Source organism: Aulonocara sp. 'chitande type north' Nkhata Bay, linkage group LG6, assembly GCF_057382095.1.
Source record: "Aulonocara sp. 'chitande type north' Nkhata Bay isolate Kocher_YH1m ecotype deep benthic linkage group LG6, A_spYH_male_GT1.1, whole genome shotgun sequence".
Lineage (NCBI taxonomy): Eukaryota > Metazoa > Chordata > Actinopteri > Cichliformes > Cichlidae > Aulonocara > Aulonocara sp. 'chitande type north' Nkhata Bay.
Window position 1 is genome coordinate 43,976,550 of NC_141349.1, and position 72,089 is coordinate 44,048,638.

The 72,089-nt window shown below is 45.5% G+C and overlaps 3 protein-coding genes across 3 annotated transcripts in view; 2 read left to right on the forward strand and 1 right to left on the reverse strand.

Annotated features, from left to right (window-relative positions):
* Positions 1-15,060: 15,060 nt before the first annotated feature.
* On the forward strand, positions 15,061-25,149 carry dok1a (docking protein 1a). The gene is made up of 7 exons (XM_086297176.1): positions 15,061-15,191; positions 16,415-16,493; positions 21,037-21,152; positions 21,226-21,336; positions 21,439-21,508; positions 21,947-22,119; positions 23,007-25,149. The coding sequence occupies exons 1-7, from the start codon at positions 15,135-15,137 to the stop codon at positions 23,850-23,852; spliced, it is 1,452 nt and encodes a 483-aa protein (XP_086153302.1). The 5' UTR covers positions 15,061-15,134; the 3' UTR covers positions 23,853-25,149.
* A 2,779-nt stretch (positions 25,150-27,928) lies between these two features.
* Positions 27,929-55,290, reverse strand: LOC147328643 (neuronal membrane glycoprotein M6-a-like). The gene is made up of 7 exons (XM_086297213.1): positions 55,110-55,290; positions 37,547-37,739; positions 35,941-36,097; positions 35,051-35,204; positions 33,437-33,513; positions 33,292-33,357; positions 27,929-32,399 (listed from the first exon to the last, which is right to left on the reverse strand). Exons 1-7 carry the CDS (start codon positions 55,144-55,146, stop codon positions 32,247-32,249), a joined length of 837 nt encoding a protein of 278 aa, XP_086153339.1. The 5' UTR covers positions 55,147-55,290; the 3' UTR covers positions 27,929-32,246.
* A 12,957-nt stretch (positions 55,291-68,247) lies between these two features.
* LOC147328644 (NLR family CARD domain-containing protein 3-like) overlaps positions 68,248-72,089 on the forward strand; it is a 21,326-nt gene continuing 17,484 nt past the window's right edge. Inside the window, exons 1-4 of the mRNA XM_086297133.1 lie at positions 68,248-68,293; positions 69,456-69,533; positions 69,708-69,987; positions 70,064-70,156. Coding sequence (XP_086153259.1) covers positions 69,717-69,987; positions 70,064-70,156 — 364 coding nt within the window. The 5' untranslated portion in view covers positions 68,248-68,293; positions 69,456-69,533; positions 69,708-69,716. The remainder of the gene's footprint in view (positions 68,294-69,455; positions 69,534-69,707; positions 69,988-70,063; positions 70,157-72,089) is intronic.

A 72,089-nucleotide genomic window follows, 5' to 3' on the forward strand; every position in this document is an offset into this window, starting at 1 on the left:
GCTGTCGTTAAACACCATAAATTCATCAATTGCGGATTTGATAAAGGTAACAAACCCCTCATCCGAAAGCAACAAAGAGTTAAATCTCCAGGGTGAGGAAAAAGAGGACTGGGCTATGAGCTTGATGTCAACGCTAAGTGGTGCGTGATCGGAAATGACAACAGGATGATATGTAGATGACAGTACTTTTGGAATAAGGGAACCGTCCACAAAAAAATAATCAATCCGCGAAAAGGACTGATGTACCTGAGAAAAGAAAGAGTACGCTCTGGCAGTAGGGTTAGAAAACCTCCAGGGATCTACAAAACCATTCTGAGACATAAACTCAGAAATAGACTTGGACATAGAGGATTGGGTCAGGGTCCGAGGATTCGAACGATCTAAGGCAGGATCAATAACACAGTTTAGGTCACCACCCAATATCAAAAGATGAGTATCAAGGGAAGGGAGACTACTCAAAAGTGCATCTGTAAAACCTGGATTATCAAAATTTGGCGCATACACATTGACTAAGAGGACGGGTACATTGTACATGGTGCCTACAACAACCAAATACCTCCCGTTTTTGTCAGCTTTAATCTCAGAGGCTGTAAACTGTACCCTTCTGTTTATTAAGATCGCCACCCCCCTGGCTTTTGAATTAAACATTGAATGGAAAGTATGACCCACCCATGGGCACCTGAGCCTAAGATGATCCCGATCTTGCAAATGGGTCTCTTGCAAAAACATTACATCACTCTTTAAACGTTTAAGATGCGTAAATATTTTAGATCGTTTAATTGGGCTATTCATACCTTTGACATTCCAAGTTAAAAATCTAATACCACTATTGCCTAAGGACTGACCTGAAGTACTGGTCATTGCAGAAAGATAAAAGAGAAAATACTTATTTCTTCACCCCCAAAGAAAGAACAAGTGGGAAAAACACACTCACACAAACACACAACGCAAACCCACAACAACAAAAGTACAGCTTCAGAATAAAAATAATAATAACACGTCAAACACACCCACCCGCCTCCCCCCTGCACAGCAAAAGCCCCCATCCCCAAACGACGGAGACGGCAGTGCACGCTCCCACCCGGAGCAATCTGAACAAAAACGCTCCCGACTACGAAACGAACCGTGTCAAACCAAAGCTCCAACAGAGTCTTTTCTCAATAGATTAAAAGGCACAAATAAAATAAAAATAACCCAATTATATTTTACTATTAGACAGGTAAAACAAAACAAGTGTTTGGCAGAGTAACAAACTTAGCTTACCACAATGATGTTTGGATTTGGATCATGCGCTATTTCAAACAAACAAACATTGTCCTGCTATATCTTTTATCTTGTGGTTATTGTCTTAATATATTCCTTGGCCTCATCTGGCGAGACGAAGTCGCGCTGCATTCCTTGATAAGTGATCCGTAGTCTTGCCGGATAGAGGATCCCAAATCGGACTCCCTGGATGCCGCGAAGCTGGCGACGGACCTCATTGAAAGCCGCACGGGCCCGCGCTGTCTTAGCGGTGTGGTCGGGGAACACAGAAATGGTCATATTATTTATCTGCACTCTCTGCAGCTCCCTGGCCTTCTGGAGAATCCTAGCACAGTCCGCGTAATAGTGCAGCCTCACAACCACAGCACGGGGACGTTCACCGGTGTTAGGTTTGGGGGCCAAAGTTCGGTGGGCTCTGTCTACAAGCGGCTCCTTCCCAAGCTGAAATGCCTCCATCAACAGCACGGACACATCTGTAGCGGACAGGACGTTCTCCTCTGGCACACCAACAATGCGTATATTATTGCGGCGAGACCTGGACTCCAAATCCTCGCATTTATTCTCCAATTTGGCCAACTCCTTTGACATCGCATCAACTTTGGCTTGGAGGTGGACAATATCATCTGTACATGTGGAGAGAGACTGCTCCATCCCCGTAACCGTGCTCCTGAGGCCAGCGAATTCCTGCCGCATGGTAGTTATATCTGAGGAAAGGTCCGTTTTTAGTTGCTGTATGTCGGACCTGATAGACGTGAGATTCTCCGCAAACGCTGTCGTCAGTTCCTTTTTAAACAGTGATGAAATTTCTTCACGAAGTTCAGAGAGGAGTTCAGCCTTCGTGAATTTTTCCGTATCGACGAGCGGCGTGTCGGGTGACCCAGGCCGTGGCGAAGTTTTACCACGAGGCGGGGATGCAGTGTTAGCAGCAGGCCGCAAGTTCGGCTGAGAGGTGCTTGCGCTCTTATTAACCTTACGCGACATTGTAAACACAAAAGGCAAAAACAGTCTTGTCTCGGAACTATACAAAAAGAAAAAACCCGTCAAAAAGTGCCTGGAAATGCTAGATAATAACTAGACTCTGCAGGAGCTACGCTCGGTGCGACCTACGCCATAGTCACATAAACCGGAAGTCGGTGAGTCGATACTTATGGAAAAGGGAGACAAACTCTTCTCTTCAATCCGCTCCTGCTGTGTAAGTATGCTTTCATCGTCAGGCTCTCTGTGGGCCCCACAGTGAGGACATCTATGGGCTCACTGACTATAACCTTCTGCTCCGTTGTCCCAGCTTGGACTGTCCATTGTTACCCAAATAACAAGCAGTGGGCGACCAAGAACATTAAAGCTCTCCTCAATGACAAGAAGAGGCTTTCAGAGCGGGCCACCGAGAGGAGGTGAGAACGGTTCAGGGGCAAGATCAGGGAGGCTAAGGACAGTTACAGGAGGACTCGCCACGTCACGAAGACCCTGGAAAGACTCATCGTCTACCTGCTCGACCGTGTGACAGCGATGCAGGTGGATCCTCTCTGATGCCCTGGATCACTGATCACCTGATGGAGAGACCAGAATATGTGTATCTTCAACATTGTGTGTCCAGTTTTGTGTAACTACTGGGATGTTTATATATTTTGTATTATTTAATTGATGCTTTAATTTGGCGGTTACTGTTCTTACTGTCCTGCAGCGATCACATCATTTCCTCTGGGATTAATAAAGTATTTTGATTCTGACATTAACTGATAATAAGATACATTCTTCACTGCATCTTTTAAAAGCAAAGAAGTAGGAGCGTGTGTCCTGGTATCTTTGAGCCTCTTTGGTTGGTCTACCTGTGACGGTGGTTTAAGCGACTGCTCCGTCCATGCTGACCTGTCCCACAGAATTAAGGCCTAATCAGGCAGCTCCGGGTGGCGAGAAGAATTAACCACAGCGAGCTGCTTAGGAAGAGGACTCTTTCACAGATGTGCTTTCTGTATGATAATCCACTTTTGCAGCTAAGCAGGATATATTATTACAGTGTGCCGCACAGTAAAATCACCCCGAATGTCCTAGAACTGTATATTTTTACTGTGGAAATCATCCTGTGTGGAGAGCAGGACTCACCAAGAAGGAACGCAGGACTGTGATTTATGGGTAATGAGCAAAGAGCCTGTCTGGGTCACAGAGCACATGACCCACAGTAACTGTGGTCTCACTGGTTTGTTAGCAGCACCAGGAGCTCTGAGATAGATCTGAGGCAGTGGATGAGATATTCTCGCCTAAGACAAAGACACCAGATATTCATTTGTCTGGATGATTTTGCATCTGTCTGGCAATTCTGCCATTTGGATTTCAGTTCCTAAGAATTATCTCTAACAAACATATTAATTCAAACAACAATTTAAAATATGGTTTCTTACAAAGTCAGCAACGATGATTCCTCACGCCCCAGGAAAGATCTTTCTCCAGGACTAACTGGACAACATGAAAACACAATTTCATGACTTTGAGCTGCCTCTGTTTTCTTCTTCTACGCATGCTGGCAGCCTTTGGATATCTTGTTGCATGCATGGGCATCTTTACCTGTCTGGTAAATCGATTTGTTGATCAATTATTAAGTCATGTACTAACAGAGACTTGGAGGAGAGAGACCTGATATTTAATAATCCACATTTCACTGTGTTACTCTTTGGTTCAGATGTGGATACTGTATTGTTCTTTCTTTGTAATTGTTTATGTTTAAGTTGTTTGTTGATGGTTTTTAGTTTGTTCTTTGTCTGTTTGGGAGCTGACACAGTCTCTATGGAGATGGGTTTTTGGGGGGGTAGCAGGAGGAGAGAAGCTGCAGAGAGGCGTGTAAGACTGCAGCTCTGCTTCCTGGTCCCAACTCTGGGTAGTCATATTTTGGGGGGTTTAATAAATTTGTCCATGTTTCTAGAAATGAGAGCTGCTCCATCCAAAGTGGGATGGATGCCGTCTCTCCTAACAAGACCAGGTTTCCTCCAGAAGGTTTGCCAATTATCTATGAAGCCCACATCGTTTCTGGGACACCACTCAGACAGCCAGCAGTTTAAGGAGAACATGTGGCTAAACATGTGGTTGTGATGTTCTCCTAGATGCTATTCTGATGGTGCATCTGGTTCATTTTGCCTGTTGCATTTAACCAGACGCTGCTGGAGCTAAGCTAAGGTACTCAGTGATGAGCTATTCATTTTCACATCACACTCTAAGCTTCCTACATCTCACATGTTGGTGAGAGGAAACTTATATTAAGATGGTAAATCACAGGCTGCTTGTTTATTTGCTAGCTTCATTTCCACACGAGCTGCTGATGGTAACTGATCCCAGTGCAGTGAAAGCAAAACTAGTGGCAGCTTGTCAGCAGCTCTGGTCAGAAACCAAACGAGCAAACAGCCAGAAAGGTCTGCTGTCAAACTCAAGCCTCTGTTACCAGAACAGAGACACACCCACGAGTCAATCAACGAGTTGATATTATTATTATTGATTTATAAAGAGTGTCAGTTAATTTTGATTCCCTGGGAGTCAAATAATAGGGATTTGTTAAAAATCTGCTGGTGCATCTCAGTGACGGGCTCCTGGCTGTCAGCTGTGCACCAACCTGACTTCTGCACACCTGATGGTCCCAACCTCATTAAGAGGACAAAATCCCACAACTGAACCCTGACAGGCTCACCTGTGAAGGGAAACCATCGCAGGTGATGACATCATGAAGCTCACTGAGCGTCTGCAGCGCTGTCAACAAAGCAAAGACATATTTAGAGTTATTTATCATTTTTTCTTTGCTACATAGTTCCATGTGTTGTTTGTTGTTTCATATATGATGTCTTCAGTTTAGAAAGTAGTAAATATAAATATATGAAGTTTATATACATTTTTAACCCAAACTGCAATCTTGACCTAAAACTACGCAGGTAATTTATTTTTTTATGTACCTAAAGAACGCAGACAGTGATAAACCAATGCTACACATCCAGCCCGGTGTGCAGACTTTACATGCATGTGAAAAAGCACAGTCACGTTTCTATTAAGGTACTGACACCAGCCAACACCCTGTGTGTGATGGTGAGACGTGGGATCTGAAAACACTGGATTATTTGACACCCCGGGATGAGAACATGTTCTGACTTTGCTGTAGATGTAAGTAAACATTTAAATAACCAAGACATTTGTTTGTACCCAGAGACAATGAAAAAACAGAACCCTCAGCGATAGATCAGAGGAGAAACACAATGCTTTCATTCCTCTGGTAGGACAGAAGGAGTCCAAATTAAAACCAAGCATATTTATCGTTTAAAACTGTCCTCGTGCATCATCGGCCCTCTGCAGAGTGAGAGTCTTTAAAGTGAGAAAACTGACAGGCTGATTAGACGGTTCAGTTCAGCTCGTTGACCTTTTACCCTTTGTGGTCTGAACAGTGACCCTAAATCTGCAGCTATCGACCGGTCGGAGCCCGTCCTTGTGGGGACAGATTTGTAACCCGCACAGGTCAATAAATTCACTTCTGTTTTATTGATATCAGGTCAAACTATCACATCATTCATCTCAGGACACTTTATATTATTAAGGTTAAAACGTTAGCCCCGCCCCCACGCGCCCCCTGAGTGTGCACATCTTTAATAAATAAAGTGAGTGAATGAATTGGTGGAGCTGAATCGATTGTTTCAGGAGAAGGCTGATGGTCAGGATGGACGAGCAGAATCAATACTGTGGCAGATTTCCCCAGAGAAACGTTTGTGGGAACGCAAACATTTCTATTCTATTACATCCCTGAGCTGTCGTCCTTCACCTCGGCCTCACAAACACAAACAAAGTGGATTCAGACTTCGCAGACTGAACTGATCGGTAAAGGCTGAGTCCAAAGTTGGGTTCAATCAAACAATCTCCTCGTGGTGTTCAGACTGATTCCAAACAGAAGCTGCTCCCTACATCAGGTCAGGCTCATGAAACATCCATCCATTCACTTCCACTTATCCTTTTCAGGGTCACGGAGCCTATCCCAGCTATCAAAGGGCAAGAGGCGGGGTACACGGGGGGTAAGGGGGACAGGACAGGTCGCCAGTCTGTTGCAGGGCTAACACAGCCATTCGCGCTCATGTAACGCTAAAAAGAAAGATTCTTTAAAATACAAGGGGGAGCAAGCGAGTCAGATACCACGGGCACAGAGAGGGAGCAGGTCTGATCAGAAACAGTTTATTACTAGGCCAGGGAGCACAAATAAAACACCCTTAAAATGTACGTAATAAAATGTTTGCTCTCTACTAAAAACAATTCTAAAACCCGTAAAACTACCATTTTCTACATTCACTAAACCCCCCCTTGCTATAATTAGGCCACATGTTCATTATGGGTCCATCAGCAGGCCAGGAATTCCTCCTTTAGAGCAGAGTCCACGCCAGCCCCGTCTTCAGCAGACAAGAAAGAGCCACCCATCTTCTTGTCCTTCCGCTGGCCCATCACTTCCCAGCCCGGCTTGCGTTCTGCACCCGAATCCATGATGCGACCACCGCCACAGCTCCCCTTGCGTCGGTGTCCTGCAACATAACAAATAGGGGCCAGAACAATGGTCCCAGAAGCGGCCCTGGCTCATGGCCATGGTGACCCTCTCCCAATCCAGCTGCACCCAGTAAACAACAGTAGAGACCCTACTCACAAATGCAGGCAGAGGTAAACCTCTGCCCTGCTGCCAATCACACGCGTTGTCTCTTACTGTTGCCGTTCCATGAGGTCAGGACTTGGTCACCGCATCACACTGGCCATCTCGCATTAACCTTCCAGTCTGGGGCCTCTCTCGTTCAGTGCCCAGCTAGCCTGTTTTTAAAAGGTCTTTACACAGCTGATAGGCCACCTCTGGACACACCCCTGCCTCAGCAGGTGGTCCCTATCAGCTAATTTGTCCCATGTCCACAGTGGATAAAAACCATGTCACATAAAACACTAAAAACCATGCAATAGAAACAGAATAAAACCATGCAAATAAAACACTCATAAATAAACACTAAAAATCAGAATAAAAACAATATACAAGATAAATACAAATTTCCACTGTGTGACACTCACATTCACTCCCACATAGCGTATCCACACAAACAGCATTTCACTGGACGGTGAAAACTCAAAGAAATAAAGTAAATAAATACATAAAGCTCCAGAGAACTCGACTGGGGCCAAGACTGCTGCAGAACAGGTGAGCAAACAGTTATAGGTGCAGCCAGTGAGGGTAGAGTTTGTTCTTCCTCTACACTTGGCTGCAGCACTGCCACCTGCTGGGCTGGAGGATGGATGGTGTAATGGTCTTTTGCATTTTATGTTTGTTGAGCTGTATGTCCAGATTTTGCTCTTTTGCACCCTCTGGTGGTGAAGTATAGAGGGTTCAGTTGTTTGCAGTTTGGGTCTCCACCAGCCACTTTATGGTAGCCAGTGTTGGGGAGTAACAGAGTACATGTACCACCGTTACGTATTTAGAATACAAAATATGAGTAATTGTATTCCGTTACAGTTACCGTTTAAAAAGGTGGTATTCAGAATACAGTTACTTTGTTGAAATAAAGGGATTACACAGCGGTATTTTCCTGTTTCATATGTTAGGCTATGCCCTCTCTAGTTTTAGCTTACACGCCGGTGGAAACTAGAGATGGCACGACACCACTTTTTTATGTCTGATACCGATATCATAAATTTGGATATCTGCCGATACCGATATAAATCCGATATAGCGTATTTTATAATTAATGAAATGGTTTTTTAAATATCTTGCTGCATTTTGTATGAGTTCATACTCAAGTTTAACAAACTAAACTAAAGTTATTCAGTTATACCTGTATGCAAAAACACACTGCACCCAAAATATTTCATAGATCAGCAAAACTGATCAATCTAATAAACTTAAACCTGCAGCATCCTCCCTGTTCTGGTGTTTTAAAGAGCACTTAGTGGAAATACACTCAACAAAAATATAAACGCAACACCTTTGTTACTGCAAAGGGTGGCCTTTTGTTGTGGGCAGTCTGAGGTACACCTGTGCACTACTCATGATGTCAGATCAGCATCCTGATGTGGCACACCTGTGAGGTGGGATGGATTATCTCAATATAGCAGATGTGCCCACTACCACACATTTGGACTGATTTGTGACCACTGTTTGGGAGGGATGGTTATATTGTGTATCTGGAATGAATTTTAGGTCTCTACGTCCATCCCATGGGGAATGGGAGCAGTAACAAAGGTGTTGCGTTTATATTTTTATTGAGTGTATTAAGCAACCTAAATAATAGGGCCGCCAACTCCGGACAAAAAAAAACTAGGGAACCACCCCCCACCCTCTGCCTCATAATGCTTAATTGACGTAATCAACTTTAATTTAATACACATGAAAAAAAAATGCACAGAGATCAATAATTTTTCTACAATAATTCAATAGATTCAACATCTTTCTTCAACAGAACTGCAGACTGCACAGATGGTGTCATGATCAGGCTGTGTGGCAGGCAGGAAATAGGACCCAAACGCAAACTCAGTGGAGACAGGACTGAACTCAAAATGGCAAAAACTCTACAAAATCTAAACTGGGAAGACTCTAACAAAACACACAGGGAGCTACAGGTAGAAACACACAGCATGAGGGAGACGCAGACAGAAATACACAGAGGGTTAACGAGGGAAGTGTGAACACAGCTGACACAGATAACCATAACGAGACAGGGCAGGAGTGAACACAACATGACGCATACTGACGAGAGACTGTCAAAGTAAAACAGGAAGTACACGGAGGTTCAGACAGGAGGAGAGAGAGCACGGGGAGAACACAGACATAACGGGCTGGGAAAACATGGAATAAAACACAAGGAGAGACGAGGGCTCACAGATACACAGGGGCACACAGCAGGTAACCAAATAAGGAACATCTTAACTAAACAACCTAGGAACCAAGGCATAAATAGGGAACAAAATACAAAACACACAAAAACTAAGAATACTGGGCCAACGTGGCCCAGGACCATGACAGATGGTACCGTCCCAAAGGAAAAAGTACTATAGCTTAGTAGGATATATTACACTTAATAGTTACTATATACAGTAATGGACTTTATACATTTAACATCAGATAAAACTTTGGTTGTAAGATTCAGATAATTATTTATTAAAAGCCAGACATGAGAATAAGAAAGAGACGTATGTCTTTGTGCCCCCTTTTCCTGTTCATGCCCTATCGGCCCCCCTGGCTAAACTTTGCTAGATCCGCCCCTGCACAGTTACGTCAGCTGTAGAAAAAGATCCTGGCAAATGGTCTGTATTTGTAAAGCGCTTTACTTGGTCCTAAGGATCCCAAAGCGCTTTACACTGTACACAATCATCCACACATTCACACACTGGTGATGGCAGCTACATTGTAGCCACAGCCGCCAGTGTAGATCCTGGAGTAGAAAGTAATAATAAATACATTCTAACAACAGCTGATCAAGCTTAAACGTGCTGCTGTTGTTCAGCCGCTGGTTTCCTCTTTCTGGTGCAAAGTGGGCCAAAAACAAACAAGAGAGCCGATCAGCTGATCATTGATCAGTTTCATGATTGAAGCAGCAACAGGAGAGGGTTATTAGCTTAACGTGGGAATGCTTTACAAACATTCAGAGGTGAACTTGCACATTTGCTTTACTTCTCTGGGAGAACTTTCTCGGATTTTAAATGCCGGTGTTCTGGGAATCCATCCTAACTCAAAAAACATCCTACCCAATGTTTCTGCGCAGACGCGGCGCATGCGTGCAACACCAACGCCGAATTAACCTCTTTTTCTCTCACCCATCCGGAATACTTCTTAAGGTTATGGTTAGGTTTAGTCACAAGTCACCGTCAAATTATAATACGGGTAGGACGATTTCTCAGAACACGTTTGGTATCTTCTTGATGCATCTCAATCATCCAGGTAAATAAATCTCCAAAAGTTGATTCTGGACGTAGCGTTTTGGGGGAGAAACGTTTCGTCACTCATCCAGGTGACGTCTTCAGTCTCAGCTGACTGCAGGTTTCAATCTTATAAACAGCACATTTGCATAATGACTGAAACCAGCCCACTGAGGAACAGTGGGCTGAGATGAATGGAGGAGGGGGCCTAAGGGTACATCTTTCGCCATCTTACAATGCTGTGATTGCAGCCATTCCCCAACTGTCTGTGAATGCCACTCATGGCCATTAATCAGTGGGCTTTGTAAATTAAGATTAAGGAACTGACCTCCAGCCCATTGTTCCTTCAGCAGGCTGGTTTCAGTCATTATGCAAATGTACTGTTGATAAGATTGATAGATAATGAGACTACTTCGTGGGCACGAAATAGGTATAAATAATATATATATATACAATGTATAAATATTACGAAACAGGTATAACATGCACACGAAATGCTAATTTGTGGGCACAAATTGGATCTAACATGGCAACGAATTACGCATTTGTGGCCACAAAATAGATAACGTGCGACCTGGATGCTGGGATAGATTTTATTGTCAACCAACTGCAAGGGCCTGAAGGATCATGGTTATCGGTGCGGTGGTCATTTCGTGCCCACGAAATAGTATTTTGTGGCCACAATTTATTTATTTTTTGGACCAAGTCATCCGAGGGGCTCCGTATCAACCACACCGCTGACAGGTCTCTCACGCCACAGCCGCCGTGCTAAGGTTATGAGCTGAGTTACGCCATGTCGTAGTTTTGTGAGGTGCTTTTGTGATATTTAATGGATCAAATTACATTTTTTACTTCTCACCGAAATCAGTATCGGTATCGGTCCGATACTGATATCGGACCGGTCTCTGGTGGAAACCCAAACAAAACACGCATTAAGAGGCTCTAATGTCTGTGTCTCTATCTTGCAGCCCATGTCATCTCTACTTGCTGCCCGTATAATGACGTGAAGAAATATTTTTAAAAATTATTTGTTACAGGCATCGCCCTAAAGCATGCAGCCTCATGGGCTGTACCCGTGATGTGTCTGTGAGCGAGGGAGGGAGAAAAAGCAAAAGTAGGAGCTGTGACCGAGCAGAAACGGGAGCTGGAAGCATGTAAATATAATAATAATAGTTTATGAGATCGCTGCAAAAAGTGCAGCCTTACCTAATGTCCACCTGCTGTTACTCATTTATATTAAGATTTAAACATCTGGTTGGTGTTGGTGTGGAGAGAAACCTTCAGTAATAGTAATAAATCACATCCATGTAGTTGTAAACAGCATGATAATATATTAAGTAATCCAAAGTATTGAGTAAAGTAACGGAATACGTTACAGAATACATTTTGGGGCATGTAATCTGTAATCTGTAGTGGAATACATGTTACAAGCATGCTGCAGCTCGCGGGCAGCGTCACACATGGAGAAAACATCGCTCAAAGAGAGATAAGTGAGAAGAAGGCCATCATGGATGTCAGCTCACGAGCTTTGTGTATTTGAAATGTTGTTTTTCTGTAATTAAGGACTTTTGATTGATTGATACTAAGTACAAGAGCAGATTTTGATGTGATGTTTTTGTTTTATTGTTTTCTCACAGGTTGTCAAGACCAGAATAAACCGTGTTTTATAATTCTACATCGTGCCTACATCAATCCTTCAGGGTGCTACGGTACGAGTGTCCCACTTACAGATGTGAGGTTCCCATCCCACAAACAAGTGTTACAGTTTGTTTGAAGTCTGTTTACTTTTTTAATCACTTAAGAATAAAACAAAGAAAGAAGTACAGAAGTCCTGCCCTTCACTTTATACTCCACCCATCTTCTTATATGCAGAGTTACTGGAGCGTGTTAGGTACACTGTGGCCTGGTCACCAGTCTGTCACAGAGCTACAGACAACCCTTTGCACCCACAGACAATTTAAAAACACTCCTGACTAAGCGTAACTCTTACACACCTCTGTCTCCAGCTCCTCCTACATCGTCCGTCTCCTCGCGTTGCGTTCAGTCCTTCTGATGCTTCAACATGAAACTTCTCTCATTCCCTTCAGTTTACCTGCTGCCTTTGTTTGACACTATTTCTGTATCATCAACAATTTTTATTTATTTCACTTTATACTTTAATAACAGAACTTAAGGATAAATACATAAATAAATAATTTAAAAAATGAACAAAATCAACAACAACAAAAACAAAAACAAAGGGAAGTCATCCTATTCTTTCTTCACACACCAATCTTCAAGTTACAGACAGCCAGCTTGTAAACGGGGACCAAATACAATCATATTGATGCAATTTGTCCAATAAACCACGAGTCACTTTTTCGTAACTGAGCCATTGTCTTTAGCCACTCTTCATAGGGAGGGGGGCTCTTTTTCCACCAATGTCTTAGCAGCACCCGTTTGGCCGTAGAGCCAGAATAATCCATCTTTTTGTATAACTGGAAAAATCTCCATCAGAAAGTTCTGTGGTTATACCAAGTATGGACAGTTTTGGTGAGATACCAAATCTCCTTTTCAAAACACTGAAAATTACCTCCATCATGTTTTCCCATCAATCCCGAATGTCAGGGTCCTGGGACTGGGCGACCCAGGATCCCTGAGCAGTCATGTATTATATTATTATTATTATTATTGTTGTGTATTTTGGTGTTGCTCCCCCTTCCCTGTGCTTGTGTATATGTGTGTGTGGGTGGCTGAGCACTTGTTTATAGGCGGCGTCAGGCCTGGAGGGTGTGGCCCTGCAAGGGGACTGGCCACACCCGAAGCCACACACCTGCTGCTGATCAGGCCTCGTCGGGGGAGCTACTTAGGAGAGAGTTGGAGCTCCCACCGACGCGGGATCATTTCCTTGAGACTCCACGTTAGTCGTCCCATTGAATTGAGTTAATGTGTGTAAGTGTATGCCCGCGGTTATTTGTGTCCTGACGGCTGCGTCTATTGTTTCCCGCAGGAGGAGCGTGGAAGGCACGAAGAGCAGCGAGCACCGGGGGGTGCTGACACGGGAGCGGAGAGCACAGAGACACGAACTATTCACGCAGAGACACGACACGGGAGTCTGGGAGAACACGGGGATTTATTGTTGTTTTTGTTCCACTCTGTAAATAAACACACTGTTTATACATAGAGCACCGCGCCTGGGTCCTCCTCCTTCCCCACATCCCCACGGTCTGCCAGCCAGACCGTGACACCGAAGTGCCGAACATCTCCATAAGATACGTAAGATCGAAGCGTTTTGACCATCACATCTCCAACATTCGTCCGTAGAGGCCAGGTTCCATTTATACAACTGTTGCGGTGTTCGATGCCACCTATGGACTATCTTAAGTTGAATAAATCTGCTGCCTGTTTCTTTATACGTAGTATTAACATTTTGAAAACATGAATCCCGTTCAACTGAAGATATGTCCAATGCCACGTCCTGGGCCCAGTAGCCCTTAACTTTCAGGAGAGGGTGAGCTGACCGTTCTTGCAATAAATGATAAATCTTAGTGGTGATGCCTTTACCCAAGGGTGATTTTGAGAGCAGGACTTCCACAGGGCCGCCCACAGGACAACTCAAGGGGGTTTGCAGCCACTTCGATAATGAACTATGTATTTGGACATATCTCCAGAATTGGTTACGCTGCAACTTATATAACTCCACAATTTTATCAAAGCTTAGAAAACATTTGGTCCCACAGTCAAATAAATCTGCTACATAATGCCTACTTTACTGTAACCAGTCAACCGATGTCCCTGCAATTAAAATTATTTTATTTGACACTATTTCTATATTTTGTCTTCCATTTGTGTCCTACGTGTGAAGACTCTTTTTCTGCTGTCAGGTGGAGTTGTGGGCGGGTGCTCCACCTGTTGGCAGAGTCTCCTTCTTGCCAATCGGCTCTGGGAGCTAAAGGAGGAGCTGTCGCCCGCTCGGTGGTGAATCAGCCCACGATGTCTTTGCGTCTTTGTCAGTGGCTGTCTTCCAGTCTGGCCCTCACACCAACCGGTCGCAGCAGAAAGCTGTTGGCTTTTCTACTGTAGGGTCTTCACCTTACAATATAAAGCACCCTGAGGCGGGCGTTGTTGTGATTCGCTGCCATACAAATAAACTGAATTGTTCATTTATTACAGGAGGTTTAGAATAAATTCATTCACATAAGAAAATATATATCGCCTTGAGGCGACTTTTGTTGTGATTTGGCGCTATATAAATAAAGATGAATTGAATTGAATTGAAATTGAATATTGAGGCTTCCTCCTCAGAAGGATGTAGCAGCAGGTTTGGTCCTGATTATATTCAGCAGTGACCTTTGCTGCTGACTGTTTCATAACCCGGAGTCATCCTGGATCCTTCATGTTCCACAGCAGCGTGACAGGAAGTTTATATTACTGCAAGGTCCTGACTGGTGCTGAATCCCCACAGTGTGTCTGAGTGTGTCTGTGAGTGTGTGTGTGAGTGTGTCTGTGAGTGTGTGTCTGTGAGTGTGTGTGAGTGTGTGTCTGTGAGTGTCTGTGAGTGTGTGTCTGTTGATGTGTGTGAGTGTGTGTCTGTGAGTGTGTGTGTGAGTGTGTGTGAGTGTGTGTCTGTGAGTGTCTGTGAGTGTGTGTGAGTGTGTGTCTGTGAGTGTCTGTGAGTGTCTGTGAGTGTGTGAGTGTGTGAGTGTGTGTGTGAGTGTGTGTGTGAGTGTGTGTCTGTGAGTGTGTGTCTGTGAGTGTCTGTGTGTGTGTGTGTGTGTGTGTGTGTGAGTGAGTGTGTGTGTGAGTGTGTGTGTGTGTGTGAGTGTGTGTGTGAGTGTGTGTGTGTGTGTGAGTGTGTGTGTGTGTGTGTGTGTGTGTGTGAGTTTCATGTGAGGATCATATTTCAACAGTGCATCATTTTGGCCACACCCCGTCCCGACTGTTCACAGGAGAAACTCTCTCACTCGTTGGTGTTCGGCTGAAGTGCTGCTGCTTCTTTGATGGACGCTCAGACCAAATCAGGGAAAGTTTACCTGCAACCCCACAAACCTGGAAAAGTAAGTACAGCTTTCATTCCTGCTGTTTCTGCGTCGCTGTGAGCGTTCAAGAGCTGACAAAGTGGGGAGGAAGCTGTGTTTTTGATTCTTTTATGACTGTAGTAACGACGAGAAACGGACATTTCTGTAGATAACTAACTAAAACGGGAGGAAGATCAACATTTTGTCACACTTCATTTTGATTTGACGGCTGAGAAAAGGGAAAAACCGAAGATGGGATCTCAGTGTTTCTCTGGCTCGGGGAGTTTGAACCAACATGTTGAAACACAGCTTCACATTCCAGCACAACACAAAGTACACACACACGCCGTGTGAGCTCACGACTCCTTTACGTCACGAGCACACCCACAACACCAACCCGAAACTGTGACTGAAAAATGGAAAAACCACAGACGATCATTTTACTGAAGGGCGAGCTGCCAAACGTTTACCTGTAGTAACGCGTTCCTGCTTTTATTGTGAAAGGACTGAGATCATAGGTGAGCGCAGGGTCCGTACTCATGTAGGACACGCCGGACGTGACCTCTCTGATGCATGGCGTTCATAAAGGAAAGGCTCAGGCTGACGCCATCGAGGCAGAAGGTGGAGGAGTCTACGGAGGACCAAGAGTGCCCAAAGTGAAACACATGTTTGAATGAATCCAGTGAACAATTATTCTGTAAAAAATCTAATTTAATATTTAAAGCATGTGTAAGTATTTCACTATTTAACTCATTATTTCACGGTTTCACCCATCAAAGTCAGGGGGCGGGGCTAACCCTGATCTAAAAACCAGTCAAGAACACAGAGTTTGTACTTCTCAGCTTTGAACTTGGCAGGTAGAGTCAGGAGTGTGGGCTCATGAGGACAGGAGGACAGCTCAGACTGAGACATCAGCCCTGCTTTGTTGTTTTATCCCTGCAGTGTCCATGTTGCCATGGAAACGGCTGTCTGTGAGGTTTTGTTGCATCGTGATCTGGGATCGATGCGCCATGACCTGCAGTTACAGTGACTGGTGTAAATGACTTCAAGATGAGCTGCTGCACATAACGATGCAATAATTAATTAAACTGTAAAACAATGAAATGTTTGAATATTTTAAATAATTTATTGATACATATTTATTCATTTCATTTGACACTCTGGGCCCTCCGTAGACACAGCCTTGTTTTCCTTTGATAAATTCTCATGTGGCGTGTCCTGTTTGTACGCAGCACGGCGCTCACGTCTCTCTTTGTCCTCAGAAATGGAAGCCGGTGTGGTTGTCTCTGACGCCCCCCAGCAGCAGTGGAGTGGGCCGACTGGAGATCCAGGATATGGGAGGTAAACAGCTCCACTCGTTATGTGAATGATGAAAATAACAGTGATAGTTTCTTATTAGTTACTGAGCGCTCACATCAGTAAAATAAGACTGAAGCTCACTGATTTCACACCAAGCCCAGTTTATTTCCAGTCCAGCTGAACCCAGACTGGGGGAGCAGGTGCTGGAGCAGCTCTGTGTCATCTCCCTGGATTATCCGTCACATCACGATCACGTCTCAGGTTTTATCCTGTTCCATTTTGATATTTGAGGTGATATTTAATACGTGACACTAAATGTCAGATTTTCACAGTTTAATCAGGTCAATGAAACGCTGTGGGGAGCTCCAGGGCCGTGCAGAGATGTTTGAAGGGGCAGGTGCTCAAGCCCCCCCGCACGCGCCTGCCGAGCTCCACCTCAGGTAACATTTACATGCAGATCCGTGCACGTAAGTTTTGGAGGAACAACATGGCGCTGATTCAATCAGCAGAGCCAGTTAGTGGCATTCACATTCAACAACAGACTGATGCTTCCAGATAGGAAACAGGGGTTCATCCTTTCATTTGTCACCTGTCGGTAGCTGGAATACACCTTTGAACAGGCGGTGGAGACAGATTTTACGAACCACTGTATTGGTTGGTCATAATCCTGATTACATAAGAAAGCAATGATCGCAGCAGTGGCTCTAATCCTGCACGTGCAAACATGGACTCACTTCTGGAACTGCAGCTTTGATGTTGATGCTCTATTTACAGACACAAAGTGCAGATTATAAAGAAAAACTCTCAATCATCCTCTGATGTTGTGATTCTCCAGACCTTTTCTTTACTTTACCCCTGTGGGACGTCTGCACTGTCCAAAATATTCAGCTTAAACAGAAAAACATAACTAATTAAATATTTCTTTCATGTCTTTAAGTTAAACTCAGCTTTCGTGTTCAGTGGAGACGCTCAGCACTGAAAGCCGGCTTCATATCAGTTCCTGGGGAGCTAAAAATAAAACCACACGAGCACGAAAAGGCGGGGAATCGTGTCATGTTAGGGATGCTGGTGGTGCTGAACGCATGTCATGCATGCAGCGGCGGGCCGAGCATCAGCCGCTGAACACGAGCACCGGATCTGACGCTTTAACAGAGCCCGGGATGAGGGCGATGTTATGTAAGCTCAGCGGCAGCATCTGCACAGTGAACACATGACATGCACGTTTTACGTGGACGACACACGAACATCAGAGAAGAGTTTGTGAACGAGGACCGGGCCGAAGCAGAGAAACGGCTGCCAGCAGTGGTCTTTAAAAGGTGCGATCAACGCAGAGGCCAGAAAGTGTCCGACACGGTGAGAGCTGCTCGTCACAGAACCTCAGTGCTTCCTTCAGTCCTTTCTCTGTGACCTGCACACAAATACATGCAGGGATGCTTCACAGCTTTAATGCTAACAAAGATGCTCCTCGCCTCTCACCTGCAGAGATTCATGAGTGATGATAAAGATCATAAAGCGTCTTGACACGACTGTTGCTGTGATTTGGCGCTGTATAAATGAAACTGAATTGAACTGAATCTGGGGATGAGAACAGTAATCTCTCTGTCATCTGCAGACACACCAGCTAACAATCCTCACTGCTGCCACATGTGCGACAATACTGACCCCTAGTGTTCGGTCGGGTTTTTGCATGGTGACGTCTGGTCGACTGAAACTCATCTCAGATTCATCCTGATGCCACTTTTAGCAAATTACGTTCAGCTGTGAGGGAGATGCAGTAGAATCAGCAGTGCAAGAGTACTGATGTTACAAAGGAAGTAGTAAAAGTAAATATACTTTCAGGAGTACTTAGAGGAGGACCAGAGGCCTGGGGGAGCAGCTCCTGCACTCGTCTGGACCAAGAGTTCAGATGTTCTGCAGAATCTGCTGCAAACACATCAGACGTCACCTAATTTTGTAATAATCAGCAAGTCTCAATACACGCCAAGCACACTTCAACCAAACTGAGGTTAAACATTGACTCAAGCATTGATCCAGTGTCCAAAGTCCAGCGTGTAACCGAGTTTTGCTGTTTGCTTTGCAGGTGTGTGCACACAGGAATGTTTGAGGTTGCACAGGTTCGCTGACTTTTGCTCACAAATACACAAGTGGAGTAAAAATAAGAGAAGTTTGAAGTTTCTATGCAGTCAGTGTGTTTGAGCTCCAGAAAGAAAGCACGAATAAAGCTACACTAACAGGAAATTATTTATCTGGAGTTCTTCTTCTTCTTATTAGTCCTTTATTTATCCTGGTAAAAAATCTAATTTCCAAGAGAGACCTGGTATCATAGCAACAAAAGTCAAAATACACGTACCACATAAGTATATAACATCCATCCATCTTCTTCCGCTTTATCCGGGCCGGGTCGCGGGGGCAGCAGCCTAAGCAGAGAAGCCCAGACCTCCCTCTCCCAGACACCTCCTCCAGCTTATCTGGGGAAATATAATCTCTCCAGGGTGTCCTGGGTCTGCCCCGGGGCCTCCTCCGGTGGGACATGCCTGGAACACCTCACCCAGGAGACCCCAGGGGGCATCCTTGTCAGATGCCCGAACCACCTCAGTTGGCTCCTTTCGATGTGGAGCAGCAGCGGCTCTACTCTGAGCCCCTCCCGGATGGCTGAACTTCTCAAGTAAATAACATTTTAAACAAATACAATATCCTGTACAAACATGTGAAAAATATAAAATAACAGATCAAATTTAGAGCGATGTTAAAAACAATCACGCTGAGTTATTCTCTCGTTCCAGTAATAAAACATAAAGCACAATGGTGGACAGTATCCAACCTCTTTAGGTAGCGGGCAGGTGCGTTCATAAAAAGCAGGTCACTGTAATCCAATAAAGGTCAAAAAGTTGCATGAATCAAGTGTTTTCTCACTTGGAGGGAGAAACGTAGTTTTCACTTCGACACCTCTCTCCTGCTTCTTCCCTGCTCACTCAAACTGGATGTCTGACGTTAGCTGGAGTTTAGAGAAGGTCTGCAGTGTTGTTGTCATCTGCATAGAGGCCTCAAAGACAGAGGGACGACATCACTGCTAAAATATATAGTTCAGTCCGGGAAAATCATCGGAAACATCCATGTGCGAGCTGCAAAGCACCTCCACCTTCCAGAGGTTCTGCTGACAGCATACATGCCGTGTTGCCAGGTCTCCTTCTGTGCTCCAAATACTCCAATTTCTGGAACTGGGATGCCAGTTTGGGTTTTTTCAAGCCTGCTTTTGAAACATTCTTCACTTTCTGTTCTTCAGCTTCGGTGGCCTGAGGATTTCAGCTTTGCTATTAAGAGAAGACGAGGTTCTTTAAATCATGAGTGCAGTGTGCAGGAACGAGAATCAGCAGCTCCAAGGCCATGGTCCTCAGCTGGAAATGGATGGTGTGCCCGCTCTGATCCGGGATGAGTCGCTGCCTCGAGTAGAAGATTTGAAGCACCTCGAGGTCTTTTCACACATGATGGAAGAGCAGAGCACGAGATCAACAGATGGACTGGTGCGAACGCCGAACCGAGAGCCCTGAGTGTAAAAGTGAAGCTTTACTGATGATCTACAGTCACCTTCTGCTCTGGGTAGTTACTGATAATGTGGAAATGATCTTCCTCTGAAAGATGAAAGGAGGAGCTTGGAGTACAGCTGCTACTCCTCCACATCAAAAGAAGATGGTGGCGGATGCTTGGATGCCTGCTGGGATACTGGGAGGAAGCACGGAGGCAGACCCTGGACTGACCTTGAGGTTATATCTCAGCTGGCTTGGGAATGCTTGGAGTCCCTCTTGATTAGTTAGGAAGAGGTGGATGGACGGGGGGGGGGTCTGGGTGTCTGCTGCCCCCATGACCCAAAGCTCGATGGATGAACCGATTCACAGCAAAATGTATCTATAAAAGATGAATGTACTCCGATCTGACAAGTGACATAAACCTTCATTCTTTGCCAGCAGGGGGCGACTTCTTTGATTGGAAAAATGATTTTGAGTACAGGAGTTACATGATGACTTTATCGTATCTGTCACTGGTCTCAGAGCTTCGTGGATAAAACAGGATGTTTATCCCTTAAATTATGAGTCAGATAAACACGAGTCTGCAGGCTAACGCAGGTCGAGCTTGTGGCTCGCAGGTCTGCGTGAGAGTGAGTATGACAGGATGATTCAGTGCTTAATCCTGTCTTTACAAACAGATTCATCTTTAAATATCACTCTGCCTTTTCCTTGTGACGAGTAATATTGGTGTTCAGCTCACTCACACACACATTTGAATCTTACTTAAACCAGAGCTCAGCCACAAACACTCCCACACCTGCGAGTGGAAGTATCGCCTGCGGCTGTTTGACATTCAGGCAAACATGTCGCCTCACGTTTCTCCACCCGGAGAAGAATCGTGCGCTCTGAGCAAAGACTCGTCGGGTGGAAACGGCCGCAGTGCAGAGTGCGCACGAAGCTTATTGTTTGAGTCGCTCTGGTTTGAGAAGAAGCCGTACAGGCCGCGTGATTTATGTCTGTCAGGCGTTCGCCGCCGACTCAGCTGTAACGCTCTGCCTGTTTGTGCACGGTGCATCCTGCAGGGGGCGATCTCGCCACTGGGGTCAGAAAACACGGGGACCGGAGGGTGAAGGTGGTCCGACTGTCTGAGTTGATCAGCGTCCTCAGACTCCCCCCGAACGCTGAGGCCTGCCCCATGGTGAGCCGTCATACTCTCACGTTTCCAGTCGTCAAAAGTCGAAAAGACGCTTAAAGCTGGTTTGTGTCTGCAGGAGAACATGTGGGCGTTCTGCGTGAAGACTCAGGACAGGACCATGGTGTTCGCCGCACTCAGAGACGACTGTGCCGACTGGGTGGACAAACTGTGCCAAAGCACGTTTCAGGTGTGAAGGACACAAATGTTCCTTCTCTTTACGTTTCACACAAATGTGCAGCTTCATGATTTCACAGCTAATTATTTAAGCTTGCTTCATTCGCTCTCTCAGAAAGGAGGCCGTCCACGCTCCAATCAGCCCCAAATGGAGGAGAACCAGATATACGTCTCAGTAGAAGAAGGTAAATTCTTTGCTTTTGTCTTCTCCAAATACTCAATTCCGGTTAAGAGCGCCCCCCATGGAACAGGACGAGCAGTTATTGCATCCCCTAGTTTTGATACATTCACATAAACGTGAGTCTGGGAAAATTTGACACACGCTGAGCAAACAGTGAGCTACAGGGATGTACACGATACTGCAGAAATGTAATATTCAGCTCTCTCTGGCTGCTCAGTAAAAGTGGACCGTAATAACCTTCCTAACATTCAACATGCACTCTGACGTAGTGTTCAGAAACATCCTTAAAGGAGCACAGAGAAGCCGAGCCTCACACTTTTTGCTCATGCTGTCAGTATTTATTAACTGCATGTATTTAAACTGTGTTAAAATTATCACATCAGTGTTCTGCTTCGCTTTATTTGCATAGTAATGAATGACAGACTCTCCTCCCTGTTTACAGCCTCTGAGTTCTGGGTGGCGATTCAGAGGACGGAGGCAGCGACCCGCTGCGGCCTGCAGGGGGCGTACTGGCTGCAGGTGGGACGGGAGGCGCTGCTTCTGAAAGAAACCCAGAAGAAGAAGGTTGTTCACGAGTGGCCGTACGAACTCCTGAGGCGATACGGGAATGATAAGGTGGGGGCGATCGTGGCTCAAGAGTTGGGAGTTCGCCTTGTAATCGGAAGGTCGCCGGTTCGAGCCCCGGCTTGGACAGTCTCGGTCGTTGTGTCCTTGGGCAAGACACTTCACCCACCGCCTACTGGTGTTGGCCAGAAGGGCCAATGGCGCGATATGGCAGCCTCGCTTCTGTCAGTCTGCCCCAGGGCAGCTGTGGCTACAACTGTAGCTGCCTCCACCAGTGTGTGAATGGGTGGATGACTGGGTGTGTAAAGTGCTTTGGGGTCCTTAGGGGGGACTAGTAAAAGTGCTCATGGTCACAATGTAAAGGTGCTTTTTGTATCACCTGTTGCATGTTGTTATTACATCTTTCACCACATGGGGGCGCCATTTTATCAGACTGTAAGGAGAAGCAGGAAAAGTCAGTGTTTAGCCTGAGATCAGGACTCAAGCCCGACAGCAGGGAGGTTTTGGAGCTTTTTTATGGAGCTCTGAATCCGTCAGCTTTACTGGTGGCTCGATATCGTCTGCAGGCGTGCGCCTGAACAGAAAAAGAGCAAAAGTGTTAGCACTCTCCAGGAACCGTGCTTACGTTTGCCCGTGTTTCACTTTTATCATTTATATAAAATGATCAAATGTGGTTGTGTTTGGTGATAATTCTTCAGCCATATCTCGCCTCCACATGCGTGTGGGTACCAGCTCTTCCTCCCCTGCTGGGTGCTGGATTAGCTTGCTGCGCCATCATGTGGTGCAAAACGGTGTTACCGAAAAGTCTGGCTCTCTTGCTCTGATGTTTTCACCTGAAATTCTTTCACATTCTTGTTAAAGTTCAGTTCATGATGGAAGCTTTAAGTGAAACTGAAGCCTCACAAGTGTAAGACGTTTATTTTCTCTCCTCCTCCCAGCTGACCCTAACCATCGAAGCCGGGCGGCGCTGCGACTCCGGTCCTGGAGCGTTCATCTTTGAGACGCCGCAGGCTGAGAAGATATTCGCCCTCATTCAGAGCACCATCAAACTGAAGACTTCATCGACCAACCAAAACCCAGAGGGAGAGAAGGTTGCGGTAACCAACATACAGGCTCATTCGCCCCTCCCCAAAGTCCCCGATATGACCAACATGGCCGCCATCCTGGAGAACAAGCTGAGGACAGAGGAGAGCAGAGAAGAGAGCGCACATGCTCGGGAAGATCACCCGCCTCCTATCACCCTCATGCCACTCCCACTGGTCCCTGCTGGCTCCTCTGCAGGTAACCATGGAGACCAGTCAGAGGCCATATACGCTAATCCGACTGATTGCATCCGGCCTGTAACAAAACCCCCGCCTGTCAGAGCCACGTATATCGACCCTGCGAGCGTTCTTCCTCTCAAACCCCCATGTGCCGCTCCGCATCCCCCCCCTCGCGCAGACGACCCGGATTCGGTCTACTCGGAGGTGTACGACAAGGTCGGCCATCACCAGAACACAGACAACGTCCTCCAGAAAAAAGAAGAAACGAAGGTTTCAGCAGAGGGTGACGCGGTCTACGCCCAACCCGGCAGACGGAGCGAAGTGTCTCTGAAAAGCGAAGCCAAGGCCGACCCCTTCGCTCATCTTTACGCTCATGTCTGTAAGAAAGCACCGTCGTCTAGCCCCTCGTCATCCAATGACAGCACCCCCTCCTCCTCGTCTCCTATCGCCAACAGGAGCACAACAAAAGCCTCGGATTGTCCGCTTGATGATGTAATCTATGAAAACCTGGGCATCATTTAACTCTGGTGTTTAGAAAACATCTGAAACCATCATTGACATTCTTCATAGTAAAATTGTTTGAAAACTCGTGTTACCGCAGCTCAGGCGATGTAGGCTGGACGTCGGAGGAACTGCCGGTTTTGAAAGGTCAGGGATCAGATGTTTGAGAAACTTCTTGCTTGCTTCCTAAAATATGAATATTTAATCATTAAGACAGGTAAATAAATAAACCTGCATGAATGTGATTTATGTTAATGTATCTGTTTATCTGCATTTTTATAAGTTTAGCACGCCCGTGTTGCAAATTCATACTCTGACTGATTTTTCCACATAGAAAACTTCTCATACACGATTTTTACATATAAAACTGTAAACACGCTTGTTTGGTTACGATGCACAAATGTATGCTGCAAAAATGTCCCTGAGTCATGTTACATACGTGGGCCTTACTGTGTTTCTGTGTAAATATAGGAGCTATGACAGGTATCGCCATCATCTGTTACCGTAAGTGTTATTGTGCTTTATTCTAATATTGTGCTTTAAATAAAACAAATATATGACACTTTTGCTCCACTGAGTCAATCCTGGTGTTTTTAACACTAATACACATATAAGAACAGAAGATGTTTATTCACATAAGCAATCGGGAAAGGTGGAGTGTTGGCGTCGTGTTCAAACACCTGATGAATCAGAGTAAATATTTACCACACTGCACCGCTGCCTGAGGCCCCTCCCCCACCCGTCACTTTCAGTCAAGACCAGGTTCAGAGACAAACGAGAAGCAGCAGACCGGGTGAGTCCCCATGTCCTCGAGACCCCCCAGCTTTGTGGAGTCTTTCATAAACTGTTCGTGCTGAGTCTGAAGAGGGTCCCAGTGCTCACACCTCGTCCCTGTACCAAAGACACCGCGTCCCAGTGGCCCCCACGATTACAGCCTGTGGCACTGACCTCCCACGTCACAAAGACCCTGGAAAGACTCACCCTGGACCATCTCTGACCTATCAGATCAGGATCCCCTTCAGTTCCCCGCCATCATCTACCTGCTCAATCGTGTCTGTGTCCACCTGGACCAGCCGGCGAGCGCTGTGAGGTCATGTTTTTTTACTTTTCCAGTGCATTCACTGGAGAGGAGGATGTTGTCCAAGATGAGGACAATGATGGATAACACCCACTCTGTAACATGCTGGGCAATCACAGGTGCACGCTCAGTGAGAGACTGAGATTACCCATAATGCACCACTGAACGACACAGGAAATCATTCCTGCACAACTCCTCCATCTAATGCACAGCACACAGTGCAGGAGTTGCAGCCTGCAGCACGTCCTCCACAGTGGAAATAAAGTTTCTCTGTAATAATCTGGATGTTTATAACTAACATATTTGTACATATTAGAAATATTTCTTATATATTGTAAACTTTGTAATATACTGTATTATTTAATTAGTTCAGTGTGTTACTGTGTTTGTTGTTGTGACTGTGATCACAAAATTCTTTGCGGATTAATAAAATATTATGATTCTGATTTCATTTAAGTCACACGTTATACATTCATTTATTTCCTTTAAATTTAATCGACGTAACAACCTAAAGCAACAAAACCAGAAGCGTGAGGGTGGGAGGGTGGAGACAGCCTGATGCACTGATGAACTTTGACCAGCAGGGGGGGATGTGCATCACGCACAGATAAAACAGGAAGCCATCACATGACGTGCTTAGACATGTACTTCACTTCTTTACCACAAGGCGGCACTGCTGGACTTTCCAACACTCCAACATAAACTGTAGACTTAATTTATGGTTAAACAGTGAAACAAAACCTTTGTGGATAAAATGTTTTGCTTTTAAATGACTTTTCTTTGACTCAGTTAATAGAAAAAGATTCACAACACAGCTTCATATGTGGCGGTGGAGGCGCCTAAAACTGTAGACTTGGATCTGTGTGCTCTGGTCTGGTCGCACACCTGAGGGCGTCGAGGGGAAACATAGCCCTCTGTAACTTCAGCCTTTCTTTTTTAAATCAAATGTTCGTCACTTTGAGGTTATCTGCTCATCGTGTGCAGACGTGCTGCAGAGATGATCCGGTGACAGCTTTCTGTGACTGAAGCCGAACTAATGCGCGATAATCCTAAAAGAGGTTCTAGATGCAAAACCATCAGGTAATAATACAAAACGGAGGAAACATAAACGATGGTTTAGTCCTTGTTGCTTAGAAGACGTCAGCTGCTGACTGCTCAACGCCAGCCAGTTTTTTTGACGCTGTAATGCATAAATGTGACCACAAGATGGCGCTGTTACAGCCTTTATCAAGAAGGGCTTGGTCCTCATGTTCAGTTAGGCCTTTAGAGTTTTCGTGTCCTCCCTGTGCCAGCCTGTTGTTTCCTTTCCTTGGATAAAGGCCTGCATGAAGCAGGTGACATCACGTGACTAGCTTTACCTTTGGTGTGAGGCCTTTGTGCATAAACGTCCTTCATAACTCTGATCAGATTTATTGTATCTATCACCAGAAATATGAATCACAGCAGCTTCCATCGTGGATGATGATCCGGCCGCGTGTGATAAAGCGTCTTTTATTCATCCTCTGCGCCACACGTTGGTCTGTTGATGTTTCATCACTCAGTGTGAGGATGACGTAACATCCTCATTATCCTTTTTTAATTATTTCTAATGACTTTGTGAGAGAAATGAAGACACAAACTCAGGATGTTCCCTTATTAACAAGTACACAAGTGTATTATTTCATTTTATTTATATATGCAAGCAAGTTTATGTCTTTACAAATAAAAAAGCCACTGTCTGCCCAAGCTGTTGGCACACATATGTACAAAGATGGAGGAGTGAATCAGATGAAGCCTGCTACTAAGCAACCAGAGTGAAGTACAAAAAGTCTAGCACACTATAGAGAAACAGAAAAAAACGACCTCCAACGTCCAAAATGTCCAACCTCACATAATGCATGAATCTGAAACACGCGATGATCAGTGGAAGGTCACGGACTGACATCATCAGCTGTTAGATCTGCGGCTCACTTCATGATGGACAAGAGGCACAGAGGGTCTGATCTCCCCCTGTGATTCAGAGCTGTGGGAACACGGCAAACCTCCTCACAGCGGGTTGGAACTCAGACGTCATGTCATTGAAACTCATGCTCGATCGCGCCGACGCGCTCGGGTTTCTGATCCCGCGCTCGGGATCCTGGAATGGTTCAGCCGCGGTCAGCGAGCAGACCGAGAGGACGCAGGATCAGAACGTGTCATCACACGCGTTCGTCTTTACATGTGGGTTAGACAGTCAGATGAGGAGACTTGAACGAATGGAGAGCGAGCTGCTCACGTCCTCCTCCACCCGACTACAACAGCGGGCTGAGCCTCACGGGTCACCTGTCTCAGGTGTTTTGGTTTCATTTGGGCCAAATCTGTTCTGTGCCACACTGACAGCCGACAGTCTGGCTCCTTTCTTCTTCACCTTCAGACTGTGGACGACCAAAACTGCCATCATTCAGATTATTAAGTATTTCTGACAGTTTTGCATAAACTAACGTTTGAGTTTGCATCCGTGTTTGTGCACCGAACACAAGCCAAACTTAACACGACTGATTCGTTTGCCTCGCAGAGACCGACCTTGGTTCAGCGACCAGGAGGAGTCGGCGCACCGTCGCTGACCCAGAGACGATTCAGCGGTGCATTTGGTCACCTGGATGGTGACCGAAGGTAACACCCAGGTGAGCAGAATCAGCTCTCTGGGTCTTGCTTGCATAATGAAGCCGAAACACAGAAAGAACCAAAAGGGGAAATAAAGTAAACAGAGGACTAATTCCAAAAACAATTAAGCTAAGAAACCCTATTTTGTATAAATATTATTTTTGCATTAAAGACGTGTTTGTTAATTTATTCACGTCCTTTTTAACCAATGGCCGTTGTGGTCCTCCACATCCAGCAGCGCTGGAAGTTTGAATTCTGCGTTTCCGATCATTCGTCTGAAATCCACCACGGGCTCTGAAAGCGTCCGAGCCGTGCGTTTGCGAGGAGGGCGAGGAGGAGCACGTGAGCAGAGGTGGGTGCAGGGAAACGGGTGGCCAGAGCAATACATTACACCACATCTGCAAATCCGCTTTATTAGGATAAACAATACAGAACACCATAATCATATCACTGAAGACTTGCAATCATAAATTCATGCACTTGTATGCCGTAAATTGAATGGACTTGTTGTTTTTAACGTCTCGATTTTGTCAAACTGCTACAATATATTGCTCTGGTGGTAAACAACTGAGCAAGCAAGCTAGCTTAGCAACACCATTAGCAACAGGAACGGCAATACTGCACACGGAAAAGTGGAAAATAAAAACAGCAGAACAGCGCCAGTGGAAAAAAATGACTTTTTTTTGTCTTGTTTTAATCGTTAAAATTATGACCATTGAATGCATAACCATGCCACAAACAACAACTAGAGTCACTGTCTTTTTTATGTAGTATAAGATTATCTTCATTATTATGAATTCATTCGTTTTCATCATTGTTATTTCTTCAGGTTATAACCAATGCTGCAAGACTATACACGGGTCCCACAGTGGGGATCTCAATGCACTTACACACCAAGAATAAGAGAGAGAGCTCACGATGGTCAATAAGTGCACAAAAAACTATTTTTTCTTTTATCTGAGGTTAAAAACACTGACAAGACATCCATTGTCAGGCAATGAAATGATAGAATACTGTTACTGTAAAACTAGACCCTTAAAAATACTGACCGTGTGCAGCCGGGACACACCTGAACAGGACGCGAGTCCGGCGGAGGCGCCCCTCGATGACGCCGCGGTGCTTTTTGTACTTTGGTCAGCTGCAGTTACACGAAGCAGCGAGCACGGCTTGAGACGCTAACTGCTCTTTATGTCTGCTGTAAACGCAGACGCTCCCAACACGTCCTGATTGGATGGCGTCCCGTGAATGCTTCAGCCAATCAGCATCTGTGCTGTCTAACATCAAAGCTTTTATCTGAGTTTAAACCAATCAGCTTGCACACATTTTTTAAATAAGTGAAATTAGTTTTTTAGCATTAAGTTATAAGCAGTGTTGCCAACTTAGCGAATTTGTCGCTATGTTTAGCGAGTTTTCAGCGACTTTTTTTCTAAAAAGCGACTAGCGACAAATCTGGCGACTTTTTCCGGTGTTATTGGAGACTTATTTATGACGACTTTTTGTCTCTTACTCTCAACAAGCAGCGGTGCTGCCGTGGGCACCTCACCCGTGCCAAAGCGCTCACGGGTGGAGGACAGTCCTCCCCCCGCTGCTATCAGGGCAGGAGACGTTCACACCTGTGCGTCCAAACGGCAAATGAATCGTGCATGAGCGAAGCCGCTGCTCCGCACTGACTGTAACGCAGTCAGGTCTTTTACTCTTATGCTGTTTTGTGGATCACAAGGTTTAAAACTACTTATAAACACACACACACAGTAACTCCACCAGAGCGCCAATTTCGGGTCACTTTTGCCGGTCCAAGCCCGGGTAAAGGAGCAGGGTTGGAATTGTGACATTAAAAAACAATAATTGCTAAAAGAAATTTAATTTGTAGTTCTAAATAAACTAACTGCATTTAGGACGTTTTTTACTCACTTTATGTCTCTTCCACGATGTTATTTCTCTCTCCAACAACATAGCTTACAATTAGATTAGCATGACCAATTATGCAAATTAGGCAATGACGTCATTTGTCAACTTCTAGCGACTTTTGGGACAGCCAATAGCGATTTTCCTTACTGAGGAGTTGGCAACACTGGTTATAAGGTCATTAAAGTATTTAAAACACACGAGCAGGACGTCGAGCCACAAAGCTGGCGGCAAACAACGTTTTCCACGTGCTGATTGGCTGAGGCAGATGGCGACCCATCGTTGAATCACTCAAAATAACTGTTTAGAGAGTCACAACAAATCAGGATGACCAACGTGTGAAGCCAGCGAATCTGGACTTTGGTCGTCGTGGTTATTGGAGCCGAGGCGCCGGTTTAAACCTTTTACTGCGGCTCGGGAGCGTCGAGGTGTAAGTGCAGCTGTGCGCGGGGAGCAGAGGATCAGGACATTGGGACTGAACCGCCGCCCCCTCCGGACTCTGTAACCCATAGGAAATCCTCCTCCCGGCTGCTCACCTCGACTGTTTCACATATATGTATATCTTTATACAGAGTTAACGTCGGTGCAGCGCTTTAGCACCGCCCACACGCGAAAGGAAAAGAGAAAAAAAACACATTTCTTTTTTCTAATTAAATGATTTCACATTTAAAAAGTTTCAAAGATTAAAAGTTGATAATAAAATAGTGAAATGTCATCATGAAAAGTAAAGAGTTATGGCTCAGAGTGATGGCGGTGGTGGAGTGTGTGTGTGTGTGTGTGTGTGTGTGTGTGTGTGTGTGTGTGTGTGTGCGCGCGCGCCGGTAGTCTCATCAAATCAAACCATCATGTCATCATCTTCATCTCGCTCTCAGTCGTCTCTACTGGCAGATAGAGAGTCATCACCATCCTCGCCTGCACGCTTCTTCTTCTCTTGGTGAACACAGAACAAAGACCGAACAGCGTTTGGACCTGAGCCCACTGCGTTAGAAGGACGTCGAGCTTATTAAATGTGTTGACTGCATTTTTATCTGCTGATAAAACCTCGCGTGGTGAACTGCGACTGTGGAGAACTGGGAAGCTCCGCTGGTCCAGAATAACCCAGCAACCCGAGGAGAGCGTTACAGGACACGAGAGCAGCCGGCAACCACAGTCCAGCAGCTCAGCCCTGAACCATTAGCTTATTCGCTGGAATGTCGTTCCTCTTCCTCCGCCCTACAATCTGCTTCAGACACCACCACCTCCACCACCGCCAACACACAAACACTACCCAGAATTCCTGCCGATCCTCTGCCGCCGTCAGCCTGCGGTTGGTGTCGCTGATTTTTCTGACTCAACTTACAAATAACGTTTTGGTCGCATCAGGGCGTCGCCAAAGAACGCAAAACAGGAAGCATGAGAACAACGAATCGCTCGAGATGACTGGTGTATACGCTTGTGTGTGTGTGTGTGTGTGTGCAGAATCGCTGAAATACTGAATCATCACCTGGTAATGTTACAGCCCCCCCCCCTCGTTTAAATACCCCGGTGCTAAAATCACACAGAAAGAATCCGAATAAAAATGTGGCAAAATCCCTGAAAAGTGAGAAAACGTTACGTAACAGACGGATGAGATGATGACTAAAAGACTTTGTGCTGCTAAGATGTGCTGTTTCTCAGGACGAATCACAAGTTTTTACAATCAGGGGACGAAGAGGGGGGGAGGAGGGAGCCCCGTTTCACTAGCTGCACCCCCGCTGCCACCGTGCGTGCTGTCAGCCTCAGAATAAAAAGAAGAATACGATACGCAGAAATAGAGACGCATTGAGAGAATTTGGTCGTGTTCGTGACATCGATTCTTCTGCGATCATCGGCGCTCCGCAATTAACGGGTAAAATCTCTCCTGCAGGTCGTCGTGATCGGCCCGTGGTTATGGTTGAAAACAATATAACCAAAGCTCGAGCTCAACGCTAACCTCAGGCGGGTCTCCGACCATCTGCTGGATGTTAACCAATCCAGTGCTTTTGTTTCCAAAACCCCGCCCCACCCCCCACCGCCGCAAACGACCACACGAGAAACTACGAAACAACTAATGAAACTGGGCTCAACGTGAAGAGGTCAGAGGTCAGGGAGGGAGAAAGGAGGGGGTGGGGGGAGTTGGCAAAGCTACCCATTTGTACCCGGGAGGCACAAATTTCCTCGGGGACCTTATTTCTCTGTGACACCATCATCATAGCGTGGCGAACGACACAACACAGCATGACACCACCAAACAACACCGACCATTCAGTCACATCTACATGTCTCCATGTGTGTGTGTGTGTGTGTGTGTGTGTGTGTGTGTGTGTGTGTGTGTGTGTGTGTTGACGATGAGCTCACGGACGCCGTCCTCATGCGTCTGCTGTAGATCGTTGCTGTTTGGAGTCTTTAGGCGATCAGATTGAAATAATTCTCCTTCTTTGGGTTCGTCCGCGGTGATTTTTGGCATTTCCTCGTTACGCTGGTTTGTGTTATGCAGTGAGATCTTTTGTTTGTGCAGCATTTTACTCTGAAAGGCCTGAAAACTCACACCATCACATTCAGAAACCTTCAGACTAAAATGTCTGACCGCTTTATGTTCGGTGAATCTGGACGATTTATCGTGTTAAACTTGGAGCAGACCAGCAATGATCAGAGCTGAGGATGAGGAGGGCGTCGGTGATCTCATGGGTTTCTTATCCTCTAATTTCTGCCTACTCGTGTCTGTAAATTTGTTTGAATGAATGTTTTTCACCCGTGTGTGCGTGTGTGTCTGACAGGTAAGTGTGTGTGTGTCGTTCCTCGTGGCGGCGTGTTTATGTGTAGGCATTGAGGCGTTCTTTGGAGCGTGTAGAGTGGATGTCGTGCAGCTCCTGCTCCTCCTTCGACTTGATGTCCTCGTACTTCTGCATCCGACTGGCGTCCTTCAGGTAGCCCCAGTTAGCGGCTAGAGCCATCAGGAAGTGCACCTGAGGGGAAACGCAGGAGACTGATCAAACATCACCGACTCGTCCGCTGCACGCTGACGCTGCAGACAGATTGAGCGGCTTATCTGGGATCAGCTGGTTTGGACTGTTCCTACACCATCACATCAGTGCTGCAGGAAAAGGAGGGGGAGGCCAGATGAGGGGGTCACATCTCGCCTTTAAAGGCAGAAGGAGGACAGGATGTGTTTACCTTGTTTCTGCCACTCAGGGCTAAAAACAGCAGCTGTATGTTTTTAACAGGTTTACTTGAATTTAATAGAGGAAGTGCACATGTAGTCACCTTCCTGGAGCAAACACAGGTACAGCCCTGAACACGGGTCGAGTCTAATGCCGTTAATCCCACACTGTGCACACGAGCCGCTCCCTCTGGCGGCCCCTAGTGTTAAAGCACGGCGCAGCAACTCACTGCTGTTGCTGTGCCGTGTGTGTGATATACTCTTCATTTTAGCATTTTAGCATTCACATGCAGCACCACGCGGTTTCATCCCCTTCAGTAAGTTGACAAATGAAACATCCCTCACGCTGCTTCCTGCCGCACAACAGATTTGTGTGTGTGGACGAGTGCCGGTGCTTTGGTTCTTGTACAGATCTGCGCACGGGAAAGATCGGAGATTATTCAGAAAGGCTCAGGTTTGTGAATGTGTGCTTGGAGCGAGGATGGAAGGACGTGAGCGTCTCCACGCCTCGGATCTGGAGACGCCGGTGACTCACCGCCTGTCTCACTGCAGACGTGCAGGACTGGATTTTACACTCTGACTCTTTTGTCTCCCTGTCTGCAGGGACGATGTCTGTTTCCTTCGTTTGCACCAATCATTAAAAACCATAATGGCAGAACAAATTATAACCAATCAGATATGAGAATGATGGTTCTTACCATGGCGATGACAGCAGCTCCTGCTCCTGCTAGTGCGCACACGAACAGGTGGAAGGTCAAGTCCAGCTGCAACACAACATACGCATGATGCGGTGGATTTGTGCTGACGGGTTATCACGTGTACGTGTTTTTGCTGCGTTCTCACCTCGTTGGATTCGCACATCTTGACGAACTTCTCGGACTGCGTGCACAACTTCCTCTCCTCGGAGATGGTCACCGCTCCTGAGAAGCACAAACGCTCTGTTAGCCTCTCCTCGTCCTCTGTGGTTGATGAAGGAACCGGGGAATCTCTGCCTATTGCAGCGCTCGGACGGTCCCTGCGTTTCTTTAATTAAAGCTGACCAAGATCAACGCTTCCCCGCTCCTGGACTGTCGGCCGCTGGGAACGGCCTTGAAGTAATCACAGTCCAGAGCGCAGCGCCTCATGAACCAGGAGTTCATCTTTAATGTTTTTCCTCCTGAGAAATCTTCATTAGTTTGCTGACTGAGGCCTGCTGCAGTCTAAATGTTGAACAGCAGATGGCAGCGCAGTGAGCGAGCGCACACAAGGCCTCTGGTGGTGCCTTTTGTTTTAATGTAGGCATCCTGAGAACAACATGGTGGGCAGTGCTGCATCGTGCACACAGTAATGTGCAGCATCCACCAGCTGAAGTCTGTCTGTGTGAACATTTAAGGAGGTTTTGAGCTAAGTCGTGCTAACATGCTGTTTGGAAAGACAGGTGATGATAATCAGGCAGAAAAATAATCTGCATAAAGAACCCAGACAGCTGGCACCTCTGGGCCTAACCGGGCCAACTTCTGGCACCTTACATGCCGAATGACATCTGACATTGTACTGATTTAAGGTGGAGCCGTGGCTCCTGAGTGAATGCAGGCAGCGACACCCAGAGACAAACATGTCCCGTTACTGCTTCCTGACATTTCTGTGATCTGTTCTCAGGATGTCTGAAGAGAGCCAGACCGCCGTCGCTGCTGTTATTCAGTCACACCCACATTTCACACAGGCTCAGCTGTCTAACCCCTCAAACACATGTTCAGGACTTCATCAAACACCAGAAACACCGACCGACAGGCCGAGCTCGGACGTTTTCTGTCATTAATGAATTTGCAGATATTTCAGATCAATGTTTTTCCTCTCGAGCGTCCGATTCTCGGATGTCGTTGCAGCGCCTGGAAGGCTTTGCAGCTTTCTGCTGGTATTTGGCACTTCTTCTGCACACACACAGGTTTTTCCATGATATGTGCCAGTTTGGTGTTTTGGTGAGTCACCATTAACCTGCCTGCTCTAAGCAGCGATCGGGTGATCCAGGATCTTACTTTTAATCACAGAACAAAGAACAGGCTGAGTTAAAAATCTGAACAGCAGCGTATGAAGAAGATTTCCAGTCTGCTAAATCCAACAAAGTGAAGGAAAAGATGTTCCACACATAAATTAGAGGTGCACGGATCAATGGGAGGGGCCGGTCTGAGCTCGGAGCAGCAGCACGGAGAAATTACAGTCGTTTGTTTAAAGGCAGCTGAGCTCATCAAGCTGAACTCGTCAGTCTTCCTGTTTACAGCATCTCACATAAACTGCATCAAACTGGGAAAACCAGTCCTCCTTGTTTAACTCAAACTCAGAAAATGCGTTGTGCAAAGCCTGCAGAGGTCTAACCACAAAGAAACGAAATTCTTTTGTAAGTTAGAAATGTAGCTGTTCATGATTGGAAGTTCATTTAACATCAGGGTGCAAAGAGCAAAGGGTCCAAAGTCTGCGTACCAAACTGACGCAGGTCCAGGCAGAGGTTGGTTCCCTCCACCGAGCTGGTGTTCTGACACATGGACCAAACGTTGAAGTACATGAAGACCGGCAGGCTGGTGAATGCTGTCACCCCGAGCCACACCAGGAAGAACAGGTAGGCCAGGAACATCAGCTGCAAACACAGGCACACGTTAGTCTCGCACTGCTGTGCATCGCGTTCAGCAGAGCTCACAAAAGTCTTTATTCAGGTTGGACTAAAAAAAGTGCAAAATGCACATTCGTCTTCATCAGCCGCAGAGCTGAGTGGCTGCACTGACGCATGCACGCCACTCTAATATCTGTCACAGTTTCCAGATGTAGCTGACTAGACGAATGCAAACCTCAGAAACCAACAGTACTTTTGTGATGAACATGATGAACATGACTGTGCTGTTTACTGCAAACATTTATTTGCAGGAAACGTTAAAGTGCCACAACGACATCACTTAAGTTATAAGTTATAAAGTTTGTGCAAATAAGTGTTTGATCCAGATAAAAGCAACTGTAGATGTTTAAAAAGGGCCGTAATCACTGTGTGTGTGTGCGTGCATGCGTGTGTGTGTGTGTGTCTGTGTGTATGTATGTGTGTGTGTGTGCGTGCGTGTGTGTGTAAAACAACTTTAATGTCAATAATGGTCAATATGAATCATACTACTCTGCACATCCAAGTAAATATCAGTGATGCTGACCTTTTGCGGTCATTTATGGTCATGTGACATCAAGCTAATTATTGGCCCTCATTAGCAAAGTGGAGTTTGTATAAAATAGGAAAGGGTCACCACGTCTATCCTTCCAGCAGCTTCTTTGTTTAAATTAACACTAACTTAAACACAAATATGTCTTGACGAGTTTTAGAAGTTTTGACTCACGAATGCAGTAAGGCAGCGTCCGCAGGCAGTGATCTTGAACTCTCCGTAGAGATCGCGGATGGCTCCGGTGGTGAAAAAGCCCTCCACCAGCAGCAGCACTCCAAACACAAAGAATCCAGCTGCAAGGCCATAAATTATGTACTTCAGGATGTCGATGCTGCGGAGAGGACACACATCACAGCGTCGCTAATTAATGACTGCTTATTTATTTTCATGCTTCGAGTGCTCTTCAGACTTCTTCAGCTAAATCACCACGAGGAACTGCCAGAAACCAGAGAATCATGGAGGATTTATTCACATTAAAAATGTATGTGGTGTAAATGTAGCCATTCCTAATTTTATCTTTATTTTCTCGTGTGTCTGTTTACATTTTTTTTTAAAAAAACATTGAAGAGCCAAAAACTGCAGTTCCAGTAGTGTCCACTAGAAGCTCCAGCAGTGAGTCGGTCTCTACACTGTTAAAAGGTTACAGCAGAAATAATCATGTTTACAGACGGCATGACTGCATGCACGGTTAGGGGCGTGGTCTCTTTGATTGACAGGTGGATGGCAACGATGATGTGAATGAAACACTTTTAATAATAATGAAGCAACAGGCTAGCCCAGAGGCTACGAGCTAGCTCAAAGGCTGCAGGTTGGAGACCACGTAATAAAGGAAGAGGTGCGGGTTCCCGGGCCTGGAGGGGCGGGGTAAGAAACTAGAACAAACAACTGTGTGGGCCAACAAGGGATTTATAGCTGTATAGCAGGAAGGGGCGTGGCCTGAACTTGAGACAAACTGTGCCCAATAATACAGTTTCTTGTGCTGTAAATAGCCTACGCTCCGTTTCTGGTGAGTGAAGTTTTAGAATTTTATTTTGGATATTACTAGCGATGGGATGTCTGTGAAGGTTCTCAGTCCTCCAGGTCATCGTAGTCAAAGGAGCTTGCAAAGGAAAGCATCTGGACTTCTTTAAGTTGCTTGAAGACGTTTCACCTCTCATCCGAGAAGCTTCTTCAGTTCTAAGGTCAAATGGTGGAGAGTCCCAGATTTAAACCTAGTGGGAGTTTCCCCCCACAGAGGGACAAAAGGACCCCTGATGATCCTCTAATCGCCTGAGCCAAGGTGTGATACTGGGTGTGGGTCCCAATCAGCCAGAGTTTCAGGTGTGCTCATTGTGAAACCTGGCCCCACCTTATCATGTGATGTCCTGAGGTCAGATGGCCCAGGATGTGAGTGGGCGTTAAGGCGTCTGGGAAGGGATCTCAAAACTGGATTATAGATGGCAGAGAGTTGGTGTCGTAAACCCCGCCTCTGTTCAAAGATGGTCGCTCACAGTGGACATAGATGCTTCTTTCACTCCTCTTTCAAACCATCTGTCCTCTCTGTCCAAAATGTGAACATTGGCATCCTCGAAAGAGCAAGCTCCTTTGACTATCGATGGGATGCACCAATTAGGACCCATTATCAATTAGAAAAAAAGAGAAAACACTGAAACCAATGGCTGCGTTCATCTTTTATATACAGGCTATGCACTTCAGTTGACTTCAGCTCGTTCTGTTTGGGGTTTGTGATTATTAAGAGTGATTATTAATACTCCGTACAGAGAAAAGATGAAACACTTACATGGTGAACACATCCAGAGTGTCTCCCGGGGCTCTAATGACTTCAAAGTAGTTCTGGAGGATGGTGACGGTGCCGCTCAAAGCCTCGTGGCCACACCCACAGAACAAGGCCACGCCCATGTAGAGGAGGATGGTGGCGATGAGCGACGCCCAGGGCAGGCTGCCCACACATCGCTCGCAGCACTCCTTACAGCCTGAGACAGAGACAGAAACCGTGAGTCTGACTGCAGTTCGACAAATTCTATATGACGATGATGAAAGCAAAGGAGAAGACACGGGGCGGGGTTATGAGGAACGATGGTAAATTCAAGTTTTTTTACTGAGTTTGAATGAGTCACTCACCAAAATGGGTTTTTGTTTGAGTCACTGAGTCAGTTGACCAGAGAGTGCAAAAAATTTACATTTTCATTCAAACTTAATTTGTTTCTATTTTCATGTAAATCCTACTGCTAAGATGAGTGATTGAAAAAGAAAAACAACTATTTTTATAGCGCAAAAAAGAGCAAAAAAAAAAATTAAGATTCTTAAAGGGAACATTTATTTTATTAGTATTTTCCTCAAATGTGTGGTGAATGAGTGGTCACGTCCAAATTCATGGTCTGCATCCTCATGAGGACGCGTTTGTAGGCCGATTACGTCACAGTGATGTGACGAAGGCTGTCCAAATTCGTAGACTCCTCCGAATGCGGCCAACAAATTCCCCAGATTTGAAGGATGGGTCGGGTGTGTCCTTCGTGGCTGATTAAACAGAAGTGTGAGACAATCAAGAATTTACGCCAATGTTCTTTTATATTTTAGATAGCAAGGAGCAGACGGCTGAGTTTATTAAACTCCACCGAGACAGCGGTGACGCAAATCTGAAGGCTAGACCGTCCAATTCCATAGCCGTTTACTTCCGGCCTACCCGACCTTCTGAGGACCCGGCCCACCTAGACAGCGAAGGACGGGTCCTCAGGAGGATGCAGCCCATGAATTTGGACATGACTAGTGAGTGAGTGAGTGATTCGTTCATGCTACGATTCAGCACAGGAAGGGGGGTGAGTAACTCAAATGTGCTGTTAGCATGTTAGCAGAGCGATGCTACTGTGAATTGAGGAGCTATCCGGTTTTTGGGCCTTTCTCAATGTGCGTACTTGTGCGTACTTGCGTTGTCGTGTACTCGTGATACGTCATCAGTCGGAGACCAAGTACTGCTCCAATTCGAAGTACGCATCAAGCCGAGAACGCAAAAAAGTCCCGGATGTGTTCTCGCTCCGCCCGTTTTATTGAGCATGCATTGGTGGTGACTTGTGTGGACTTGGTACAGCTAAATATCCCAGAATGCATTTCGTCCAAAACTCAAACGCAGCAATGGCGGACGAGCGGGGCTAAAAACTTTTAAATATTACTCTTTCTGGGTCACAAAATAAACTTTTAAGTTATTTTCAAGCGAGAATGTAGCTGTGTAAACTTCAAATATCTGCTCGATTTATCAAGATGTCATATATTTCCAAACGCACTCCGACGTTTTCGGAGACGTCTGTGACCCACCAGCTCCATAGCAGACAGCGAGGTCGAGGATCATTAGAGCCGGCGAGAACAGCGGACTCCCGGCACATCGTTTCCAACCCCCCCGCGGTCTTTTCGCTACTCAGGTTAAACAAACCCCAAACCCCAGCAGCTGTCTATTGTATTGAGTGTCCACTAAAATAAAAATAAAAGCGTTCTAACATCTCATCTGCTTGTTTTTATTAAGGTATGTACACGTATGTACATGTACACTATTTTTATTAATAGGTTAAACATGATATATAAGTCGCTTAGATCACTTCTAAATGTTAATGTTTGGTTTATTTCAGTGTTTTATTTGTTCCTGAGTAAACCGGTTTGGCTGTGATTAAAGTTAAGCTTCATAACATATTACTCACAGTTAAATTAAGAGGGGACGGCAGTAAAAACTCCGGACCTGTGACATCATCAAGTACGCTGGTGTTCCAATTGTACAAATCGCGAGTCCGTACTCGCGTGCGTTCTCGGTGAGTACGGACTCGCGTACTTGAGAATTGAGAAAGGGCCTTTAAGTCTGACGTCATTAGCCGCGTCCGGGTTCTAAACTCCGCTGCAGGTCCCAAAGTCAAATGATCACTACAGCATTACTGAGAGTTGAAAAACTGTCTAAATTCTTTCATCTGTAATAAAATGATCAGCGTTGCTGCTTTACCAGGTGTAACGATTAAGTTTAACATCCAGGCATCCATGAAAACAGGATTTATTAAATTTAATGGAGTTAGAAGTTAGCAGGAAGTTAGCGGAAGTTAGATCACTAGTTTCGCTAGTTAGCTAAGCATGATATAGCATGTTCTGACTGAGAGATTTATGAAAAAATTCAAACGTACAGCTCTGCTATCACTTCCAACATAAATGAAGACAGAAAACTAAACAGCAGTGACGTTTGTAGGGTTACTGAAGTTGGGCTAGCTGGTATATAATGATGTGCTACGTGATCGCTAGCGACACAGCTATGTTAGCATAACATTAGCACAGTGAAGCTGGAGGATGAACGCTAACTTCTTTCCACTTGATAAAGTTAACGTGAGGGTTCCTGATGGTTAGAGACAAATGCAATTGCATGGCAGGATGTAGTTGCATCGGAATCTTTAAAAACTGAGCTTTAAAATGATTAGCAGTAATAAAAACCGAGAGAGGCCGACATTGATCACTGACTGTTTTTATGGGCTTGTTGAGATGAAATAGAACAAGTTACAAAGCATTAAAACATGTTTAAAGCACAATAGCCCTATGAAACGCAAGGTAGTTTGGGCCCTGAAGCAGGATTCAGCATGTCATCACTTAAAGACCGGATTGTCTTGATGTGAGCTTCTACTCAGGGTTTTTTCTTCCAGTTCAGAACAGAAATGTTTCTGTTAAGAAACTGGCTGTTGTTCCCCCCCACACACACAATTTTAATTATAAGCTAGATATATTTCTACTAATGAAATTAGTTTGCTAACAGCAACAGGAATGAGTCAGTTGGGCTTGTGAATCATGATTCACGAGTCAGTAAAGTGATTCTCGAGTACTGAACGATTCGTTCATGATTCGCACATCACTAGTTATGAGCACACAGACGGCGGTAAAACGAGCATGTGCACCGCCGGGTTGGTCATTACATGGAGCAGCACGTGCAAAGTCACAACATAAAGTTTTACATTTGAGTGCAGAAACCAAAACTCCCAGTTTGCTCCGTGAATGTTGGCCTACAGGAAATAATGCGGATGCAATAACTTTCATTTGACGTTCCTAAAAAATGACTCCTTTAAATACCGAAGAGCAAAAATGAAAATTTTAAAAGCTCGTGAAGAAGAGAAAACCGAGCAGAGATCAATGTAGCGACGGCCGCGGCTCTTCCTCCTCCGAGAGCAGGAGATGAAACGTGATGCCTAAATGCCTCCTGAAGGGTTTTATTAGCTGTGAGTGTTTTAATGACCAGTTTGATGTAGCTTTAAATGATCCGGTTGATTAGCAGCTCTTACCTCCTCATGGACAATAAGCCTCACCGACAGACAAACAATGTGTCACGCAGTCAGTTAAACTGACACAATGCAAGAGCAGCTGCACATATAAACTGACATTCACTTGGCTTCTTCCCCACAATCAGCTGAATTCAATGCAATACATTTTAAATATTGGCTCAAAATAACCTTCCTACAACACAGGAGCAGACAGAGAGCTCCATTCATAAAGGAAATGCTCCCTTATTAAAAAACTGGATTAAATCTGAGCTAATTATACTTTTTCCTGTGAAAACGTCCTGAAGTACATTTATTTCAGTACTAACGGCACCACAAACATTCTCACTCCTGGTGTGAGGATTTTAAACACACATGACTTTCTTGGTCTCCTATTGGACCTTTGGTTGGTTTCTTTGGGGAATCGTAGGTTATTCTTCAGTGAACTTTGCAATGAAAGCATGCAAAGTGAAGGTTGTAACCTCTTTGTGAATCATTTGGTCTTAGCAGCACAAATGCCTAACTTATATATTGTATTTGAGGAAAACAAGACTGGAGCACCTTAACCCGCTCCTCCTCGTCCTCGTCCATGCTAACACTCCTGCTGAGTCTTTTGCAGTGAGAGGTTACTTCTGATCACTCTGCCTGTTGTCCAGAGCCATTCTCCTGTGCTTGGAATGATTAAGTAGAGCTCTCCACCTGCCACATTATGTAATTGTGCAGTAGCTGCGAATGATGCACCAACAATTCGGCTATTTTCAAATGACTCATTTGTGTGGCTGCCAGATAAACAGTGATCTTTCCTCTCTGAGAAGCTTTTCAGTGCAGAAATAATGGCAGTAACGCAACGACGGGAGGCAGCAGAACAACATCTTTCCCTGCTGGACTTCTTCCACCGTTTAACGCAAACATCTACATTTCCTCCCTGGTGTAGTTTAGCTCATCTGTCTTGCACACATGTAGAAGCAGGAGAGGAGTATTCGAGTACACGATGACTCACTGGGTTGTTGTCAGTGGTGACACTACAGCTGATGGGTGAAATCACTGTAGACGTGTTTTATGCTGCAGATCGCTTAAAGCTCGTCAGCACAGGAGGTGCAGCATAAGCAGCTCATTAGCAGGAGGTGTTCGGGCTCAGTAATCAGGATCCAGTGTTCAGTTCTGTCTTTCAGGAGCGACCCACGATCACATGATCACAGCAGGGGGACAGATTAAAAGCCAGTGATGGCTGCTTTATGTGCACAGAGAAGAGAAGACACTTCAGGAACTTCAAAATAAAATAATAATGCAAATAAATACATAAATAAAATATAATTTCAGATTAAAACCAGTTTGTTTGAGATCAGATTTCAGATTGTAATGTAGACACACATTTAAAGGTTCTACAAAATGTTTCCAGGGTGGAACCAATGTTCAATCTGTTGTTTAGGATTGACGATATTTTCAGTTACATGCCACAGTCAGTAGAGGGCAGCATTTCCCTTTCTCAGTGGGTGGCAGTTTTCCCAGTGTGTGGGTGAAGAGGGGGTACGGCAAGGTGTGTTTTTATTAACCCCTTCAAGTTAATGCGATCAATGAGATGCGCAATTTGTGCTTTATGTGTTGGTGTGGAAACAAGATGTTTATTTGTGACAGAGCTGTCGAGTGTTGGTCAGTGCAGTGCAGAATGTGTCGACATTTTGTACGGTCTCGCAGCATAGTTGGCGGCACCTGCATCCAATAAATGCCAGTAGGAATCAAGAACGCCATTTTTCAACCTGGAGGTAATTACAGTTACCATCACAGAACACACACTGTGCTGTGCTCCAGTCCCAGAAGTCTGAGCTGCCGTTTCAGGGTTTGTTTCTGAGAACCAGTGAGCAGGTCTGTGCGGCAGTCTGAGGATCACCCAGTCAGCATGATCTGTACTCCATCCTCAGGTGGAGCACCAAGCATCCATCACGGTGACACACAAAATTTACACATGTGACGCTTCAGAACAGAGCCTCACAACCCGGGAAGTGGCTCCATCATTTATCTACAGTCTGTGGTAGCGGTGTGTTTTTCTTTGACTGACAGTTGTCTGGCTGTGATGTCACAGCCTGCGCGTCCTCCATCAGCCCCACCCAGTTACTTCACCCTCCACTCAGATTACGAGGAATTTCAATTCAAGCAAACTGGACAAAATCAGTCTCACACACACACACACACACACACACACACACACACACACACACACACACACACACACACACACACACACACACACAACAGGGGGTGACAAAGAAAAGTGGTGTGTGTGTGTGTGTGTGAGTGAGTCATCATGCTGCTCAGGTTTAATTGACCACCCTTGTTGCCATGCCAACTGGGGTGTGGCAGGAGCCTGCTGACCCACTTTGCCTGTAGCGTTGTCATGGCAACAGCGCAGCACTGTGAGGGCTACAGTCTCACTAATGCATACTGTCTCTCTCACACACACACACACACACACACACACACACACACACACACACACACACACACACACACACAGCATGTTTTTCATCACATCGTTTTGAGGAAAACGTTGACGTTGACTGCAGATTTTGCATGTTTCTCTGCAACAACGTGAGCCGCCAACGAAGGAACAAACATGGCGGCTCTGCCAGCAGGAAGGTACCATTTTGCTGCGCTGACTCCATTTAACAAAACGTCCCCGTGCAGCTGAGTCGGCTCGTGGCTCTGAGTCTCACACACACATTCATGCATGTTTGAGCTGTGAGGCAGATGGAGCTGCGCGTGCACGCACGCACGCACGCACGCACGCACGCACACACACACACACGCACACACACACACACACACACACACAGCTTGATAATATAAATGTGCTGTGAAGCTGTTTCTGCAGTATGTTGCTGTCTGAGTGTTTTCATTATCAGCACATATCTGTGTGTGTGAGGCTGAGTGTGTGTCCTGAATTTGAGCCATGTTATAATCCCGTCATATTTCCATATTTGGGCTTTAAACGCAGGAAAGACCCAGTGACCTGGTAAAAACCGGGACAGACTGTGTGCTGCATCTCTCTGTGTGTGTTTTCTTTGTTTAGGAGGAGCTTATTTTTTTAGATGATCGCAGGAATCCATTTGCTGTTCCACTGCAGATCAGTGCTGATCATCAGCCTCATAATCCTGCGGGACAAACACACACTGTACCTCTAACATGTTCACGATAGAAACAAAACAATCAGATCTGACTCTTTATTGAATTGATATTTGGACCGTAAACTGTGACCGTGTGACTGAATAAATCTTTTCCAGTACAACATATTTCCCTGTAAACCTATTGAAGAACTTGCACTGGATTTGCCAAACTTGTAGGGATGTACTGAGTGTAGGTTCTGCTTATGTTGCTGCTTTAGTGGTTTTGTGGCAGTTTAAAGTTAGATTTCTATATATGAGCATGAGGCTGAGAGATACCAACTAGATACAGTCGGGCCCACCTCAAAGAACTGCTTGGGCTCTGGAACCAGTCTCTTGGAGAGGGGCTGGACTCTGTCCCAGTGTGGAGTTGCCCTCCGTGAGTGGCGGCGGGTGGGTATCTGGGTGCTGTATCTCCTCGACTGTCTGCCTGTATACTGGGGTGTTTCCTGGTGGACAAGAGCGTTCCTTCCCTTTGCCTTTGGGTCGGGGAACAGGTCCTGACTTTCATCTGGACGCTGAATGATAGTTCAGAGTACCGAGCCTTCATGGGATCACTGAGTGGGGTCCCTGTGGATGCTTCATCTGGTGACACTGTCGTCTTACCCGGAGACTTCATTGCTTACTTTGGCGACCACAGTGAGACCTGGAGGGGCACGGTTGGAAGGAACAACCTGCCTCATCTGAACCCGAGCTGTGTTCTGTTATTGGACTTCCACCATAATGAACACAATGTGTGTGTACGTTTTGTCAGGTGACCATGAGGACATGGAATAAGAGTTTTGGTCTGCCTCAAAGCATTTCTGTTAAACCATCAGACAACTCAGGAGGGGAAAGTGGTGCTCTACCCGCACAGTGTGCAGTGGTGGTGGGGTGCTGCTGTTTTCAGCTGAAGATAATCCCACTGGCATGGCATCCGTACAGGAATCAGAATCTGGGGATGGGGGAGATGGCTCACCTACCTCTTGGGGTGAGGTCACTGAGGCAGTTAAACATCTCCTTGGTGGCAGGGCCCCTGAGTGGATAAGGTTTGCCCTGAGTTCCTAAAGGCTATGGATACTGTAGGGCTGTCTTGTGTGATGCGCTTCTGCAACATTGTTTGGAGATGTGGGGTGGTAGTTCTGGATTGGATGGGGTGTCACACTCAGCCTCCCTGGGAAAGTCTACGCCAGGGTGCTGGAAAGGAAAGTTCATCCGTTAGCCGAACCTCGGATGCAGGAGGAACAATGAGGTTTCGGTCCTGGTCGTGGAACACTGGACCAACTCTACTGTCTTGAGGATATTTCAGGGTGTGTGGGAGTTTGCCCAACCAGTCTACTTGTGTTTTGACTTTGACAAGGCATTCGACCGTGTCCCTCTGAGTGTCCCTCTGAGTGTCCGGGGGGGGGGGGGGGGGGGGGGGGCTGTATAGCTATTGTAAGAGCTTGCGCTGCAATGCCAGCAGTAAGCAGTAAGTGTTGAACTCCACCAGGGGTTCTGTGTGGTGGATGATGGCTTCCACTTGAGTGGTCTCAGAATCTCATCTCTGCTTATCACAGATGATGTGGTTCTGTTGGCTTCATCAGGTGACGGCCCCAGCTCAAACTGGAGAACGTTCCCAGCCGAGTGTGAAGTGGTGGGAATGGGAATCAGCACCTTGAAGCCTGAGGCCATGGTCCTCAGCTGTTAAAGGGTGGAGTTCCCACTCAAAGATGAGTTCCTGCCCCAAGTGGAGGAGTTTAAGTATCTCGGGATCTTGTTCACAGATCGACAGACGGATTATTGCTGTGTCTGCAATGATGTGGAGACTGTACCAGTCCATCGTGGTGAAGAGAGAGCTGAGAACAACAGCGTAGTTGATTGTTGATTTACCAGTCAGGCCTCACCTGATGTCACGAGCTCTTCGTAGTGACAAAAAGAACAAGATCGTGGATAAAAGGGGCAGAATCAAGTTTCTACGAAGGGTGGCTGGCCTCTTTCTAAGAGATAGGGTGAGAAGTTCAGCCATCTGGGAGGGGCTCAGAGTAGAGCCACCGCTCCTCCACATCGATAGGAGCCAGTTGAGGTGGTTCAGGCATCTGACAAGGATGCCTCCTGGGCGCCTCCTGGGTGAGGTGTTGTGGGTATTCCCCACCAGGAGGAGGCCCCGGGGCAGACCCAGAACACGCTGGAGGGATTATGTCTGTCGGCTGGCCTGGCCTTCTCTGCTTAGGCTGCTGCCCCCGCGATCCGGCCCCGGATAAACAGAAAAAGATGGATGGATGGCCTTATTAACATTAAGTTGATATCACCATCTTGATACTATGTGAACTTACATTTGCAGAAAACCATGAACGTACATAAATTAAATGACCAGAACTAATTTTTAATTATTCTTCATTAATTTTTTTGTAGTTCTGTTTGTAATAAATGAGGTTATTTCCATGTTCAGTGTTTCCCTGGCCAATTTCAGCTCTGTTCAGTTCAATTTTGTTTATATAGCAGCACTCAGAGTTAACCCGAGGCTCATTTGAACGTAAGACCCTAAAAAGACTAAATTGGGGCCAAGTATGTGTTATGTAATATTCTTGAAGATAACTAAATATTAATCAAACTACGAATGCATTTTAACTGCGTTGTTACATTGTTTCACTGATTATTAGTTCAATGAAATTAGTTTCATTCATTTTATAAAAGCAAAAACCAAAAGCATTTGCTGCTTCCATGTTCTTAAATGTGTGATTTTATTATTTTCTTTCTGATATATTCTGGTTTAATCCCAAAAAGTGGATTCTGTTCATCTGGATGCAGCATTACATCCAGATGAACAGAATCCACTTTTTGGGACTTCCTTACCTGGATGATTGAGCGTGCATCAACACATTCATGTTTAATCTCTAATAAGCAGTATTTGCAGAAAAGAGACAAACATTATGGTGCCAATAATAATATTGGATTATTGTGGGGTCTACCGTACAATATTAAAGCTGCATTACCTGCGTTGCAAAGGTGACCCGAGGAGGTGCGTCATGCTTTCTATTGAGATGCATTAGCTTCAGGGTTATGGTAAATGGATTCTTATGTGGCGCTCTACACAACGTGCCACATTCACCCAATCACACAAGCACTTTCTTCCAAGTCTTTTAGTGCTTCCTAGCTAACATTCATACTCCGTGCAAAACTTGGGGTTAGTATCTTGCTCAAGGATACTTGGCATGCAGACTGGAGGAGCCAGGGATCGAACCACCAACCTCCAGATCAGTAGATGACCTGACTCCACCTCCTGAGCTACACCCACTTCATCCCACCCCAGGTCATCTATCATCAGCTCTCGTGTGTCAGAAATTTAAAGTTTTCTTCCCTTTTTAAAATGTTTCTGAACGAGTTGTGGCCATGCTCCCGAAATAACTTCACACATGACAATTAAAGACCTCAGGATGGTGGATCCTGAGGTGAGATGTATACACGGAGGTGCACATCTAATTGACATAAACCTAACCCTAACTGTAACCCTGACACTAAAACCACATTTGAGTCTCCAAATTTTTGGGAACCAGGATTTTGGTTCCCATAAGTGACTGTTGGTCTCCACAATTATAGCAGCATGCCAACTTTCTGTTCTCATAACGATGTCTAAACATGTACACACACACACACACACACACACACACTCTTTCACATTGGGTCTTGGTGCTCATTAGGCTGTATTTTGTGCTGTTTTGCCTGATTGTCTAACAGACCAACAAACACCACTGCTGTGTGTGTATGTGTGCTGTAGGAGAGGGTCACTGAGCTCTCACACAGACACACAAACACAGAGTGGCCTGAAGATGCACTCAGGAGTCAGGACTGGGTTCTAATGGAAATGACAAGCCCAGCCCAGCGACACCATTAAGACTGAGCGGCCGTGCAGCCCAGTGGAGGGTAACCCAGATAAATATAGGCGTATGCATGTGCACGCACCGCCGTCGTCTACATGCGAAGCTTTTCTCTTTTAAACGTTTAAGGTGTTTTTTTGTCTTTGATTCACAACAACAAAATTTTCATATACATGGATATCTTCTTTGTGACGCACACGCACACACACACACACGCACACACCGCCTCCTGAAAAGATTTTCCAATCTGCCAATCAAATTCTCTGTTGATCCACAAACCCCTCCCTCCCTGCCTCCCCATCACCGTGACAACCGTTCACAGCTGTGTGATAGAGGCAGGCGCTCTAACTTTATCACCGATGACAGTGGCTCACAAGCAGCTGTGCTCACAGAGTTTGGGGAGAGCCGTTTTACCAGCCGTCTCATCATTAACGACGCAGTAACGGGAGATTATCTGGCCTTCGTTAGCCGGACATAGGCAGCTACGCCTACCTGTGGGATAATCGGGGGATCGGAGCAGAAGCGCTGACTCGTTAGATTCATCCACGTGTCTGTGAAATCGCATCACAGCGGAGCAAGTCAAAAAGCCAGCATGAAGGCACCTTCCTGGTTTATTTGTCTGCGTGCGCGTAGGGGCAGCACTAAGCTTTAGTTAGTGTTGTGAGGGCGGCGACCAGATGATCAGTGATCTACTCTGTGACAAACTGGAGGAAAGGGACAGCAGGGGCCAGCAGCTCGTACCTTAAGAATCTAAAGTTTTATCCATCAGCCTTTGGTGCTGCAGATATCCTCACACAGGCCACGATGGAGGTTAACGTGGTTCCTTCGACTGAAACTCTGTGAGATTTTGCCAAGTTTAACACCTCGTTTAGCATCTTGCCAGCAACCCCTAAAACCTTGAAACAGATGCACGGTCGGTGGGCTTTCACATTTTGTTCTTCTACATAAAACACTTCCATAAATGCACCACTTTGCCTTTTGTTTCCCTGCAGATGTTAAATATCGTCTGTGTTTGCAGGAATGCCACAGAACCACACGCTGATGGAGGCCAATAAATCAGGCCAGCAATAACAGGGAGAAGATGAGGGGGGAGACCCAGTGAGACCAATCAGTTTCAGTGATGGATGACTCTCAGACAGCCAGACAGAAATTATGAAATATTACGAAGGCGAATTCGGTGCAATCATCATATTTGCCTTCAGTTAAAGAGGAGCGCTGAGAGTTCAGTGAACGTGTAACGCTTCACGGGGAAAGCTGCTCTGAACACGTTCGTGCTGGTCTCTTACATTCAGACTATCCTCAGCTCACGGCTGCTGTTTGGAGGGTTTGTGACCGATCACAGATCAGTGTGGTGGAAATGTCGCTGAGTGAGATGGGAGACATTCATCCAAGAAAAGCACACATTGGACTGGATAGACTGGGAAATGAATCAGGAAGAAGGCTGTGGACTGGAATTATCTGCAGCTGCTCTGCAGACACGACCCTCGATCAGCTGCGCACACATCTAGGATCCGAACACCGACCGGCTGAACATGCTGGGGTTTGATATCTCTGCAGCTCTGTGCAGACTTTCATGCTCACACAGAAACAACATTCAGAGCGCCACTCTTGCCACGAGACAAGCCTCTGAAACACCATTTTTAGACCTGCACCGGAAGCTGAGCACCCCACACTAATGAGATATCTGCACCAGCTCTTCCACCCCCCCGGTTCCACCCACAAACAGAAAATCAGAAAAACACAAAGCTTTTGGACTAACTGCACGATAATGCCACAGATAAACAAGACGCCGATGCTGTGGAGGCATCGTTTCTGCTCGTGTCGATGTGTAGATGCAGAATGTGAACCACTCCCTCCTCCCGAGGAGCTGCACACACGCAGACTGTGGTGGTGATGTCATGCACAAACCGAGGCTGGAGCCGCTCCACGAAACGGTGAAAAGTGGAAGCGCTGCCAGCGCTCGCTGACTTTACAGTGATACAGGAGGATTTTCTGAATTGCAGCTGGAAACGTGATGCTCGACACGACAACACAGAAAACACAAAAACATTTACACGTCGCCAAACACCACCAAACCACAGGAGGGCGTTGGTGTGGACGGCGAAGCGCCGAAGACGAAACTGCAGTGTAAATGTGAAACGTTGTGTCCATATCCCACTTACACGAAACTGCTGCCACCAGCATTTAGACAAACAGATCTCTTTAGAAGTAACGAGCTTCATCCCGCTGGGAGGATGAGGAGCTCGGAAAATTTCAAATCTCAAGGAAGGCTCACAGCATTCAGGGGACAGTTCAAGCTAAGATAACAGTGAGGGATCTCTGCCTGTGGTGCCAAAAAAATAGGGACAGTTTTGTGACGGCTCCACGTATCACTGCGCAGGAAGACGACGCAGAGAAAAAGTAGTTCCTGCATGAAGCGGCTCAGACCAGCGAGAAGGCTGCTGAGGTTTTTAAGGTTTTTCTTTTCACACCACACGGCCAGCAGCACTTAGTCCCATCATATTTTCAAGATGGCAGACACACCTCATAAACTGAGCGACTCACACAATGTCTGCTACGTGGAGCTGCTCACAGAAAGGTTGGAGTTTTACTTTTATGTATTTAACGACGCTTTGAGCGCCTTTCAATTCACCAAATGTACAGCAGGGCCTCCAAGACTGGACCCAGCACTAAAGCACGTCTCTCCAACGCAGTCATAACAATCTGCTCATTTTCATGTTCCTCATGTAAAAGTAGAAATTTGGGGTTGTGATGCTACAAAAAACTTTCCTGGCATTCGGCCCAGAAGCTGCTCGTATCCGGATCCGAGAGGTGACCGGACACACCGAGCCGCGGGTGTTACGGCGAGGGCCGGGGTTAACCTCCTTCCTCTGAGGTCGTCCAGCCAGCTGCACACAGTGTGTGAGGCTGAAACGCTCACAGGCAGCAGAGCAGAGCTGCTTTTCATTTCATGTGTCAATGGACAGTAATGAAATTACCTCCACAGACAGAGAGAGATAAAGCAGAAACATCCCGTATGCCATCCTCCTCGGCTGCTTTATGGCTCCAGCATCTCACCCTCCCCTCTCTGGGCCTGTAAGTCAGTTTGTATTGACTCACTGCACTCTCCATGAAGTACCTTTCTATTAGTGGCCGTGATAATGAAATGGATATGAGGCAAATACACAAAGTCCGCTCTCAGCTTTCTCACTGAGATCTACAAAACCTCAAAACGATTTTTACGATGTCCTCTGGACCGCAGCAGCGTGAGAACAAGCCTCGGTCCGCCCTGCTTCCCCAGACAGAAATTATTTGTAATTATGCTCCTTAATGCTAATAAAATGCTCATGCTAATTTGTAGAGACACGTTGCCTTTTAAAATGAAGCCGGTGTTTCCTGAGAAAGACCCTCGGTGCTCCTTTCATATCAGCGGAGACCGACTGAAGCTCAAACCCGAGAACGTGAAGGAGGAACGGATCAAACAGGAAGAGATGAAACGGCAGCAGCTCACAGACCGCAGCGGGGTTTTGTTTTGGTGTGTTTGTCATGTGAGGATATGATGTCTGGCACCAAGTAACCACAAATGATCGCTCCTCCTTCTCTTCCCGTCTCAGTTAATAACTCTGATTTTCTGTTTTCTTAGAGAGATACTTAAAATGTTGACATGAAAGCATCACGTGTACAACCTGCACTCACACCTACTGAGGACACAGGGATCTGCACCTAACCTCAGCTGGGACTGGATGTGTGTCAAAGAACGAGCTCAGCTGATCGATGACGGAGACTGTTCAAGTGTCATTGTGAAGACACAGTGACATCCCCCTGTTTACAACATTGTCAGAGTTGTATTACACAAATAAACGGATGATGCAAAAATATGACACTAAGTCGAGGTGCCATAAATGTGAAAGTATGATTAATACGTATTTCTGCCATTGATCTGCCATGCTCACTGAGCGTGACTGCATTTGAGTTTTTGTGAGAACCTCTGGACGGTGTCGGCAGCGTTCCATCAAACGTCGGCTTACAGGACAGAAAAACTAAGCAAACACAGGCGCACCAAAGCCTGCAGTTCCTCTAACATCCACTAGAGGCTGCAGCATTAAGAAATAAACATATTTACTGCCTGCATGACTGCATGCACAATTAGAGGCACGGCTTAGTTGACTGACAGGTGGGTGGTGACACAGGCGGCTGTAGCTGCTAGCCGTCTGCCTGAACTGGACCTCCGGACGCGTTTGTGCCGTGCAGCTACCATTAACTGCTCACAGGTCCTTCCAGGTGCATCATTATCAGCTCGAAAAAGTCTTCTACCCAGACGACTTCATGTCACACAATCGTCGGCCACTTCTCCAAACTATTGTACTATTACTATTGTAACATGAGCAGTCACCGTTTTAACCGAGCCAAATAAAGGACTGAGGCATGCAGTAGAGCTCTAAATGACCTGAGCTATCCAGCTGCTCCCAGAGGTGCACGTGAGCAAACAAACAGCCTGAGACGTGTTTAATGAACCAGAGATTTTCAATTAAACCAGCAAGTCTCTAAAATCGGTCCTCAGCAGGAAGGGAAAATGATCAAAACCTTTCAGAGTGTTGCTGCTACGCTTTCAGACTTTCAGGTTAGAATACATGAAACTTTAATTAACTCTGTGGAGAATCTGGGGTCGGTTACCACAGCAGGAAGTGCTTATATAAGATGATGAAGGGATTTCGTAGACAAATGCCCATTAATATAACCCCAGAAAGAGAAAGGAGTTGGAACAGCTGTTTAAAGATTGGTTTTTACTACACTGAGTTATTATTGTCAAGCTTAATAGTTTCCTTTGAGCCTGAAAGCAGCACGTTCGTGCTAACAGCTGATGGACAAGCACAGACGATTTACAAGAACAACCTGAGGAGTCTGTGGTCATGATGAGCTTTCCTTCAATAAGTAAGACTTCTACACAATAAGACTGTTTCTGCAGCCAGAGGAGTCGCCCCCTGCTGGTCGTCGGAAAGATTACAAGTTTATTACAAAGGCCACCTTTTCATGTCTGAATGAGAGTCGAGTGTTTGGATACAGTCTATGATGAGAACAGGAATGAAATCAAACAAAATGCTAAATCCAAACGCACCTTCGGATCTGTGAGACTTTTGTTCTGATACGAAATATTAAATCCGTCTCTGGATGACGGAGAACCGGAATTTTAACTAAACACCATCCCTGCAAACACCAACGTTGGCAAAGTCACAAATTTCAGAACCTTCACTGTAAAGACTTTTTATTCCACTCGTGTGACATGACTCCATTTCACATTAACATATATGACAGTTTTTGGTCCTGTTAAAAGTGAACTACGGTAGAATTATTGGAGATTATATTTAATGCACCCTTCAGCCACATATCTGCAATCAAATCCATTTGAACCTTTATTGAAACACCACTGATGTAAAAGTAAATCGATTCCTTTGAAAACAACTCTACGTCGTACTTATACAGCCGCTCTGTGTCTCTCACCTGTGCTGCCTCGTTTCATCTCACACCTGTGTTTTGTGTGGTGCAGGGGAAGAGATGAGGCCTGTAATGGCTGAACTAAAGACAGGGACGAAGAGGGAGTGTGACACGGATGTAGGATGGGAACTAGTTAGAGAATGGACAGAAGGAGAGGGGGTGAGGCTTAAAAAAAAGAGAAGTGACAGGAATGAAAAATCATGTTTGCTTGAACACCACCCGCATCTCTGATTGGCTAAAACAGGTTGCTTCCAGAAAAAACACACAAATGCGCCTATCACACAACAGAAGACGATGTCAGGATGGTGTTTCCATAGATACAGCGAGAATAAACATTCATTTGGCCTTGTATATAAATATTTCTATTTTCTTTTAATCAAAACCGCCTCCTTTATTGGTTGTATTTGTGAATCAAGCAGCAGTAGATGTCTCATTTGGCTCTGAAGGTGTGATGAAGAAAATGGACACGCCCATTTTTACTGCCAACATCAACAACAACAAGAATCATTTGGGGGGGAAAATGCAAAATAACACTCTCTGCAAACCACCCCGAGGCGGTCAGAGGGATGGACGCATGTGGAAAGATTCAGATCAGAAATAGAATTTGAAAAATGGACGGCGGAAGAAAAACGGGAATGAAGGAGCGAGAGGGAGTCAACCGAGAGAGTGAGATGGTGGCGAGTGGGAGATCAGCCAAAATATCCTCTTCTAGAGAGAGAGACAGAAACAGGTAGACGGGAAAACAAGATACAGACAGAAAGATGGAAAAAATCCAGCCTGGAATACACCAAGGCTGAACGGGTGAAGGAAAGAGGGGTAAGGGCCAGAGATGGAGAGATATGAAGAAAATGGAGGGAAAGGGAGCGACACAGACGGAAAAGGGGGGGGGGGGGGGTGCAGAGAGCGAGGGAGAGTGGAGAGGAAAAGGCGTTCAGACAAGCGTGAAGCATCAACAATGAGGGCTAACAAAGAAAATCCCAATGGAGGCATCAATCACTGCCCCACTTATCCCTCCTCCCTCTGATTTTTAGTCTTTATTCCAAGGTTTTGCCCCACGCACCCTCCTTCTATCACCCTCTTCTTCCCCTTTTCCTCCCCCAGCCACTCCCACCTCCATCCATTCATCCATCCATCCATCCATGCATCCATCCATCTGTCCGTCCATCTGTCCGTCCAGCCTCCAAAACAACACCAAGCCTCCGGTGTCTGTCGTTTCCATGCACCCTCAGCCCAAACAATCTGCGTATTTAAGCTCCCGTTCATGGACGCACACGGCTCGTGTACGATCCCGTGTTTTTATCCGGAGCAGACAGCCTCCTGAGGAGGCTCCATTACAATCCACAGCCTCTTTCCATTTCTGCCGAGATGACTGATGGGGAAAACGGGGAATGTGAACCGTGCTGAGAAAAGTTGCAAATTAAATATACAGCCTAAAGTCTAAGCTTCTTTTCCCCTTTTTTCCCTCCAGGACGTGTATGCCGTCCTCCTTCTCTCTGCCCACAACACACAAAGGAATCCCATGATACAGGGAGGGAAGGATGAACAGAACAATGGCATAAAGGAACGAGTGACGGAAGATAAAAAGGAATCGATGGCTCGTCCTTTCCTACCTTTCTGGCTTTGCGATTCATCCATGTTTTCTTCCATTGTGGCAGGTTACAGTCCCTTTGTCTCGGTTATGTGTGAAGCTGTTTAAAGCCCCTTGCTAGCTCTCAGCAGAGTGTGCGTGTGTGTGTGTGGGAGGCAGTGTGTGTGTGAGTGTTTTTCCCTCCCTGCAGATGATGGAGGCTCAGGGAAGTCCCTGTTCCAACGCTCTCTCTCCTCACTATCTGGACCTGTCCAGCATCCTGTCTCTGGATCCATCCACAGCTTTCGCTTTCAGTACAGAAACAGAAAAACATGAAACCTCCTTAACAAAAAAATATTGACACTAATATTTTTTTAGTCTTAGAAAATTAAAGAAAAGAAACAACACGTGCAGGATTTCTCATGACCAACGACAGAGTAAAAGCTTAATACTAATAAAAACGAAGGCATCTGTCTATATTTACTCCGAATGACAAAGTAAAGAGATGTGAAAAAAGCACAGACAGGTTAAACAGAGCAGCGTGAAAACATCCTCAAACACGGTTTCAAGGAATAAAAGGAAGTCCAGGGGAAACAACAAACGAGGCAGCTCTGAAGTGACAAAGATTTAAAATGACATTAGCTCGTTACCAGGCCTCTGGAGAACTACAAGACATGTTGAGTAGGTTTTTTATCCATTTAAATCAGCTGTGTTGGATCAAGGACACATCTAAAACCTGCAGGACACCGGCCCTCGAGGCCTGGAGTTGGACACCCCTGGTCTAGCACATCCCACAGATGCTCGATTGGAATGAACTCATTGCTGTGCTCCTCAAACTATTCCTGATCCGTTATCCTGCTGAAAGAGGCCACAGCCATCAGGGAGTACCATTTCCATGAAAGGGTGTAGATGGTCTGCAACAATGCCTAGGTAGGTGGTACGTGTTATAGCAACGGCCACATGTATGGGAGAACCCAAAGTTTCCCAGCAGAACATTACATCACACCGCCTCTTCCCTTACCTGGTGTTTCCCAGGTGAGCAACACACCTGTGAAACATGATTCATCACACCAGGACGCCTTCTTACATTGGTGCGTGGTCCAGTTCTGATGCTCAGGTGCCCATTGTTGGTGCTTGGACGGGGATCAGCATGAGCACCTTGACTGGTCTGTGGCTGTGCAGCCCCACACATCAGGCTGTGATGCTCTGTGGCTCTGACACCTTTCTATCAGAACCAGCACAAAGGTGAGCCTTGGCTGCCCATGACCCTGTCGCTGGTTCACCACTACTCCTTTGTGGACCACTTCTGATAGATATTGAGTCCTCCACACTGGGAACACCACACAGGAGCAGCAGCTGTGGAGAAGCTCCGATCCAGTACCCATCATAGTTTTGGCGTTTTGTAAAAAAAAATCCTCACACTTGCCCATTTTTCCTGCTTTGGCCACATCAGCTTTAAGGATAAAACCTTCACTTGCTCCTGATGAATCCCATCCACTAACCTTTGATCAAACTGCCTGGACATGTCGCCAGTCCACCACAGAGCTAACACAGAGAGAACGATGAGCACTACACCACACAGTTTATGGTCACATGCATGCTTTTGGTCTGTGGAAGGAATCAGCAACGCTCTGAAGAACAAGCTTCTTGAAATGAGGCAACAGTGCTGACCACTGCACCACCATGCCAGTGACAAATCCACAAAACCCACAAAAATAATTTTATTTGTAAAAGTAATCAGTCTACGGTTGTGGCTCTGCGTTCTGATCAGATAGTCAGTTTGCACTGTACTGACTGAGCAGATGTTGAAAACCCCTGCATATCCCAGCGTATGAAAGGTCTAACAAAGAAAAAAAGGTTTGCCTGCAGTCCTCAGGCAAACCTGCAGTGAAGCACAAACTAGGGGTGGGTGGGATAAATGGTACATAGTAGAAACGATATGAATTTGGCCAACGGTAGAGATTTTGACTATACCACTCTCCCGTGATAGCGATGTTGATGGTGTCATCAAGCTGCGCCTGTTTTTGGTCGAAAGCATCGCAACGGCTGCAAGCAATATCATCTGCATACTATGCCGGGCGACAGTAATAGCGAAGAGACAAAGCACATTTTGGAATATGAGGGAAGCCAAAAACTGCGCTTCTTCCACTTCTGTACCATTGATTCATTAATGTTCTCTGGCAGCTGCTCTATTCCCATGTCGTTGCAGTATATTAATGACTGACCTCGTGTTGTGGATGGATTATCTCAGTTGTTCTCCTGACTGAAGTTTGGTCCATTTACAGCATCCTGCCATGCGATTGCATTTGTCTCTAACCATCAGGAACCCTCATGTTAACTTTTATTGAGTGGAAAAAAGTTAGCGTTCATCCTCCAGCACATCATTATATAGCAGCTAGCCCAACTTCAGTAACCCTACAAACGTCACTGCTGTTTAGTTTTCTGTCTTCATTTATGTTGGAAGTGATAGCAGAGCTGTATGTTTGAATTGTTTCAGAAATCTCTCAGTCAGAACATGCTATATCATGTTTAGGTGGAAGCTAGCGAGCTAACTTCCTGCTAACTTCTGACTCCATTAAATTTCATAAATTCTGTTTTCATGGATGCCTGGACGTTAAACTTAAGTGTTACACCTGGTAAAGCAGCAACGCTGATCATTTTATTAAAGATGAAATAATGTAGACAGTTTTTCAACTCTCAGTGATGCTGCAGTGTTCGTTTGACTTTGGGACCTGAAGCTGATGGAGTTTTGGACCCAGATTCCTCCGTGAGGCTCCTGACTACGGCAGCCGTAATGTTCCAACAACCCATCAAGCGCTGCGGCTTCGTAGCTACTAAAGTCGTAGTAAAACATTTTTTGACAGATTTTTGAGCGCTGTGTACCACATAAAATCTGTTCGAGGTCAATGCTACAGAGTCCACAGAAGAGGGGCCTGAAAACTGAAGGCTCTGCCTCCCATTCTACTTTTAAATACTCTAGGAACAACAAGTAGGCCTGCAGAGCGAGAGCGAAGTGCTCTAATAGGGTGATATGGTACTACAAGGTCATTAAGATAAGATGGGGCCTGATTATTTAAGACCTTGTATGTGAGGAGCAGGATTTTGAATTCAATTCTGGATTTAACAGGAAGCCAAAACAGGAGAAATCTGCTCTCTCTTTCTAGTCCCTGTCAGGACTCTTGCTGCAGCATTTTGGATCAGCTGAAGGCTTTTCAGGGAGTTTTTAGGACTTCCTGATAATAATGAATTACAGTCGTCCAGCCTGGAAGTAATAAATGCATGAACTAGTTTTTCAGCATCACTCTGAGACAGGATATTTCTAACTTTAGAGATGTTGCACAAATGGAAGAAAGCAGTCTTACATATTTGTTTAATATGTGCATTGAAGGACATGTCCTGGTCAAAAATGACTCCAAGGTTCCTCACAGCGTTACTGGAGGCCAAGGTAATGCCATCCAGAGTAAGAATCTGCTTAGATACCATATTTCTAAGATTTTCAGGGCCGAGTACAATAACCTCAGTTTGATCTGAATTAAGAAGCAGAAAGTTAGCGGCCATCCAGGTCTTTATGTCTTTAAGGCATTCCTTAAAAGTAATGGCATTACTAACGCCGTTAACATCCATCCATCTTCTTCCGCTTATCCGGGCCGGGTCGTGGGGGCAGCAGCCTAAGCAGAGAAGCCCAGACCTCCATCTCCCCTCCAGCTTGTCTGGGGGAACACCAAGGCATTTCCAGGCCAACCGAGAGATATAATCTCTCCAGCATGTCCAGGAGGCATCCTTGTCAGATGCCCGAACCACCTCAGCTGGCTCCTTTCGATGTGGAGGATCAGCGGCTCTACTCTGAGCCCCTCCTGGATGGCCGAACTTCTCACCCTATCTCTAATTGAGAGGCCAGCCACCCTTCGGAGGAAGCTCATTTCTGCCGCTTGTATCCGCGATCTCGTTCTTTCGGTCACTACCCACAGCTCGTGATCATAGATGAGGGTAGGGACGTAGATCGACCGGTAAATTGAGAGCTTCGCTTTTACACTCAGCTCTCTCTTCACCACAACAGACCGGTGCAGCGTCTGCATTATTGCAGCTGCAGCCCCAATCTGTCTGTCGATCTCCGGCTCCCTTCTCCCATCACTCGTGAACAAGACCCCAAGATACTTAAACTCCTCCACTTGGGGCAGGAACTTGTCCCTGACCCGGAGTGGGCACTCCACCCTCCAAATCTGAGAACCATGGCCTCCGATTTGGAGGTGCTGATCCTCATTCCCGCTGCTTCACACTCGGCTGTGAACCATTCCAGTGCGAGCTGGAGGCCCTCACCCGATGAAGCCAACAGAACCACATCATCTGCAAAAAGCAGAGATGAGATTCTGAGGCCACCGAAGTGAAAGCCCTCCGCCACTTGGCTGCGCCTAGAAATCCTGTCCATAAAAATTATGAACAGAATCAGTGACAAAGGGCAGCCCTGGCGGAGCCCATCACCCACCGGGAACGAGTCCGACTTATTGCCGGCAATGCGAACCAAGCTCTTGCAACAGTCGTATAAGGACTGAATGGCCCGTAGCAATGGGCCAGACACTCCATACTCCCAGAGCACCCCCCAAGGGACACGGTCGAATGCCTTCTCCAAGTCCACAAAATACATGTGGACTGTTTGGGCAAACTCCCATGCATCCTCAAGCCCTTGAGAGGATAAAGAGCTGGTCCAGTGTTCCACGACCAGGACGAAAACCGCATTGTTCCTCCTGTATCCGAGGTTCGACTAATGGACAGACTTTCCTCTCCAGCACCCTGGCATAGACTTTCCCAGGGAGGCAGTGGAGTATGATTCCCCTGCAGTTGGAACACACCCTCCAGTCCCCTTTCCTAAAGATGGGGACCACCACCCCGGTCTGCCAATTGTTAAGATTCGTTCGATTTGGGTAAGAGAAGAAAGCAGGCTGAGTCCAGGGAGGCGTCAAAATAGTGATCTTTAATTACACACTCTGCGCAGAAGTGTGGGAAGAAAACTTGCAACAGATTCTCCAAAGAGTGGACAGCTCCCCATCCTTATATAACCCATGATGACATCACACAGTTAGACCTTACTGGAAATGATAACAGTCTCCCCATAGTCCAAAGTTCTCCTTATACAAACATCGGATGATACTTTTAGAGAAAAACAAGTGTGTGACATGTCATGTTGTGCAGTTCTGTGAGCCTGTGTGTCCAACTAGAGAATGTCCTGACATGACCTCCCTGTGTAAATAAGTGTGTATGCGAACGTGCGTGTTTACATAACTCTGTATGTGCATGTTCTGATGTAGGCCTGCAAATGAATTAGAACAAGGTCCTGCTGGACCCTCCAGTTATGGACGGTGAATACAATGCTGTGGATACCATTTGAGACTTGATTACAATGATGATAACCTGCATACATTAATCTTTACTCAGATTACCATAGATATAAAACAAAGATTATACTCTCATCAGATTCAACAATGATGAATGACTGATCAATGATAGTTATGATTATAAAATGTCACCATAAGAATACAAAGTAAAATATCTCTTGTCCACACAATCCAGGTGTACTGCCCCTGATCGCCACGCAACGTTGTAGAGACGTATCAACCAAAACTGCATTTTCTAAGGAAAGCGTTCTCAGCTTGTGAGCAAAAACAAAACAAAAAAAACACCATTTCCCACTGCAGGAAAAATGTACCATGTCGACCAATCAAAAAATGATATGGCAACATGGCATTTGGTTGTTTAGGAAGGGGGGGAAGTTTTAGGAGTGACGGCCAGAGAGAGAGAAGGAGTGTGTCAGAACAATGAGGCGACTGCTGAATGTCACAGTTCTGTCAAAAAGCCACCAAAGGCAGTTTGCAGTGTAAACGCTGCCTACAGGTGGAAAACAGGAGCAGACACACCTGCTGCTGTCAGGCCTGCAGGTATCAGGCTGTGATGTTCTCCTTCATCTTATAACAGACAGAAACTATATTTTGGAGTGGCACAAATAATTTGTGTGGCATCTTATTTGATGCAGAACAGCTGATTGTTCTGTAAATAGTTTGAAATAGTTATAGAAAAAAAACGCCTGGGCTGCATTTTTAGGTAAATAGATGCAAATAACTTTGTTGTTTGCAAAACTTGTGCATGGGTTTTTAAAATTTACAATTTCTATTTGTATTTCAAGGTATGAAAATGAGTTGTTAATGTTTGTGGTTGTTACAGTAAAAAATATAACTTTTATCTACTGTGATTTTGTTACTGTTCAACGTGAGGGACTCAAGCACAGAACTTCAGAATCAGCTGAACACAAGAATTTATTTACGGAGTTCACCAGGTGTATATACAGGAAGTGCAGGGCAGTGCTATAGACAACAATGTGGGGGATGGGGCTCCAGGGAAATCCAAGGGGGGAATCACTCGTTCTCCAACTCTCCACCCTCACGACCGCAGTTCCTTTCCCCACACTTGACACCAAGATTCACACAGGGAAGGTTATCCTGGAGGTCTGTAGGCGAGGAAACGAGAATGAGTTACACCGTTCACAAGCTACAGCTCGACTTATCTTGAGCTGTAGCTTGACTCTCACTGACACGTGGTAGACAACGATCCAGCGAAGACCAGGAGACTCCTCCTGGCTTAAATGCCGAGCGGCTTGATGGGCATCAGGTGTGTTCCCCTTCAGTGGGCGTGGGCTGAAGGTGTGAACCCACAATAAGTTCCGGCCCGGCGACAGAGAGCGAGAGAGAGAGAGAAAGGTAGAAATGGCCGATCATCGTCTTGCTGATCCCCAGGCCGTGACAGATTTTATGGTTTTTGATTTTAGATCAATTGTGTTAATACATTATGTCAAAATGAAACAAATAACAGTAAATTCAAACATGTGAGGTTGTGCTGAAAAGAATGACACCAAACAAGGCAAGTAAATAGTTTTTAAAGGTGAATGTGGAGGAAAAAGTAAAATTAGTCAAAAATAGCCAATTATACGCCAGAGAGTTAAAGTAATGCAATAGTAACTTTTCCGAGAAATTAGTTACTTTTATAATATTGTAACTTGGTTACTAACTCGATTACCTTTAGAAGAAATAACTAGTAACTACTGCTAATTAGTTTTTTAAAGTAACTTGCCCAACAGTGGTGAAGAAGTTCATGAAGTCATTATAGTTAACGTTAAAGGGATGGTTGGCTCAGCAGAGCTCTGACTGTTTGTCAGCCTGGCTACAGTGCTGAAGAGAAACCTGGGGTTGTTCTTATTTTCTTCAATCAGTGATGAATAGTAAGATGTTCTGGCTTTGTGGAGGGCTTTCTTATAAAGCAGCAAACTATTTCTCCAGGCTAAATGATGATCCTCTAAATTTGTGACACGCCATTTCCTCTCCAGCTTACGAGTCATCTGCTTTAGGGTACGTGTTTGAGAATTATACCACGGAGTCAGGTACTTCTGATTAGAGACCTTGGTTTTCACAGGAGCTACAGTATCCAGAGTCGTACGTAGTGAGGAGGTGAAATTATTAACAATATGATCGACCTCTGTTGGGGTACAATATAGCAAGTTTTTAACAAATGAGCAAGCGGTTTGAAAGTCAGACCCGCCCCTCCTCGTCACATCTGTGTTTTTGATTTGTTTTTATTTTTAAACAAATATAGTGACAGTGCAAATGTCAGGGCCTGGAATTCTGGAAACCACCTTTCTATCGTCTGTGGGTATGGATCATTTAGACCTCAAGGTTTAATTAAAATATAACGTTTTAGTTTTTAAACTAAATGAAAAATATTTTTTACATTCATCCTGTATTTGTGTAGTATGACAGGTTTGAGCACTGTCTCCTTACACCTTACTTTATTCGCTCTGTGCTGAGTTTATTCCCAGTGTTTAATCAGAATCAGAATCAGAATATTTTATTGATCCCTGGGGGAAATTATTTTTTGTTACAGTGCTCCATTTTAAACCAACATTAAGACAAGACAGACAATACGCTAACTAAGAATAGTACAATATATACATATATATACATACATACATACATAAGTCACTTATAAATAAATATTTGGAAAAGAAACATGTGTAGTTGTAGCAGCAAACAGTGTGTTAAGTGGATGCGTTGTACAGGGAGCCACAGGCAGGAATGATGTCCTGTGTCGTTCAGTGGTGCATCATGGGTAATCTCAGTCTCTCACTGAACGAGCTCCTGTGACTGACCAACATGTCATGGAGTGGGTGGGAGGTGTTATCCAACATTGTCTTTATCTTGGACAGCATCCGCCTCTCCGACACCACCTTGAGGGAGTCCAGCTCCATCCCCACAACATTGCTGGCCTTACGGATCAGTTTATTAAGTCTGTTGGCATCTGCGACCCTCAGCCTGCTCCCCCAGCATGCAACAGCATAGAGGATCGCACTGGCCACCACAGACTCATAGAAAATCCTCAGCATTTTCTGGCAGATGTTGAAGGACCTCAGTCGCCTCAAAAAATAGAGACGACTCTGGCCCTTCCTGTAAAGTGCTGTGGTGTTTTTAGCCCAGTCCAGTTTATTGTCAATGTGTACTCCAAGGTATTTATAGTCCTCCACAATGTCAACACTGACCCCCTGGATTGAAACAGGGGTCAAGTGTTTCCTGGTCTTCCTGAAGTCCACGATCAGTTCCTTGGTCTTTGCCATGTTGAGCTGCAGATGATTCTGCTCACACCACGTGACAAAGGAGTCGACCACAGCCCGGTACTCTGTCTCATCATCCCTGCTGATGCATCCAACCACCGCAGAGTCATCAGAAAACTTCTGAAGATGGAGGTCTCTGTGCAGTGGCTGAAGTCTGTGGTGTAGAGGGTGAAGAGGAAGGGGGAGAGGACAGTCCCCTGTGGTGCCCCTGTGTTGCTGATCACCTTGTCAGACACACACTGTGGGAGACGTACATATTGTGGTCTTCCTGTCAGGTAATCAACAATCCAGGACACCAGAGAAGCATCCACCTGCATCGCTGCTAACTTATCACCCAGGAGGGTCGGCCTGATGGTGTTGAAAGCACTGGAAAAGTCAAAAAACATGACCCTCACAGTGCTCGCCGGCTGGTCCAGATGGGTGTAGACACGATTGAGCAGGTAGATGATGGCGTCCTCAGTTCCGAGACGAGGCTGATAAGCGAACTGAAGGGGATCCAGATGTGGTCTTACTATGGGTCGCAGCTGGTCCAGGATGAGCCTTTCCAGGGTCTTCATGATGTGGGAGGTCAGTGCCACGGGCCTGTAATCCTGGGGGCCACTGGGACGAGGCGTCTTTGGTACAGGGACGAGGCATGATGTCTTCCACATCACCGGGACCCTCTGCAGACTCAGACTCAGCATAAACAGTTTATGAAAGACTCCACACAGCTGGGGGCACAGGTCTTGAGGACAAGGGGACTCACTCCGTCTGGTCCAGCAGACTTGCCTGAGTGAAGTCTCCTCATTTGCATCTCAACCTGGTATTGAGTGAAGGTGATGGGTGGGGGAGGGGTGTCAGGAATCTCACAGGAGGCAACATGTGAAGAGAGAGGCTGGCACAGTGGTGTGGCTCTGTCTTTATAGACATGAATGATAATGAATGATATTTTTTTAATCTAAGCGTGGTTATAAATACAGTACAATATGATGCAGTCATGATTATTTTCCCACCTACTTCTGTACATCTGCACCATTTTAAAGGTCTGTCTTGTACAGTTACAGTAAAGCAAAACCAGCGTACAAAATTGTCACCAAAGGTTTCGGACTGGTCTCCATAAGTCCACCTGAGGAGCCCTGATTCATCAGGTCTTCGTGAGCAGCTACATTAAAAACACGGAGTAAGCGAGAGATGATAGCCTGCACTAGAGTTCAGTAAGAAGCTCAGAGCTCAGTGAACAAGGAAAACGCTTTTTGCTGACACCCCTACAGTGAAGCTTGCTGTGGAGATGACTTTCAGAACAGAGAGAAGGATGAATGCAGCCAAACATCCAGAGGTTCCTCACAAAATCTGCTCCAGACTTCAGAGACGGGAAATTTAGAAGATGCACAGAATCAGAATACTTTATTAATCCTGAAGGAAATTATGTGAGTTACAGTTGCTCCAATACAGTAACAGACTAAACTAATTAAATACTACAATATGTTATGAGCCAAAGCAAACATTCAAGTAAATACTGGAGTGGTTTTTATGAGACTGATGATCTAACTCTACTCTGGGCAGAGCGTTTGCTAGACTGGAAGGAAAAATGGCAGTTTTATAATTTAAAGTCAAACTTCTATAACGTAAACACAGTTTTGTCATGGTCTTGTTGGGCACCTGCAGGTCTCAGACAGCGGCTCCTCCTCCTTTAGGCGGCTGACCACCTGGCTGACCACCTGTGAGCAATCGTGCCAGCGGTATATCAGACCTGCGCTCTCAACCACTCATCGCCTGAGTATCTGCTATTCCCATGTTAGTTCAGTGGAGCATCCTAAACCTTGTCTTAACGCCGTGTGATGACTGACCTGTCTTTTCTTGTCCTCAGCGATAGCACCCGGAGTGGAGATCTTGTTCCCCTCGCTCCCGTCCTCCTGGACCTGGGCCGCCAGCTGCTTACACAACGTGGCCTGCCGGCCCACCGCTCGCCTGCCTGCCTCCCCACTCCTCGACCGCTTCCGGGTTTTCCGCTCCACCTGTCCCCTCCATCTGAAACCAAGTAAGGCAATTCAATTCAACTGCGGAGGATTATTGGTTGTCTGCTGGATCCCTCTGATCGTGATCTCCTCTTGTTCCAGTGCCCCCGGCCCCTACCTAGTCCTGTTTCTACCTCCCCGCTGTCCCCGCTGTTCAGCCGTCTTTGTTTACCTGTGGGCGGAAATAAATCATTTGTTTTCTGTCACCTCGCTTCCGGGTTGGTTTCTGTGCCTGTGTCCATCCCTGTTCCCTCGTGCCGTTGAGCCGTGACAAGTTTTCCCTAAGACCCAACCTCTTGGTTTAAAAATGAAGCCAACATGCAAATGTCATGCAACATGCTCTAATGCCCACTTCAGCCTGGCTCTGGCACCAAGTCAGTCCCCATAGACTGTTTGGTAAACTGTGTAACAACACAGAAAATTATGTTCATGGTAATATTTGTGAATGCAAATAATTTGGTTCTCTGTGATGAAGTTTTGGTGCATGAAAAGCTAAAGTGTAGTGTACTGTTTATTTATTCTAGCTATCTTAAGACTCAACCCTCTTATTGAAATACAAACACTTCCAGCTCAAATGTTACATTTTGAAAGTGAGGCATTAAAATGAAACTTTAAAAACAAAGAGGTGACACCGTGATGGCAGCATCAGTCTTTTATGTAGAGCCAAAGCTTCTCTGCAGTTTTCTGCACTTGCCTCCTTGTGCCTGTGCCATCCGGGAATCCTTTTGGTTCTTGCTTGTAGAGACGGAGCAGCTCAGACGCACCAGCAGTGCCTGTAGTTTGGATAGTTCTGGTTTACAAGGTAAATGTTTTAAATACTTTTCTTGGGGCTGAAAGCAGAGAGGGTGGTGAGCTACACCTACCAAATCCAGGCAATTCTGCACAAAAATAATATAAATGTGCAAAGAAGGAGAGTTAAATGAAATCTGATCGCTCCTTTTACTTCACTCTCATATTTAGAGTTCACATTCAAACACCTTAACTTAAAACATGAAATTTCACTTCATGCTATGGATAAAAACCTGTTTCAGTTTGAAATTGTTGCTTCAACTCAAAATAATACTGCAAGATGAGCGAGTCCTAACAGCCTAAAACTGAACAAGCTCAAGAAAAATACAGCAGTGAGTGAAGACAGCTAGGGATAAGTGGGAAGATGAGTAGATCTTCTTCATCAACTAACTAATCCTGAAGTAATCTCCAGCGTCACTAGCAGTATCTCATTTGATATGTTGGAGCGCCCCCAAATGGAGACTCATTGTAATGACATTTAGCAGTGCTCTCAGCTTTCTAAAACATGAGACAGGACTTGTGCCTGTTTATGTTGGAAAGAAAAGGCCACCAAATAATTTAAACTTTCACAATCTAATGAGCTTTGCTTCAGATTGGACCAAAACTTTTCTAATTGATCGTGCATAGTCTAAAGAAGATTTACCCCAGTGGTCAACATCTGTCAGCGTTTCTTAATGTCAACAAATGCAACTGTCCATAAAAATTATGAACAGAATCGGTGACAAAGGGCATGAGTATGACTTGTTGTTGGCAATGCAAAGCAGGCTCTTGCAACCGTTGAAAGGGATGTTGCTAGCAAGGGTTGCCAACATCTACCCTTCTTGAAAAACTGAACCAGGAACATAGAAATGGAAAGGACACAGCACTGATCAGGCCAGAAAAGGTTAAGGCGTCAGCTGTACCAGAAATAGAAGAAGAGTCAGACTCAACAAACTGGTTGGAAGCCTGATTGTTGGATTCCCTTTGGAGGCTCACAGACTAGAGACTGTCCAGCTCGTCATTTTCAGGCTGAACTGGAGACTGAGAGCTGTACGGCTAAAGTCGGCAGGAGCGAACAAGGCCGCTGGACTCAGTGAAGCTGGCTGGTGATCCCATCGTTGTCTGGGACCTCATGTTCTGGTAAACTACTGTTGTCACCTTGGAAGGAAAGAAGGCAGAGTTGGGGAAGACAGACGCTGAAATTCAGCAGACAAATGTTTTGTAAATAATTAAAGATTTAAACATAAGTTTTCAGAATTTATCATCAAAATGTTTAGTTTTACATGACGCCCTGGACCTCCTCGCTCTGGCTCAGAGACAAAATGCTGCCCAGGCGGTAAAAACTTTTTTATGTGTGAAAAACAAGACACCACGGTGATTGGTCTAAACATTTTAGGGTGGCCTCAGGTCTGATGTTGGCTCAGGCTTTTTCTTCTGCAGCTTTCTGGGCATCTCCTTATTTGGAGCCGCCTCACCCATCACCATGGCAACCACCTCTTACCCTCAGGCAGACCTACATAAAGAGATAGACAGCTTCTCCAAGCCCAGAAATTTATGACCATGTTTAAGGTAAACATGGTCTGGTTAGGCAGAGAGGGGGGGGGGGGGGGGTGCTCCTCTCTGTTTAGTCAAACAATATCAGAGTAATATTAGCCTTACAGATAAACATAAATCCCAACACCACATTCACTCGTCTCTCGTTATAAAAGGAAATGTGTGTGCGAGCATACTTCCTCTCTCTTTAAACAGCCGTCAGTCGTGCTGCTCTCCTCGTAAACACTGAGGAGATTCGACTGAGACTTCAGCTCCTGTTTCGATGTAAGTCTCAAAAACATTCTTCTACTTCCTGATCACAAAGCTAAAGATTGTTGATTATTAAACCGCCCTATGTGGCAGGTCATCTGGACAGTTTATTAGGCTCGTAGCTTCAAAATAATCAGCATCATTTAATAAAAGCAAAAGGTTGTTTATTGATTCAGTCTCTCTTTATTATAGCCACGCATTCAATTTTACGTTTTTAATGTTTTTACATTTATTTTTTACATATTTATTTTTACATAAATATGGTTCTTGAAGTATAAATCAGGCTTTGAGGCAACATGCAGCTAATCGGGAAGATCTGAAGTTTTGACAGAACTATTGCACAATACTGAATTGTTGCATAGTGAGAACAAGAAGAGGGAAGTTCTTTGTTCTGCTTTAGTCATACTTATAAGCTGCAGGATGAACAGCAGATCAACAGACTATAGTTTTACAAACTATTATACAGAGACTTTACTCCAAAAAAGGCGGCAGGATGTTTTGGGGAAAAAATGGACAAATCTTTACGAGTGATTCAGAACGCAGCTGGATTCAGTCAAACGAACATACATAACAGTATTTTATGGGTCAAGCATCATTTCCTGCAATGTTACCGAGTCCCACTTACAATCTTTGAAAGGATTTAAACAGCAGCAGCCAGAAAGACAAGAGCTGAAGCTTCTCCACAACAGAAACAACCTCAATGTAACTTTTTTTTCACAAAGATATGTTTGGTATAGAATATATATGTAAACAGTGTAAAGATGGGCAAGAGAACAAACCAGCTGTTCTCCACAGAAACAGCCAAGGTGTACTCTCAGTTGCAGGGGAACAATATGAGAACAGCACCTCCGAGGCTGGAGATGCAACACTAGAAGAGGACTTGGGGCTTAGCACCCAATCTCGGGCGGGGTGATGATATCTCCCCCCGACCTGTCGTCATGGCTCCCCCTCGGTGTAGCATGTGTGTTGTGCCTCGTCAATCTCTACCCATGAGAGCAGTCCCATCTTCCAAATGTTGGAACACTGAGTTACTAGTTGTTTTACCATCACTGTGGATGTTGGTTATGGAAGAGTCCATAGTCTCTCATTCTATTCATGTAACCCCTTCCACTGGGGTTGAAGCATTCCAACAGCGCTCTACTTTAATCTCTTGCCCACCGATGCCTTCTTCTTCCAGGGGCCCACTTCTCATCAGGGCGTCCTGGTTCCTCAACACCTGACGTGGACCTTGTTGATCCGGGTGACGTCCGAGCCAGTATGGGTTCATATTTATCTCTCTCACTCATGTCTGCGGTAGGCTTGGTTAGCATAAGGGGGTCTAGCCTAGGACCCTTAACATGTTAATATTTTATAATGTTTATAAGCTGGACAGAAAAGCTGAAACTTAAAATACATCTGGTAAATAAGTGGCAATATTCTCTGTCATCAGGGAGCAGTGATGACGTCAGAGGACCTCTTAAACACTCTGGAAGATTTGGGAGATGAAGAGTTTAATAAATTCAAGTGGTTCCTGCAGCAGGAAGAGATCCTTGAAGACTTCCCGACCATCAAAAAGAGCCGACTTCAGGCAACAAGCACGTGGGACACCGTAGACCTGATGGTGCAGACATACAGACTTCCTGGAGCTGTTGAAGTGACCAGGAAGGTTTTAGAGAGGATCCACAGGAATGATCTGCTGGAGAGTTTCTCTGCCATCTCTGGAGCAGAAGGTCAGTCACAGGACGAGACAAACATGTTGTTTCTGCAGTCTGACCTAGTTTCACGTTCATTATCTCTGTCTGTCAGTGGATGTCAGCGATGGTGGGGAGACATCAGAGAAAAGAGGATCTTCCTCCTCTCAGACTCGGGATTCTTTTTCTCAGACCAATGAGAATAATGGTAATAATTTACTTTCCAGACATACAGTAATATGTTTGAAATAATATTAATTATTATTTTCATTGTGATGTCTCTAACTGAGCACACGACGTGCAGTGTTGGGAAGGTTACTTTTAAAATGTATTCCACTACAGATTACAGATTACATGCCCCAAAATGTATTTTGTAACGTATTTCGTTACGTTACTCAATGAGAGTAACGTATTCTGAATACTTTGGATTTCTTAATATATTATCGGGCGACCGTGGCTCAGGGGGTTGGGAAGCGTATCTGTAACCGGAAGGTTGCCGGTTCGATCCCCGGGCTCTCTGTCCTGGTCGTTGTGTCCTTGGGCAAGACACTTTACCCTACTTGCCTACTGGTGTTGGCCAGAGGGGCCGATGGCGCGATATGGCAGCCTGGCTTCTGTCAGTCTGCCCCAGGGCAGCTGTGGCTACAACTGTAGCTGCCTCCACCAGTGTGTGAATGTGAGAGTGAATGAATAGTGGCATTGTAAAGCGCTTTGGGTGCCTTGAAAAGCGCTATATAAATCCAATCCATTATTATTATCATGCTTTTTACAACTACATGAATGTCCTATTGCTGTGTGATTTATTACTATTACTGAAGGTTACTCTCCACACCAACACCAACCAGATGTTTAAATCTTAATATAAATGAGTAACAGTAGGTGGACATTAGGTAAGGCTGCACTTTTTGCTGTGATCTCGTGTAGAAAACTATTCGGCGCGTATATAAAACAGGTCCGCGGCTCCGAACTGTAGTAAAGGGACCTCTGGCTGATATGTCGGGTTCGTGTCGGCTCGTAGCTGAAAACTAGCTTTACTTTGTTGTCTGGGTCAAGTTTGCTAGCAGAGACAGAGAGAGGCGTTGAAAGGCTGCTGCAACGGGACTTATTGTTTCAGAGGAAAACATGAACACAGTGTACAGTCGAGTCTTAATAGCTTACTCACAGCTGGGCTCGTCAGGCTCTCTTCTTGGCTGCAGTGGTTATTATTATATTTACATGCTTCCAGCTCCCATTTCTGCTCCGTGACAGCTCGTACTTTTCCTTTTTCTCCCTCCCTCGCTCACAGACACATCACGGGTCCATCCTCCCTGCAGCACGGACTACACTGCCCATCAGGCTCCATGCTTTAGGGCGATGCCTTCATATTAAATCATTTTTGTATAATAATTTTTTAGAATATATTTTCACATCATTATGCTGGAGGTGAGATTGAGACACAGGCATTAGAGCCTCCTGTGTTTTGTTTGGGTTTCCTCCGGCGTGGAATTACCAAAAATAGAGAGAGCACAGCCTAACATATGAAACAGGAAAAGACCGTGTAATCCATTTATTTCAACAAAGTAACTGTATTCTGAATACCACCTTTTACGGTAACTGTAACAGAATACAGTTACTCATATTTTGTCATTTTAAATACGTAATGCCGGTACATGTATTACGTTACTCTCCAACACTGATGAGGTGGTCTTTATTACAACCACATTCACCCATTTAAAGGACAAATTTCACAAATTAAAAAAAACACACACTGATATTCTGTGCATTTTAAGAACTTTCTAACTATGATGCACACACTCACTGTCCAGTGGAATCACAGAGAACAATTTGGGTTCACTGTCTTACACAAGTTTTATTGACATGCAAACTGCAGGACTGAACCCACTGACATTTCATTTAGTAGATGACCTGGTCTATGGCCTAAGCCACAGCCACCCTGCTTCTAAACAATTTATATTGATCAAAGCCAGGAGTCCAGACATTTTTATTCGTCAAAGCAAGTTTTAGTTATTTCATTTACTATTTATTCCCAAAGTTCGGCATAGATGTGGATCAATCTCATGCACGGACAGGCACTGAGTTTGGGTTAAATGTGAGCTGGGAAGGAGCTCGATCTCTTGAACCCATTGCAGATTGTTTTGAAG

Coding starts and splice junctions, on each gene's coding strand:
- LOC147328643 (XM_086297213.1), bottom strand. CDS start 55,146: ATGGAAGAAAACATGGATGAATCGCAAAGCCAGAAAG. Junction 33,514..35,050: donor CCTGGACCTGCGTCAGTTTG/GTACGCAGACTT, acceptor TGTGCTTCTCAG/GAGCGGTGACCATCTCCGAG. Junction 33,358..33,436: donor AGATGTGCGAATCCAACGAG/GTGAGAACGCAG, acceptor GTTGTGTTGCAG/CTGGACTTGACCTTCCACCT.
- dok1a (XM_086297176.1), top strand. CDS start 15,135: ATGGACGCTCAGACCAAATCAGGGAAAGTTTACCTGCAACCCCACAAA. Junction 16,494..21,036: donor GGAGATCCAGGATATGGGAG/GTAAACAGCTCC, acceptor TGCATCCTGCAG/GGGGCGATCTCGCCACTGGG. Junction 21,153..21,225: donor ACGCTGAGGCCTGCCCCATG/GTGAGCCGTCAT, acceptor TTGTGTCTGCAG/GAGAACATGTGGGCGTTCTG.